Raw genomic sequence first — 72,089 nt, forward strand, 5'->3', positions numbered from 1 at the left:
ATGAGTCAGAAGAACGCCTGTCATTCTAATTAGTCATCATTCGGCCAGGATTTTTTTCCTCTTTCTCTCTTAAAGGTCCCTAATTGGGTTATTTAAGAACTTTAAACTTAGTACATCAGTGGGAGGAATGTTCTTATAAGATCAATATGATTGCCATGTCAAAATTCTTTTGATTTTTCTCACCAGAGGTAAGCACTAATTTTATTTGAAAAATATCATTTGTAATAAATCCATTTCCAACTGACTTTATTGCCAACATGAAACTTACTTTATTAAAAATGATATTTTTTAAATGCCTGAAAATGGTGTCTAGTACCAAAATTATGACTATTCCCTTGTATTTGATGTGCATTTAAAATTATTATTCCAATTATTCTGTCTATTTGAGTAAAGGGAGCATAATACATCTCCTATAATAATATCTGAAGTAGAACCAGTTCTCACAAAAGCAAAAGCAGACAATTTCTTTCTCCAACATTAAAATGAATTGACTATTTCAATAGATGAAGTGTTCTAGTTTCAGGAAAATTTGAAAAACTTTTAAAGCCATATCATGATCATTCTAAAAGAGACAGAGACTAGAGTAATTTTTTTATGGGCAATGGTTAGTATTCACCCAGATGCTCAGAGAGATATAAAGAGCTTTACCCATAAATACTTTCAAAACAATTTTCAAATTTATATGGTATAATAAATATGCACTATAGTTATTTAATCTTGGAGGTAGAAGAAACCTGAGAAGTAACTTACTTTATTTTCCCATCCAAAGTTTTATATCCCCTCTCTGATGGCCTTTGAAAAGTTAGAACTATACTCCCCCTTTCCTCCATTTTTTTAATGGGTTTTTTAAATCTAAGCAGGGACTGGGGCACCTGGGTGGCTCAGTCAGTTAAGTGTCAGACCCTTGATTTTGGTTCAGGTCATATCTCAGGGTAGTGAGATCCCAGCCTAGCCTCAGGCTCCATGCTCAGAAGGGTCTGCTTGAGATTCTCCACCCCACTCCGCTCACGTGTACACACTTCCTCTAAAATAAATGAATAAATCTAAACAAAACAAAACAAAACAAAACAAAGTAGGGGGACCGACGTTTCTCTTTACTAAAGTTCTTCTTATTAGATATGACCCACCTATCCAACTTATAAAAATGTTTTTTTGTGTAAAATTATGCTATCTGAATATCAGCTATCCTCTCTGGCTTGCTGCCAACCTGAATACATGTAAAGGTCCCACTACTGTCTTAGTAATGTCCTTGATAAAAACTTTGAAGGGGTAGTGTTATGATTTCTGTTCAAAATGACATTGATGCATGCATAAACCTGGATTTTCAATCGATTATTAATTTACTTAAGAGTATTTTCTTCCAACTCACATTCTCCACTTTTTCTGCATTTTTTTTATGAGAAGCTTTGAAAAATGTTTTGCAAAAAGATCTACACATGCCTGTGAGTGGCCTCTGACAATCTAATAACCCTATTAAAAGGCAAATGTCATCTGACACCAGTGATTTCTTCTGAAGCTTTTTTTTTTTTTTAATTGGGACATTTCTGTTTCCAACATTCTGGCTTATTTCCCATTCTTCATGTATACTCACATAGGTCAACAAAATTATCTGTAATTTTCTCTGTACTGTCTTACATGAATCACTCAGGCAAACAGGCATGAGTTCATTCATCGGAGCTGAATTCTCTGGCAATCACCTCAGTGCTAACAATTATCTTAATGTTACTTCTTTTCAAAGTTAAATCTATATTCTAAAAATACATTCCTGGAGAATAACTGAATCAAGCTTTCCTTTTCAAACAATATAAAACTAAATACTCATTAGAGGAAGTATAACAACAAAAAAAAAAACTTAAATAAAAAAGTAAAACTGAACTTAGAGAATGCAGAGCCACACATTGATATCTATCTAAAATTTCCAGGATTTTGGTTAAAAATTTTCAAGTAAAGCTATCAATAATTGGTCTATTAGGAATACAGAAGAATAATAGGAAAAGACTAGATCAGCTTTTGAAAAATAATAAAATTCAATTTACATTGTATATACACATGTGTATATAAAATGTTATCAATATATCTATCATCTTTCTGTCATCTATATATCTTATACACTTAAATAAACTGGATCATATATTAGGTATCTCATCAACAGTGCTTTGGGTTATAGAACATACCAATTCTGTTATAAAACACTCTAGTGAAGATATTATTTTAAATTTGATAATCCATTTTGGACTTTTCCCTCTTGGTTACTGCTAATTACTGAGATATTATTCTCTGAATTGGGCCATTTGGGAAAATGTATGCAAAACACCCACATTTTACCAAGTCATCTGATTTGTTACAGCTGCTGTGTTTTCTTAAATTTACTTCGTGAGAATCATTAATTTAAATAAGATGTCCCATAACATGATTTTTTTTTTTTGCTACATCTTTTTGTTTGTCTTCATATCATCCATGGGCTAGAATAATCTACTAAATTATGCTGAATGTTGAGATGTAGTACAGATTTCACCAACAAAATTGCTTCTTCCCTTGAGCAATTGGATATTACAATTATATAACAACCATGATAAATGTTTCACACATCTAAAATGGTCAGAGCTATTGAAAGTCTTCTCTATTTTCTAAGTCTGTAAAGCTAGCATGCACCATATTCCTGGCAGACTTATTTCCCAGTGTGCACTGTATTGATTTTGATACCTAAGTATGTGATCATCATCATTTAAAAAAAAAATGCTTTTGAGAATGAATTTCCAGCACTTAGTTTTAGCAAAGTATCATGCTCTTTTTATCAATTAAATTCAAGATAATTATATGAAACACATTTTCAAAAATAATATGGCAAATCAAACAATAATGACCTAAGTATGATTATGGTCTTTGGAAAAAATTATCCTGTTATCTTTCCTGCACCCATAATTTTAACCATCTTTTCCTTACACAGTGAAACCATGTTATAAATTTTTCAGGATATTCAGGTTTTTATAGATTTTCCTCACATACAGATTCAATTAATTGAATCAAATTTGTTTAATCAGGTACTGCCTAAGGGAATAATTGCATTCTTGCATAACTGTTCTGAATCGGTATCATTGGTAAATTAGAGGATTTAATAAGGGGCTATGTTTCAGGAGTTAAAAACTTACTTTTATTTTCCATTTGTAAATAATGTACAGTGACTTGATGGCTTTTCATGATCATTACAGTGCTTGTTTGGAGATTCTTAATAGAACACGAGTTTTTAATGCAATATATACAGATATAAGGTCATTGGTTAGGAAAAAGTCAGGAAGAATTTAGTAAATGACCAGATGTAAAGTAATGGACGAAAAGGAATATTTATTTATTTATTTATTTAAAGATTTTATTTATTTATTTGTCAACCAGAGATCACAACTAGGCAGAGAGGCAGGCAGAGAGAGAAGCAGGATCCCTGCTGAGCAGAGAGCCCGATGCGGGGCTCGATCCCAGGACCCTGGGATCATGACCTGAGTGGAAGGCAGAGGCTTTAACCCACTGAGCCACCCAGGTGCCCCAAAGAGGAATATTTAAATGGAAGATCAATTTCACAAAGCAGTGTATTCTATATGTCCTGTAAGGTTATGCTAATTGTTTTCCTTCCTTCATAATTTCAGTGATGTAGAGAAACAATTCAAACAAATTGGCCAAGGAAATTAAAATACTTACGGGATAGACATGCTTTTGCATATGTGAATTATTTTTCCCTCCATTTATCCTTATCTTTAGCTAGTTATCCATTTCAAGGACAAAGTCACATGATTTTCTTGAATAGGTCAGCTATACTTTTGTGAAAAGTATTACAACTGATTAATGGAGAAACAAGTGAAGAATCAACATGGTGCATATTTGGATGGTGGCTGAGTGCTGATTTCCTACCTGCTCCATGCTCTGATTCTACATCTCCTTTTTTCTGTATACTATTGGAAAACACAATCAAGATGTTCTAATCGCCTTAGCATTCTTAGGCTTACTAGCAAGTGCACAATATATTATGAACAGATGTTCAGCTTAGCGGGAAGTCTCACTAAAGACCTGATATCCTGATCCTTTCCAGAAAATGTATAGCATCTGGCGTGTTTGAAATAGAACTGCTCTCATTTATTCATCCATGGAATGATACTCCTGTGTGTTTAGTTACTATGACTCACTTTTCTGGGGATGACTTAACTCAGTTTTTCTCATGAGAAATAACTTAGAGGAATTGTCAGGGAAAATACATGAAATAAGAAAACGGCATAATGCCTTAAGACCATAGCTGGCAGCAATATTCCCTCTATTTTGATTTTGGGTTGATCACTGGCATTTTCAGGATACTGTATTTTATTTCAGGTCTATTCTACATATATGCTATGAAGAAGTTGAATTTCAAAGAATTGGTCATTTTACTCATGATCTTATCTTTCCTAAATATTCATTCCTTTGTGGAGTGCATTAAAATTTGCTTTGTCTTTTAAAAGTGTCACTCAGGAACATATTCATAGAACTGTTTGCTTTATAACTCTGTTTTTCTTAAACTGGCTTCAAATATTTAAACATTTTCAAGGCTCAGCCACAATAGCCAGCTTCTACTTTTACATTTTCATTCCATTGCCCTGGAATTTGATTGTGTACAATTAATAAGTTGTTTTATAGAATACATCAGCCAATATTAGAGAATGATTAAAAGTCATCATTAAATTTTCTACTTTTAAATTGAGAAGCAGTATCCCTAGGAATTGAAAAAAAAAGTACAGTAGAGGTGTTTTTAAAGGTATCCCTAATACATTTTAGAGCCTCTAAAAATATCTTGGACATACAAATTATTTTTCTTTCAAATGTTCAACATATTCAATTGGAAGGGGGAAATAAATGTAGATGAGAAAGAGAAAAATAGAGAGTGTGTGTCAGAGTCTCACAATCACTGTGATAATACCTGGGAGTAAATCAGGAAAACTGAGTGAAGATGTTGAAATGTGATTGGTGCTTTTGTCAAAACAAACAAAGAAAGCACTGTAACTGTGAAAGAGCAATGTCAAAAACAAACAAACAAGAAATATGGTGGGAACGCACGAAAAGTAGAAATAAAAAAAAATAGAATAAAAGTAAAGAGACAAGGAAGAAAACCATTGATGTGATGAAAACCATTGATGTGATGAAAATCAACTGAGTAAAAAGGAAATATTAAGGTATCAAAGTTGATCAAATAAAATACCCAAACTATCATTTGAATGTTCAGTTTTTCCTGTAAGACAACCAAACACTAAATATCAAATGTTTACCCACTATCTTTATACTATGGTCTACCTCCTAAGCATAAATACTAGATAGAGCTAACTATGGAGTATAATGCATTCTATAATATGTGTTTAGGATTAGGTGTAATTGCAAGTGAAAGAAACTCTGGTTTAGTCAAGATTAAAATTTATTTGCCTCTTATAGAGAGGCCCACATCAGCATTTTAAGGACTGATATTGGTCTGCATTATTATCAGGTATATCTTATTATCTCTCTCTCTCTCTCTCTTTTTTTTTTATCATACTCAAAACTTGAATTTTAAGTGACTTTTCAGTTCCAGTCAACATGTCTATAATTGCAACTGGCAGGAAGGAAGGAAAGGGAAGGAACTGGATGCATTCATCCCTTTTAGAAACTGTATATGCCATTTGTTTCCACAAGCCCTGGGCAAAAACTTACTTACCTGTCCCCTAGTTGCAATGCAGTTTGGACATCATCTCAAGGTGGCCATATCCCTTGCTAGCAATGAGGAGGTGTACTACCATAGAAAAAGAGACTAGATCTTGGGAAACAAATAGCAGCATCTATGACACATGTGTTTCAAAAATATCTACCAATCATGAGTAAAGAGAAATTAGAAGGAAAAAAGTCATAAGCTTTGAAGTGGAATTGGAGATAATCACATATCGTTCTAAATTTGTGAAAATAAGATTATTAAGAATTATCATACTGATTTTTCCATAAGTACAGAATTTGGGATGTTAAATTTGCATCTTTTTTAAAAATTCTGAAGCATTGAAAATTGTCAATGAAAAGTCATACTCTGTTTATGACTCATTTGGAACACTTTTATAAAACTGGTCTTAGGAAGGAGATTAGAAATTGTCACATCTCTGTCCCAATCTTAATTGGAATTTTCAATATTTTTATGAGCAAATGCAATTGAATAAGCCATGATTTTTCCCAACTACAATTTTGTCACTTTAAATACAGACACAACATTAGAAAGTTACTATAGTCCATCAAAAAGAATGAATAAACCATGAAGCTGAAATATAATTTTATGCTCTTTTCAGAAAACTCATTTCTGAATGCAATCTAGACCCTGAATAGTTTTACAATGCCAGTGAGATTGGTCTATTTATGATACTTACCATATTCGAACTTAGCATTTTTTCAGGAATTGTCTTCCTAATTTTTAAGGGAGTAAGTTTAGTTTGACTACTCTTACATGCAGTATTCCGTCAGATAAAATCTTGAGTTCTGCAAATGCAAATGCAAATGATTTTAAGAGTAGACGTTCTCAGTGGTGAAGAAAAAAAGGCATACCCCAGAACCATCTAAAGAAAGAGTGTATTTAAACTCCATATTTTCTTTCCTGCCCAGATTCTAATATACCCTCCCACTCCCACCAAGGAGTGTGTGTGTGTGTGTGTGTGTGTGTGTGTGTGTGTGTGTGTCTTATGTAGGGTAAGGGTAGTGAAGAGTGATTTAAATTTTCCTTATTTGATAATATTCACCCACTTAAAAATATGATTTACCTTCTGCTCAATTTTCACTTGATTTATCTAGCTGAGAATGATTTCATATAAATTTATTGAGTCATTTATTCATTCATTTAACATTTGTATGTACAAAAATGCAGATCTACATCCTTCTATCTTTCTTCCTATCTATCATCATCATCTACCTTCATGCCCCTTTTTATCATCCTGTTCCAAACCAGTTATCGCTTGAAACATCTCCTCTAATTCCTTTGCAAATCTCCTGTCTGCATTTGCCCCATACATACCTCCTCTTATCCAACCCCAGTCTTACATGGAGAATATCATTATACTAGGCAGTGAGCTCCTCATCATATCCTTACCCTCTATCTCTCAGACAGTCTAGTCTAGAAGATAAAGGTCACTCACTGCCACTTGGCCTAATCCTGCATCTGCCCCTTCTTTAAAGGTTTCCATACTTGGGTGCATGGTTCTGTGTGTTTTTTGGGTTTTGGTCTTTTTCTTATCTATAATTCACAGGAATAGGTTGAGATGAGCTTCAAAGAACGGAGCCAAAATCACTTGTGGGCAGATGGCAAGTGTCAGGACAGATGGAAAACTGAAACCAAATTCTCAGAGAGACAGAATACAGCATTTGATTAATTTAAGAAAAAATTAAGGGAGGAAGGGATTATCACTTATTTCTCACTTTCTCTGTTTTTTTATACTCACTTTTTCTCACACATACTCTAATTTAAAGTTCAGGAAACCTGCTAAGGAAAACAAAACAAAAGCTCTTGTGTCTGCCAACAAAAATTAAAATAGTAATGTTTTCTTGTTTTGTCCCACATTTTTTCTACTTAAAAATATTGTGGAGTTAAGACCATTGTTTTGCTCCCAGTCTCATGCTTCTCCCTCCCCTGAGGCAATCACAGGTCAGATTTTGTTCTTGTTATATTTTTCAGACAAATTTATGTTTTTTTACGTATTCATGAAATATAACATTACTTTTCATATGTGTATATCTTTTAATCTTTTGTATTAATTCTTTTATAAGTTAAAAGTTAAGAATTGCCACTTGCTATGAAGTTTCTGGGATTATCTGAAAATTATGTGATAATAATAATTATAATAATTATGAAATTATTATCTGAAAATAATGTGAATGAAAATTTTTCATCTTTTGAAACATCTTGAAATAAAATAAAATAGTTAAAACACGAAGAAGAGTATAAATTGGTGACAAATATTGTATTGGAAGGAAAGGCAGTGCGTTGTGGCACAGAGTAGATCTATATCATTTAGAAGGGCAAGGAGACTGGGCAAGGCAGATGATTCTGTAAGGAGAACTCTGATGTAGGAGAATCACCAGCACTGATACGTTGAATGAAAAGACCAGACACCATTTTCCAGCAGGTAATCCAACCCTATGATCCTACTTTGTTCTATTCTGTGAACCTGAACTGAGGTTCTGACCCTAATCTTGATCTTTAAACAGGCTTCCATTTGTTCTATTAGTATATTTACTAGTTACTCATTGTTTTATCTTAGAGACAATTTTTGAAGCCTGGATCCCATATCTTTACCCTGATGCTGTTCATTGCTTGCTGCGGCTCTACTGACATTTCTCCATCTCTTTGTTTCCAACAGCACCTAATAACTCAACCCAGATCCCTGATTGTCTCCCTGTTGGATTGTTTGACACCCCTGATCCTGCCACTCTGATTAACCCTGTCACTGGGCTGAGCTCTGCAAAAAGGGTCTCGCCCCCTCCCATTGACATTGTGCTAGTGATGCAGAAATAATGGATAATGTTTTAAATGCTGCTGACAAGGCAAAGGACATTGATAATGAGAGTAGAGAAGTTAACTTTCTGAAGAGCAAGAAAATTACTTGGAAGAAGGCTGATTCAGCCTTTGATTCACTAATTAATTTTTGAAAAAGACAGAAGTGTCACAGAGCCCAGGAGGTCATGGAGCTGAACATTCTTCATTTTAGTTCAATAAGAAAGAGGTAAATGGAAACAAATACTTGGTATCAGAGACTTTCTCAGTAAAGCAAACTCTGCCTGTCTCTTGCAGCTAGTATGTAGTCAGCCATAAGTTCAGTGTTATAATAACCAGCACCACAGAACAAAAATTGATATTTGTTATGATGCCCCTTGACCAAAGTGTGTTTTGTTCACTAAGGTAGAGAAGTTGCTATAATATTTTTGGATTGTATTTCTCTCAAGAAAAGTTTTACATTAACAATGCATAAGGATTCAATCCCTTCAGTTTTCTCTTATTATCCACTTAGAATCTCAAGACTAATAAGAAATATTTACCAATATCAAGTCACAGAGCATTTTAATGTACACTTTCTAAAATGAGTCTATTGAATAAATAATGGACATTTGCTTAAATTATATATATGTCAGTTATTTCCATGATTATCAGAAATTTATAATGAATATATTTTGCATGTATAAAATCAAATTTCCAATTAAAATTATTCTGAAATTTAAATAATTATTTGAATATTGTCTGAAACTTTCTTTTCACATTTTTTTTTTAGATTAAACAATGTATTTACCAAGTATGTTACAAAATACTTGTACTTTACATTTTTAGTTAAATGATTTAGGTATTCTCTCTGTCTTCAAAAGTTTGTCTGAATTTTATCTTTATACTATGATTTTTTTAAAGATTTTATTTATTTATTTGACAGAGGGAGAGATCACAAGTAGGCAGAGAGGCAGGCAGAGAGAGAGGGGGAAGCAGGCTCCCTGCTGAGCAGAGAGCCCTATGCAGGGCTCAATCCCAGGACCCTGAGACCATGACCTGAGCTGAAGGCAGAGGCTTAACCCACTGAGCCACCCAGACACCTCTCTTCATACTATGATTAATGAAGTCTAATTTCTTCATTTATTATTTAATGGCATATTATTATTTGTCAATAAAAATTTTGAATTGAATTTAATAAAGGTCATTTTCACCTGATTTTAGAATGGTAACTAAAATATCATTAAGAACACAGAATGAGATTTTGTTACCTAATGGAGTCCATTAGACTGTTTTGGGGGAAAAATGCAGAATAAAATGAGCTTATGTTAATGGTCACTATGTTGAAAAAACTTGGTATTCATAAGTACAAAAAATTGCAGCTCTGTTATTGTCCCTGTTGAAGACATTTCTGGTTTTGTAAAATGGTAACATTGATTACAGCCAGAAAAAAAAGGCTTATTAAAATTTCATAAGAAATATTATAAAATCCATGTATCTATGGAATTAAAAAAATCCATATTCACATGGAATAAAACATTGAATGAAACAAAAACAAGCAATTAAAAGCAGCATTCCTTATTCCTATCACCACCACAGAAACTGCTAAGGGCAAGGCACTGACCCAGGATTTCTGATGGAGACTGACTGATAGGACCTTGGGGGCCTCACATTAGAGACTCCAAACTAACTTATAGGTAAAACTGGAGACAGAATATTTTTCAGGGCATTTTAGAGAGAAGAAAAACTCTTAGACATCAGTCTGTGATTGCTTGAAAGTTTGGACTTTCAGCAATTTCAGATAGAGATTAAGAATCCAGTAAAATTAATAAGGGGTGGGGAGGAATAGCTATCTTCATAGAACTAATAGATCACTGTGGAAATCAGAAGAAATCAGCAAAAACCTGGAAGAAGACAAATTCAGGTTGTGCCTGCCAAGATGAGATTCCAAGATTCAATGGAATGCATTGAACAATGATTATTGCAGTCCCTCTACTAATTTCTATGTTTATATTATCTGATTAATTGCTTATTGCATTTCTATGAGGAGGTTGCTTTTATTCATACCTTATATATTAGGAAACTGAGAGTTTGAAATGATAAGTAACACACCCAAGGATCTCATTGATAATTCTTAGCAGAGACAGGGGAAATCTCTTTCCTTTTTATATTAACAATCTTCTGTTTTTAATCCATACACTAAAGCAATTCAGCATGATAATACTGCCTCCATATCTTAAAGATTTTACCCTTGGTGAAAAAGCATTATGTGTATTTTGTTGAATATAACTATGCCTAAGTTAATTGTATTATAAAGTATAAACAATTCTTATTGCATAATGTAAGTTCAATCATTTTCAATTATTTGTTTTGCCTTCATAGAGTCTCAAATTAGAGCACCCTTCTAAGTATTGCTATATATGAAATACCTTGCCTCGATCTACTCAATATAGAAGTGAAGATTCTGGTTCCAGGATAAGCAGAATTGGAAAGATGCAATTCGAACAAAATGTTATATGAATAAGGAGTATTTTTTAACCTAAATTAAATTAATGAAACTTAATTTAGTCACATGATGACTTTCTATAGGTGGTCTTTATGAAGATCATCTACTCTATTATAAAACCATTTTTAAAATGAAGCATATAGACAAATCTAGAAAAGGCTTGTAATACTATTTACCAAAGAGATTAGAAGTATAAAAAACTGTATCATGAATAGATAATGAAAGAATATATAATTGATAGACATCCAGGATGCCTTCACAATTGGGTGGCATGTGGAAAAAGAACCAATGATTATTTATCAGTATCCAAACACTACTTGATGATTAAAGTACAAGAAAGAAAAAGAAAAATCAAATTCAAGATTGTAGGAAAAAATTTTTTTCTTGGATTAACTTTGAAAATGAGGAAAATCTCTATTAGAACTAATCAAATACTATTTAAAGACTTGTGTTTCACTAGAGGAATATTTATAGAAGAAAGTTATCTTTTGTTTAATACTTGCAAGCTTTAGCATTCCCTTTATAGATATGATTTTTATGTGTAAAACACAACTATGTATAAAATTTATATTCATTATTCACTAAACACTTCAGATTTATAAATGCATTTATAATAATTGCATTTGCTTTTATAATGTCCTTATGTAATATGTAGGAGATAAACTAATCAACAACATTGCCCTGCTCTGGTCACCACTGCAATATGTTCCTACTGCCAATATGTTAGTATTCTGATGACCTTGCCACTATTTACACTCTGACTACTCCAAACCATAATTACTAATATATCTACCAGGGTTAAGCTGGAGGCATTGATATGGTAAATACTGGAATTTAAACTGATTTTTTACAGAAATAGGTAGGAATTCCATTCTTTTTAATTATAGATGTTGTCTATTATTTATTTTAATTATGGCAATTAAGGTAAGTTAATGTTACTAAGTGAGTCAGTAAATGCAGTCACATAAATCCAAAGTTTTTTTATTGTTTTCTGAAGTCTGGCTAAAACTATTAACCTATGATAACGGCTAACAGTTAGTACATGCCAGCCTCATTGACAAAAGTTTCATCTCATGAACTCACAACATCCCTGAGAAGTAATTTGTCATTCCCACTTTATAGATGGGTAAGCTGGAACTTAGACATGTAAAAATTATCTACCTTATTCATACAGCCAAAAGGTGGGGAGCCAGGAATAAAGTCTTGGCTGAGTTCCATGAAAGTAACAACTACATCACACCATCATGAGAGCCTAGCATCAGCAGGTGATAGAACAATGGAGGGGATAGGTTTCACAATTGCTACTTTGTTTTCAATAACAAATTTTTTAAAATGTTGCTTGATTTTCATAGATTTATAATCATAAACATCATCAAGTGGTGGTTAAGTGTTCAGACTCTAGTGGTAGACTATCTGGATTCCAATCATAGCTTCACAAGTCACCTTCTTAACTGTGTTAATTAGTTTCTCTGTGTCTCAGTTTCCTCTTCTATAAAATTGTGACTAAATAGTGCCTATCTCAAGGACCATTATAAGAATTAAATGAATAATTCACATAAAGTTCTTGTTCAGGGTAAATTAATCCCTAGGCTGTTATTATCACAAGTCATATTTGTACCATGAAACTGGCACTGATACAAAATGGCTGGAGGGGAGCCTGGGTGGCTCAATGGGTTAAAGCCTCTGCCTTTGTCTCAGGTCATGATCCCAGGGTCCTGGAGTTAAGCCCAGTGTCATCGTTGTTGTCATCATCCTCGTCGTCATGGTCGGGCTTTCTGCTCAGCGGGGAGCCTGCTTCCCTTCCTCTCTTGTGATCTCTGTCTGTCAAATAAATAAATAAAATCTTTTAAAAAAAGTGGCTGGAATATATAGCTTCATAGTCATTGCTGTGGTAGACCCAACAGATTTATATCTATATATCTATACCTATAACTATCTATATGTAACTTTCTATACAGAAGTAGAAGTTTTGAAGGAATGGGATTACAAAAAAGAAAGTCTGTAGTCACAGATCTTTGTACACAGAATGGACATGCAATATTTTTCTAAGAAGGTTCAAAGAAAGAAATTTTAAAGGTAGAATCACAGGAATTTAAGCCTGATGCTTATGCTTTCTAGAATTAATGAATATTTGAATGGAAAGGACATGCAGTGAAATGACAAAAAGAATGGCAAAATTCAACATACAGAAATTTCAGATAAACTTTTTAAAAAATATGCACTTATTTTTAATATAGTTTGTGATAGTTGTTCAGAGCTGTTGTATAATAATCTGAATCTATTCCTATTTTAAATGGAAGGTTGGGGTTTTTTTTTTTAATTTGAAATGGGGTTTGTGAATAAGCCTGCTTTGTCTATATGGCCTCTGTCAATTATCTATCAAATTAAGGGGTATGAAGTGCACAATAATAAAGTAAAAATAATTATTTGCAGGCTTGCTTCTTTCCAGAATACAAGCACTCACAACTATTCATGCTTACTTCCTTTTCATAAAGGATCATTGCACATTTATAAAAATGTTCTGATCATGCTTTCTATTTAGAACAAAACCAGAGAATAAAGCTTTATGTAGTAGAAAGCAGTTCTTGGTGGCAATAATCTAGATCTATTTTCCTCCTGACACGAAACATCAAAACCCTCTTGGATTAGATTTAAATCTCCAGGCTTTACTGATGATGAGCCTATTTTCCTCTTGATAATTGACAAAACTCCTAAAAGGATCAGGATTCAGGAGTGGAATCTTTAACTTAGTCACACAGAGTACAATTGCTGAATTAAGTGCACATTCCATGTTCAAACTTCTTTATTAAAACCAGCATATATGACTTACTGTAAGAATCACAAATTTTCCTTTACTGTTCTGGTATATACTCAGATTTTTTATACTTTATAACCAAATAATTGCATTTTTCAAAGAAGCTCCTGGTTATTTACATATTATTAAATTTTGTGAAATATTAGACTTACTTTCTTTTCATATTGTACAGGTCCTTCAGATCACTCCCTGAGCTTATCTTGGTATTTAAAGGTTTAAATAAGAAGAATCAACACATAATTGGCCAAGAGACAAAATAATGAGGTGCTTAAAATATAATCCAGAAATTTGAATCTAACCTTTTATCAAATTTAATTTGAGAGTTTGAGTTAAGGAAAAAAGTTCTAAGAGGCTCCCACATAACTTTCTTTATGTACAGGGGAAATTTGGAGGTGTTTTCCTTTGCACGGTGCTTCACTATTTCATATTGTACCCATACACACCCTCCTCATACACATCCTTCTGCTAAGGTAGGATGACTAAGTGCTGACTGGGACATACCTGGTATATAGGGAAAATGGACTGGGCTGGCAGAATGATGTTACTGAAGTCTGGTGTGCACCTAGTTGTCCTATTCAGGAGCTGTCTTGCTCAGGTCTATGAATTTAGAATGATTCTGGGCTTCAGTTTTTCCTTCAAAGAAAAGATGCAGGTGCTTCAGGCCATTAGGAAACAGAGATGGGATCTGAAAGCAAAGTAGGAATCAAGCTTCATTCCAAAGCCTTGGTTGCTACTTGGAGAAAAGCATACTATAAGCATTCAGACTGAAGCTGTTCTGGGATCCAGTCTCGTGTGCCATGTCTTAGGTCTCTTGTAGCTCTAAACTGACCAAGTCAGTGTGCATTTAAACTGAAGTCCATGCTTGTCCTCTGTCCTCTGACCCCAACATGACTTTTCACATTATACTTTGCATGGGCGAAACTGGCTACTTTTCATTACCTTGGCATTCTGTTGTTTCCAACTTATTATCCTTACTTACATGTCTTCTTTCTGGCTAGAATTCCATTCTACAGACCCTATTGTGCCTCACAGTGTCAAACCTACATCTGGAGAAAACCTATGTGCCCTTACGAGAAATAATATTTCTCTGCCCTGAAAAAATACAGTTTAGTGGACATTTTATATACACAATTACAATGCTCTATTTAAAAAAAAAACTAAATTTTGAAAACATTATTTATGCATCCACAGAATATAATAAATACAGATGCATGTAAAAAAGATAGTCTTTATTGTTGGAGTTAAGATGGCAGAGTAGCAGATGCTTGTTTCATCCCTTGAACACAGCTGATAAACATCAAATCATGCTGGACACACAAGAAATTGATCTGAAGGACAGAGAGAACAAACTTCACAATGAGAGGGAGAAAATAGGCCACGCAGTGGAATGTAGGAAGTGCAGAGATGTGATTTGGGGAGAAAACAATCAGGGGTGCTGTAGAGGGGAGGGATCCCTGATCACAGAGGGAGAGATAGGAAGCTAGCAACACACAGGGAATTGCACAAGAAAAAGACTTCCCCAAAACTGATGACTGGGAAAACGAAAGAAGCAGCAGAGCTCAAAATATGAAGTTTTAGAAGTCCCTGCCATCACCAGGGTGGAGCCTGGCAGGCACAGTTGTTCTCATGTGGAGAAGGAAGACAGAGACCTGGGGGTGGATAGTGTGGTCTGAGGATCCTCTGGGTTGCACTGGGAGAGACAGTTACCCTTCTTGGGGTGCATTTGGGAGAGGTAACATTGTTTCTCAGGGGTCAAAAGAGCCTATGGCCACCATTGAGCTGGCCCCCTTCATTAGCAGAGGAGCAGAAACACCTGCTGAGGGTGGCTAACCTGGACACTGACTTTCTGCTCTGTTTTACCATAAATTCCAAGCCCTTGCATATTCGTGGGACTGCCCTCCTGGGACAAACTGGCACCAGCACCAGTGTAGTGATACCCTCCTCCAGAGGATCAGTATAGGTCTATGCCACAACATAGCCCCAAAATTTGGAGTTTTGAAGCCCAACAACCTGCCTGAGATAAAATACAGGACCAAGGCCCTGCCCGGTGGATAGATGGATCAGACACAGACAGGATGGATCTGAGGGATGCATAGGACACAGAAGGTGAGATTGTTTGCTCTTCTGTGAGGACTTTTCTTCTTGAGGACTTTCTGAATAGCAGTGTGTGCAAACTGCTATGGCTGATGCCATTCCCCACCCCCATCCATCAGATGAACTTCAGAAAGCATCACAGTGCATACAATGGACTGCTTACACCAAGCCCCACCCACCCCTGAACTCCGCAAGGTGTTTTTGTTGTTGTTGTTTTGTTTTGTTTGTTTGTTTGTTTGTTTTAGGGCAAGTATGTCTGAGACTCAGGGCAGCAGTGGGCCCCTTCCCCAGAAGACCAGAACAAATCCCCACAAGCACAAGTGCTGCAAAGCTTCAGCTCCAGTGGAAATGAGATCTAGTCTCTTTTAACAAGCAGACCAAAACACAGTGTTAAAACTCACCACACAGTGGACAAGATCCAAACACTCTCTACTGCAGGCAAGGAGAAATTCGGCAGAGGAGTGACTTGAGGGGGAAAAAACAAAAACAAAAACAAAAAAACAAAAACAAAAACAAAAAACAAAAACAAAAACAAAAAAACCAGCCAAAACACAACAGCAGAGCACACACAGCACACACCAGAAACACTTCCTGAAGAGGCAGGCCCTGGATAGTATATAACTTCTTTTTAATGTTGCCATTACTCCCAGGAGCAGGAAACATAACAGGATTTCCTAACACAAAGAAGACAGAGACCTAGAAAAAAATAACAAGATGGAGGAATTTTACCCCAAAAGAAAGAATAAGAAAAGGTCACAGCCAGGGTAAAACAGATATAATTGGTATGTCTGGGCCAGAATTTAAAACAATCATAAGGATACTAGCTGGGCTGGAGAAAAGCATAGAAGACACCAGGGAGTCACTTAATGCAGATAAAAAAGACCTAAAAACTAGTCAGGCCAAAAGCAAAAATGCTATAACCTATATACAAAACCAACTAGTATCATGACCAAAATGGATGGAAGAAGCATAGAAGTGAATAAGTGACATAGAAGATAAAGTTGTGAAAATAACAAAGCTGAAAAGAAGAGGGAGATAAAAATATTGAATCATGAAGGTAGACTTAGAGAACTCAGTAACTCCATAAAGTGCAATAATTCATATCATAGGAGTCCAGAAGAAAAAAAGAGGAAAAAGGGGACAGAAGATTTATTTGAGCAAATTATAACTGAAAATGTTCCTAATCTGGGGAAGAAAACAGAAGTCCAAATCCAGGAGGCACAGAGAACTTCCATCAAAATCAACAAAAGTAGGCCAACACTTACTATATATTGCAGTAAAATTTGCAAAATACAGAGATAAGGAAAAGATCCTGAAAGCAGCGAGGGAAAATAAATCCCTAACTTACAAGGGAAGATAAATAACATTAGCAACAGATCTATGCACAGAAACTTGGCAGGGCAGAAGAGAGTGACATGATATATTCAATGTGCTCAAATAGGGAAAATAAGCTGTCTAAAGAATACATTATTCAACAAAGCTGTCTTTCAGAATAGAAGGAGAGATAGAGTTTCCCAGACAAACAACAACTAAAGGAGTTCATGACTACTAACCTAGCCCTGTAAGGAATATTTAAGGAGACTCTTTGAGTAGGAAAGAAAACAAAAGAGTGACAAAGACTACTAAGGAACAGGAGAAATCTCCAGAAATGACAAAACAAGTAATAAAATGGCACAAAATTCATATCTATCAATAATTAATCTGAATGTAAATGGACTAAATGTTCCAATCAAAAGACATAGGATGTCAGAATGGATAAAAAAACCAAGACCTATCTATATGCTGTCTACAAGAGACTCATTGTAGATGTAAGACAACTGCAGACTGAAAGTGAGGTGACAGAGAACAATTTATCATGCTAATGGACATCAAAAGAAAGCTAGAGTAGCCATACTTATATCAGACAAACTGGGTTTTAAAGCAAAGACTGGAAAAAAAAAAAGGAAATAATTTAAGGAAAAAAAATAAAAATAAAACAAAGACTGTAACAAAAGATGAAGAAGGACACTATATCATAATAAAAGGGTCTATCTAACAAGAAGATCTAACTATTGTAAATATTTATGCCCCAACTTGGGAGCAATCAAATATATAAATTAATTAATAACAAACATAAAGAAACTCCTAGATAGTAATACAATACTAGTAGGGGACTTTAACACCCCACTTGCATCAATGGACAGATCCTCTAAGCAGAAAATTAACAAGGAAACAAGGGCTTTGAATGACACACTGGACCAGATGGACTTAACAGATATATTCAGAAGATTTCATCCTAAAGCAGTAGAACACATTCTTTTTAAGTGCACATGGAACACTCTCCAGAACAGATCAAATACTGGGTCATAAACCAGGCCTCAACAAATACAAAAGGATTGAGATGATACCATGCATATTTTCCAACCACAGTGCTATGAATCTTGAAATCAATAACAAGAAATGATTTGGAAAGACCACATATACATGGAAGTTAAAGAACATCTTACTAAAGAATGAATGGGTTAACCAATTAATTAAAGAAAATTAAAAAATACATATAAAATAAATGAAAATAAAAACATGGCAGTGCAAAACCTTTGGGGTTCAACGAAAGCAGTCGTAAGAGGGATATAGAAATACTGGGTTACCTCAAGAAGCAAGAAAGGTCTCAAATGAACACAACCTAATCTTACACCTAAAAGAGCTAGAAAAGGAACAGTAAATAAAGCCTAAAGCCAGCAGAAGAAAGGAAATAATAAAGATTAGGACAGAAATAAATTTCATAGAGACAAATAGAAAGATCTGAAGGACAGATCAATGAAACTAGGAGCTCATTCTTTGAGCTGAAGGCAGAGGCTTAACCGACTGAGCCACCCAGGTGCCCACATTCTTTGAAAGAATTAATGAAATTGATGTAAACCTACTCAGGCTTATCAAAAAGAAAATAAAAAGAACTCAAATAAATGAAATTATGAATGACAGAAGAGTGATCACAGCCAACACCACAGAAGTACAAATAATTATAAGAGAATATTTTGAAAAATTATATGCCAAAAAATTGGGAAATCTAGAAGAAATGGATAAGTTTTTAGAAACACATAAACTGAAATAGAAAAAAAAAGAGAAAATTTGAACAGATCAATAACCAGCAAAGAAATACACTTCAAATTCATAAAGGCCATATAAGAAAGACCCACAGCTAATATAATCTTCAGTGAGGAAAACCTGAGAGCTTTTCCTCTTAGGACAGGAACAAGACATGGATATTCACTTTCACCATTATTATTTAAGATAGTACTAGAAGTCCTAGCCTCAGCAATCAAACAAAAAGAAATAAAAGGCATATGAATCAGCAAAGAAGAAGTCAAACTCTCACTCTTTGCAGATAACATGATATTTTATGAGGAAAACCCAAAAGACTCCACCCCCAAATTGCTATAACTCATATAGGAATTCAGCAATGTGGCAGGATATAAAATCAATGCACAGAAATCAGTTCCATTTCTATACACTAACAATGAGACAGAAGAAAGAGAAATTAACGATTCAATCCCTCTTACAATTGCACCTAAAACTGTAGGATACCTAGGAATAAACTTAACCAAAGAGGCAAAGTTCCTCTACTCAGAAACTATAGAACACTCAAGAAAGAAATTGAGGAAGACACAAAGAAATGAGAAAACTTTCCATGCTCATGGATTGGAAGAACAAATATCGTTAAAATGTTTATGCTACCTAGAGCAATCTATACATTCAGTGCAATCCCTATCAAAATACCATTAACTTTTTTTGCAGATCTGGAAAAAATAATCGTAAAATTTGTGTGGAACAAAAAAAGACCCTGAATAACCAAAGAAAGGTTGAAAAGGAAGACTAAGGCTAGTGGCATCACAATTCCCGACTTCAAGCTCTACTACAAAGCTGTAATCATCAGGACAGTATGGTACTGGTGCACGCGCACACACACACACACACACACACACACACACACACACACACAAATAGATAGTGGGACAGAATAGAGAACCCAGAAATGAACCCTCAATTCTATGGTCAACTAATCTTTGACAAAGCAGGAAAGAATATCCAATGGAACAAAGACAGTCTTTTCAACAAATGTTGGGAAAATTGGACAGCCACATGCAGAAGAATGAAACTGGACAATTTCCTTATACCATACACAAAAATAGACTCAAAATGGAAGAAAGACCTAAATGTGAGACAGGAATCCTTCAAAATCATAGAGGAGAACACAAGCTACAACTTCTGTTATCTCAGCCACAACAACTTTTTGCTAGACATGTCACAAAAAGCAAGGGAAATAAAGGCAAAAATGAACTATTGGGACTTCATCAAGATAAAAATCTTCTGCACAGTGAAGGAAACAATCAACAAACTAAAAAGCAACCTAAGAAATGGGAGAAGATATTTGCAAATGATAGATGTGATAAAGGATTAGTATCCAAAATCTTTAAAGAAATTCTCAAATTCAATACCCAAAGAACAAATAATCCAATCAAAAAATGGGTAGAAGACATAAATAGACATTTCTCCAAAGAAGATATACAAATGGCCAATAGACACATCAAAAAATGCTCAACATCACTCGGCCTCAGGGAAATACACATCAAAACTGCAATGAGATACCGCCTCATCCCAGTCAGAATGGCTAAAATTAACAAGTCAGGAAATGATGGATGTATGGGGGTTCCTTAGAAAGTTAACTAAAGAAATAGCAGAGAATCTAGTAATTCCACTATTGGATACTCACTTCCTCCCACTCCCTCATTGAAAAACCCCCAAAACACTAATTGAAAAAGATATATACACCCCTATGTTTATTGCAGCATTATTTACAATAGCCAAGATATGGAAGAAACCTAAGTGCTCATGAATGAATGGATAAAAAAAGGGTGATATACATATATACAGGGGTGATATACATATGATATAATGGAATATTATACAGCCACAAGAAAGGATAAGATCTTGCCATTTGTGGCAAGTAGATGGGCTAGAGGGTATTATGCTAAGTGACACAAGTGAGATGGAGAAAATCAAGTGCTATATGATTCCACTTACATGTGGAGTATAAAAGACAAAACAAGCAAACAAGCAAAAAGAAAAAAAAAAGTAGAAACAGACCCATAAATACAGAGAAGAATCTGTTGGTAGCCTGAGGAGAAGGGATATGGGTGGAAGGGTTAAATGGGTGAATGGAAGTAGGAGACAATTACAGAATGAGTAAGATATGGACATAAAAATTACAGCATAGGGAATATAGTCAGAGATATTATAACAGAGGTGTATGATGAGTATGGTAGCTACACTTTTGGTGTAGCATAGCATAATGTATTGACTTGTCAAATCGCTATGTTGTACACCTGAAACTAATGTAATAATGTGTATCCATTATACTTCAAGAATAAAATAAAGATTCCATGATGCAATATGGAATAAGCAATAAACATAATGCTGACAGAGTCACAGCCTAAAGTTTAGAGATACTCTTTTTAGTATGCTATGTACACCCAATCCATTTTCCTTTGTTTTCCTTTTCCAAAAACAGCTTTACTGAGGTAGGACTGGCATACAAATTTGATGGGGATTAAGGAGTGCACTTACAATGAGCACCGGGTATTGTATGGAAGTGCTGAATCACTATATTGTACCCCTGAAACTAATATTACACTCTATGTTAACTGGAATTTAAATAAAAACTTAAAAAGCTCTCCATAAAAAAGAAAAAAGAAATAAAATGCATCCAGATTGGCAAGGAAGAAGTCATACTTTCACTATTTGCAGCTGACATGATACTCTATGTAGAAACCCTGAAACACTCCACCAAAAAATTGCTGGAACTGAAAACATGAGTTCGGCAATGTCACAGAATACAAAAGCAACATACGGAAATCTGTTACATTTCCATATGCCAATAATGAAGCAGCAGAAAGATAAATCAAGGCATCGATCACATTTACAATTGCACCAAAAACCATAAGATACCTAAATAAACCTAACCAAAGAGATAAAAGATTCATACTCTGAAAACTACAGAACACTAATGAAAGAAATTGAAGAGGACACAAAGAAATGGGAAAACATTCCATGCTCATGGATTAGAAGAACAAATATTATGAAAATGTCTATACCACCCAAAGCAATATACTCATTTAAAGCAATCCCTATAAAAATACAACCAGCACTTTTTACAGAATTAGAAAAAACAATCCTAAAATTTATATGGAACCACAAAAGCCACCAAATAGTCAAAACAATCTTGAAAAGGAAAAACAAAGCTGGAGGCATCACAGTTCCGGACTTTAAGCTCTATTACAAAGTTGTAATAATCAAGACACATGGATCAATGGAACAGAATACAAAATCCAGAAATGGACCTACAACTATATGGTCAGCTAATCTTTCACAAAGCAGGAAAGAATTTCCAGTGGAAAAAAAGAGAGTGTCTTCAATAAACGGTTTTGGGAAAACTGGACAGCCACATTCAGAAGAATGAAACTGAACCACTTTCTTATACCATACACAAAAATAGACTCAAAATGGGTGAAAGACCTAAAGTGAGACTGAAAACCATCAAAATCCTAGAGGACAACACAGACAGTAACCTCTTTGATATCGGCCTTTTCCCTAGACATGTTTCCAAAGGCAAGGTAAACAAAAGCAAATATGAACTTTTGGGGCTTCATCAAGATGAAAAGCTTCTGCACAGTGAAGGAAACAATTAACAAAACTTAAACCAACCTATGGAATGGGAGAAGATATTTGCAAATGATAGTTCTAATAAAGGATTAGTATCCAAAACCTATAAAGAACTTCTCAAATTTAATACCCAAAGAACAAATAATCCAATCAAAAAATGGGTAGAAGACATAAATAGACATTTTTTCCAATGAAGACATACAAATGGACAACAGACACATCAAAAAATGCTTAACATCACTAGACATCAGGGAAATACAACAAAACCACAATGAGATACCGTCTCATACCTGTCATAATGGCAGAATGGCTAAAATCAACAACACAGGAAACAACAGATGTTGGCGACAGAGAAAGGGGAACCCTCTTACACTGTTGGTGGGAATGCAAACAGTGTAGCCATTCTGGAAGATAGTATGGAGCTTCCTCTAAAAATTAAAAATAGAACTATGCTCAGATCCAGTAATTGCACTAATAGGTATTTACCTTTGGGTAAATACAAAACTTCTTATTTGAAGAGACACATGCAACCTGATGTTTATAGCAGTATTATCAACAATTACCAAATTATGGAAAAAGACCAAATGTCCATTGACTGATGAATGGATAAAGGATATACATATATATATATATATAGAGAGAGAGAGAGAGAGAGAATTATGCTAAGGGAAAGACAGTCAAAAAAAGACAAATACCATTGATTTCACTCATAATGAAATTTAAGAAACCAAACAAATGAACAGAGAGGAAGGGAAAATAAAGAGAGGGAGGCAAAACTCTCAATAGTTAAGAGACTCTAACTAGAGAACTAACTGCTCACAGATTGCTGGAGGGCATGTTGGTGGTGGATGGGTTAAATGGGTGCATATTAAGGATGGTATTTGTAAAGAGCACTGGGTTTTTGTTTTATTTTGTTTTGTTTTGTTTTTTGCATTTTATTTATTTATTTGATAGAGAGATCACAAGTAGGCAGAGAGGCAGGCAGAGAGAGAGGGGAAAGCAGGCTCCCCAATGAGCAGAGAGCCCGATATGGGGCTCGATTCCAGGATCCCAAGATCACGACCCGAGCCGAAGGCAGAGGCCCAACCCACTGAGCCACCCAGGCACCCCAAGAGCACTGGGTTTTATGCGCAAGTCATGAATCAGTAATTTCTACTCCTGAAACTAATATTGCACTATATGTTAACTAACTAGAATTTAAATAAAAATGTGAAACAAAAAATAAAAAAATAAGTAAATAAGCAAGTAAATAACTAACTAAATAAAAGGAACAATGAATGTTTTAGAAGAATCAAATATAAAAAAGAAACAGCAGCATATGGTTCAAGTTTAAATCCAGGTTCTGTCACTTACTGGCAACATGGTTTTAATTGTGAATTATAACACTCATCTTGCAGGGTTGTTGAATGAATAATGTATGATGATGTTGATAAAAACGTGTGTGTGTGTGTGTGTGTGTGTGTGTGTGTGTGTATACATACACATACATATATATACACATATATATATGCATATATATATGCATATATATATGTGTAAGTGACCAGAACAGAGTCTTTCCACTTTTCTATTCCTAATTCCTAGTATTTCCTTATTTTTCTGCAAATTAAATTATTTACATAATTACCTTAGATCTATCAAGTATAATGTAGCAACTGCTCTCTTCAGGTCTAAATAATTTCTTGAAATAGTATTAATCCCCTATAAAGATCACCCCATTTTAGTCATACTTAAAAGAGTGAAAACATTGGCCATACCTTTCAAGAAGAAAAAAGAAGTTGGTTTTCTCACTGGTGCTTTTTGACTTTTAAAAATGATAGATTTCAGATGGACCTTGATTTACTCATGACTTCAGTTCTTATAACTCAAATATAAGTCATGGAAATTTAGTGACAGTGGCTGTACACCTTTGAGGTAGACTTACATAAAACTCGTGTTTGGGTTTACTTATAAAGTACCTGATTGAAAGCAAAACTTTACTTATAAAGTGCCTGATTGAAAGCAAAACCTGATTGAAAGCAAAACTAATTGAAAGCACTCATTCTAAAGTATATATGTGCTGAGATGGTGTCTGTCCTTGGTTTTGCTAAGCAACACAATCAGAAGCTTATAGAATATCTTGAATTTGTTTTCTGAGTCTGTGTAGTTTAAATAATTACCATACTTACAGTTACATGGCATAAAATATATTGTTTCTCTAGGAGTCTGATTTTACTTTCAGGAAGACTCAATTACTGAAAAATAAACTATATTATTGTGTAAGCATCATGTCTCACTTGAAGTACCTTAGGGAGTTGTTTTCAAGTGGTCCTACACAGCACACTGATAAAAAAATGTCAAAGAAGATTGTCTTCATGTCCTTTCTCCCCTTACTGTTATTAGGTCACAAGAATAATGTCTTAATGAAAGAAAGACTGGAGTTCTCAACAGCAACGAGGAAACTTGATGTAAAATGTTTAAACTAAAGTTAAACAAAAGCTTTTTAACTAAAAGCTCTGACAAATATATCTTTCTTTTACCAAGTATATAACCCAATTATAAATACTTATTTATTCCAAGTAAAATAAAAGTAGTAACTGGGTAATCTTCATCAGTAGCTACTTTACTATTAATTTTAAAGTAAGCATTTGCACATTCGTAGCCTTGTCATCAGATTATGCTAGGGACCATGAGATGTGAATAACAAAATAACTGTAACCAGGAAGAAAGTATAAAATGTAAAAATATAAAGCAAAGGGATGCTGGCTGTTATGTACCTGCTTTATATTTGTTTCTAAACCTGAGTCTAGATAAGTTATCCTATAATAAGGTGTTTACAATAATAAAGTGTTGGGGATGAGGAAGCCTCATTCAGGCAACATACATTACTGCTTAATCTGTCACAGGCATTATGCATACTAACAGGAACATGTGTCCCCGCTCTTAAGTTCTAGTGGGGAAGGCAGATGTGTAAACACATTATTATAATTTAACTGTTCTAAACAGTTGAATGGAAGAAGGGGTCTAGTTTTATTGGGGTATCTTAAAGAGCTAGAGGAAATTCTTAAAATCAAGGGGAACACAACCTCACATGGAACACTATAATTTGTAAATGTACAACTGTAATGGATAAATTCACAAAGTAACAGTTACATAGAAAATCAAAGTGATACAAGTTTCTCTTCCCTAACAATTAAACTTAGCTTGAGTTTTCTACTTCTGCCTAAGTAGATTCAACTCTTTTATTCTCAGTTGTATTGCTTTTGCTTTTTACTTAGTTCAAATATGAACAGAGATATTTACATGTCTAATATAAAATCTATAAATTAACTTGCTATTTCAACATTAGGGATTAATGATTAGCTACAAACTGACTCTTATTTTCTGCAAAGCATTTTATTAGGCACTGGGTTGTAAATATGTAGAGGATAAACCATCCCTAGCCTAAAGGAGACAAATTAGTCTAAATTTCAATGTAGTGTTAACAGTAGTTTTTCAATTATTATTATTATAGAAAAATTAAAGAAATGTGAAAGCACATCAACTTATGGAATTTTTAGTATATGTGCTGCCGAAGCGAGCACCAACTTATGGAATTTAAAAAAAAAATTTGACAGAAAACAGCAAATTTATTGAGCTATTATGGATATTTGGGCTTGTAACTAGATTTCTTAATTTGGTGGTATGGCGGGGCCATATCTGCCTCCCTTGAAATTACCTATGAACTTACTGTAAACAAAATAGTTTTAACATTATCCTCAGAAAAGAATAATACTACTTCCCTTGTGTTTTTTTAAACTAAATATATTTTTAAAATAAAGTCTCTATACAGAGTTTTATTAAGATATAATACTTCATTTGAGTTTCCAAGTTATATTTCTATTAAACTAATAAACTATTATTAGTATACTATTCTGATATACTGCTATTCAAATGCACTACTTCTATTGAATTAAAGAATTATTTGGTAGAATAGTTTCCTTCCTTTCAAAAGCAATGAGTATAACTATACTAAATATCTGTATTTCTTTCAAAGTGTTCCTAAGAGGTTCCTTGAATTCCTAATATTAAAACAGTGATGCACCCTTTGTGTACACAGGTTATTTTAGTAACTTTTGTGTTAACGCATTTTTCTCTACAACTGTTTCAGAATAATCTTCTCTTCTCCTTATTGCTCTGAATTTGCTACCTGTTTACAGGAAATTTTTTTAAGAATTATTTTTAAGAATAAGCCAAATGATATTTAAAGAGATTTTTGCTCCTGGGTAGTTCAGTCAGTTAAGTGTCTGACTTGGGGCTTCAGCTCAGGTAATTATCTTGGGGTATGAAATCCAACCCCATGTTGGGAGCCGTGCTCAGTGTGGAGTGCAGGATACCTCTCCCTCCCCCACACTTGCACACACTCTCTGTCTCCAATAAATAAATAAAAGAACCAAGCTTGGGAATCAGTCAGCATAGCAAACTCTTTAGAGGAGACCTGAAGTATGTCACTTGTGTTGCAACATTGGAAAGAATGGATTATAATCATTTCTGTATTCCCTGGATCACTTGGTTTAAATTCATAATTCTTGGAGAGAGATTCTTATTTGCTAAACTTAAGTCTTGTGCATGTCCTTTGGTTTTATCTTGCAGGAAAGAGGAAGGGTCATGTAGAGAGATACTTCTGGCACCCTTATGTTTACACAAGCACTTGAATTTCTTATTCCACAAAAACTGTACATAATCGGAGCCTTGGTCAATGGTAATGGAAGAGAAAGCCCCAATGTGTAATCACTTACCAAGTTTCTGCTTAAATCCTGTTTTTAATGTTGCATCAGGCAAAGGAATTCACTGGGCCAAGCTTAGATGGAAGGGATTCAAAAATAGACTTTGTCTCTTGCTAGGAGAGGAGTTGCAATGCACAAAACCAGGAGTATGTGAAGAATTTATGAACTTCTTTTACAATCTGTCACATGTATGTCAAAAAGCTGTTCTGTGGTCCATATCCATTCTTTCACTAGGGGCTTCCAATCACTTATTTTATATCAAACACTTTTCTGGCTATTGGAGATTTAATTATAAATATGAAAAAATACTTCTTATTTTAAAAAAGATTTTATTTTTAAGTAATCTCTACACCCAAATGGGGCTTGAACCTACAATCCCAGGATCAAGAGCCACATGCTATATGGACTAAACCAATCTCACCTGTATACCAGGTGCCCCAGAAATATACTTATTCTTAAGAACCATTTACTCTGAAGGGATAAATACAAGCAAAAGATGATGACTGGAATACTGTGTGCTATGGTAAGAATATGCACAGTTTTAGAAATTAAAGACAACATTCAAGGAGTTGTGAACCCAAAATTTTGGTAGAGGAGTGCACAAAGGTAATGTTTTCTGGGGAAGAGAACTTAAAGTTTAGGTTACAGGAAGACCACAACCTATTATTACACATCTGAAGTTTCTAGTCGATTTATAAGATGCAAAAAGAAAAAAACGGCATAAAGCTTGAAAAAAAGTAGAGATATTATTATTGTAGATGATAAAATTGTATATTTAGAAAACCCAAGAGGAATGACTAATAACTATTAAAATTATCAATTAAATTTACCAATTTTTGGACACAATTTCATTACTCAAAATTAAGTTGAGGTTTTATACTAGCAAGAACTAATTAGAGAGTAACATTTTGAGTAACATTTATAATGTATCAGAAGACATCAAATAAATATCTAGGAATAAATTTGATGATGGATATACAAGTTTTCACACTAAAAACTATAAAACACTAATAACTACTAATTTTTATAATAATCTTTAACAATACATTAAAATACAGGGAGATAGAGAGGAAGATATTGATTTAGTAACTTATCTAGGCTAAAAAAATGGCATAGAGTTGGATACTCAAAACCAGGTATATATCTTTTTTTTTTTCTTTAGCTGCATCTTTTTCTTTGTGCTTTCCTCTGCCTTAAACAGCTTCTCAGCCTCTGAATTGTGAATCATAGCATTTCTCTCCACTCTAGCCTCCCCACCACAGCTCTAGTTGAGATATTCATGAATTCTTCCATGAATTACTGCAGTTACCCTCTCATTGGCTTTCTGTTCCGATTTCATATACATCAAATACAATCATATTTGAATATGTAACTATTCTCAGTCAAAATGTGTTGATGGGTTTCTGTTACATACTTGGTCAAACCCAAGCTCTTTAGAACACCATGAATTACGATCACGTATGTATCACCCTGATCTGTTCCTGTGATTGCCCTTTTGCCCGTCTCTTTTCCCCTCCTTCCTCTTCTCTTCCCTCTCTCCCCTATAATTCCTTGATAACAGGGAAAATTGTTGATAATCTTTGAAGTCATCACTCAAATTCACCTTTCTAAATTTTACTCTGTCCTTCCTCTTAACCCCCTCTTGTAAACTATATGATTTCTTCTGTTCTTCAAATACGCTCTGTATTTTATTATAGACTGTTTTTCATTGTTTTACACGTCTGTTTACTATATTGTGAGCCACTTGCATGAAAATATTGTCCTTAAAGTGCCTATTATAGGGAAAGTTTCAATAAATGTGTGAAATAAGCCAATTAATGAATTACTTTAATTCAGAATGCTTCAATTAATACCTTAAAACAGGGAAATAAAAACACATACTCTGATAATTTTAAAGTTTACCCTACATGATTGATAGATGAAAGGTTTTATTCCACAACCAGAAACTGATATTTACTCTTGACTAACTAAATGATTTTTTAAAATCTCTATTATTTCTCTCTTAAGATGAAACTGTGATTTTTTACATTACAAACTATTCTCTCTGGCCCACATGGGATTTGAATTTAAATTATTCACGGTCCTTCAGATATTAGACTTATTACATACAGATGCATTCTATTAGTATTTTAAATTACTTCTGTCACAAAAAGCCTACACAAATAAATCAAAATGTGAAATTGTGATTTTATTTAAATGAGACATTATATATAAGCTACTCCATACTATGTCTAAAGTATATTCTTAAAAAAAAAAAAGACAGAGACAACAAAATGAAAGGCCCATTTCATTAATATACATCAGATATAACAAGCATAAGTATTTACAAAACAATGCAACACTTTCAAAATTCACTGCTCTCCTTAATTATTTAAGTTACGGGACAAAAGGAAATAAGCTGAAACTTTACATTTGTAGTTAGAATGTTTATGCCTTAGGCTTCTGTTGCGATATACATTCAGTTAATGGAATTTTTTTTTTTTTTTAACTTGGGGATGCTAAGCACAATTTGTTTGGGAGTTGAATTTAATTATAGAATTTTATTTTGAGAGATGAAATAAAATTATAGAACTTAATTCTTTTTTTTTATTTTTTTTTGACAGATGGAGAGCACAAGTAGGCAGAGCAGCAGGCAGAGGGAGAGGGAGAAGCAGGCTCTCTGCAGAGCAGGGAGCCCGACTCAGGGCTCAGTCCCAGGACCATGGGATCATAACCTGAGCTGAAAGCAGCCACTTAATTGACTGAGTCACCCAGGTGCCCCAGAACTTAATCTTTATGTGCACTATTTTTTGAGTTTATGCAATGGAGAAAACTTATTACTTGTAAATTATATCTTCTCATTTCTATAAAAAACTGTTTATTGAATTTGGTGTTGTTTTTAATTTCTAAAACATTTATTTTTATTATTTAAAGTCTAACTCAGGAATACTGAATATTGTAAATCTACTATACTTTTCTCTCCTGATTTTGTATCTTGGAATTTTGAGAGCAAGGATGGTATGTGCATTAATTATCAGAATTAGAAAGTATCGGATTTGGGATGCCATGTGAATATATTAGGCTAAGAAATACGGCATATCTGGCCAACCCATTCCTATCATTAAGGGAATAATCACAAGTAGAAATAATAACCTGTACTTGTCAGCTCTGACTGACTTTTAGAAAACCAATGCTGAAATCAACTGAACTAGTTGGGAGGTTAAGCCTGTTATAGAAACTAAAGCAAAAAAACAAAACAAAACAAAACAAACAAAAAAACAGAAAACAAAGCCAAACTAGAATCTTAAAATGAGAGCTTTCTTCATTCTTAAAACAAGCAGAAATGACAAAGATAGCCATTAAAGTTTAGAATTCTTATATGTCATACTTTGAAAATATTTAATGTTATTTTTTAAATTATGAAGTTTCTATTCATAATGACCTAGATGAGAGAGCTCCTGGTTGCTGTGTTTAAGTACTTGCCTGAAAATAGTTTTGGTGAAAGGGAAAAAGGGAGTTTAGATCCCAATTAATAAAAATATAAACTGGAAATAAATATTATAAAATATTTTAATTACTTTCACATTAGTTTTCAGTTACTAGAGGAACTTTTGATATACTGTCATTGAAATTTTATCAGAAGAATGTAATGTGTTCATCTGGTAAAATCTAAATAGTTTTGCATAATTATCAGTTTCTGTATGTCTCATTATCTTGTCATGTCTCTATATCAGTGTGTTTGGTGTCTCCTGATTTTACTAGTAGTCCATTATGGACAGAAAGTAACAGAAGTGTGAGTAAGAATGAAAAAAGAAAGATATTTAAAACACTGCAATGATTGTAATTACGCAATATTTAGAGGAAGTAAATTGAGTTGATAACCTGAGTGACTGATGGGGCCAGGGGTTGCCTCACAAACCTATAACTATCACTTAATATAAGTTCATGAATTCTTTTTTTTTTTTTAAAGATTTTTTTTATTTATTTGACAGACAGAGATCACAAGTAGGCAGAGAGGCAAGCAGGCAGAGAGGAGGAAGCAGGCTCCCCTGCTGAGCAGAGAGCGTGATGTGGGGCTTGATCCCAGGACCCTGGGATCATGACCTGAGCTGAAGGCAGAGGCTTTAACCCATTGAGCCACCCAGGTGCCCCAAGTTCATGAATTCTTGAAATGTTTTGCTTTAAAGAAAAAAAAGTAATTTTTATTATTAAATAATCAATTATTATCTATTAATTTAGAAAAAGAGATAGAACCACATGTCATTTTTTTATGTAATAGTAATGATATGAACCAACTGGAACAAATCTCTCAAAGCCCTAAAAAGAATAACACAAAAGAAATTAAGATATGTTCTCTAGTAGGAACATCCATCTAACAAATGAGTTCCTTGCCAAAGGTGTTATGCTGCATTGGTTTACTGAAAAAGGAGGAGAATCAATTTAGAAATCAGAAATTTACACTGCATTTCTTTAAGATTGACTCTTACCCTACTTTATTTCTAATGATTATCTTTGGTGATAAAACATTATTCTGAAAAAGTACATATAATATACATAAAATCATATGAATATATATATAATGTATAATAAATCATACTTTCATAACGTACATTGACATATGTCACATAACTATTGACAGGAGGCTACACTGGACATTTTGTACCTCAAAGCTGGCTAAAATACAAATAAAATAGAGGACAGCAAAGTACATGTGGAAAAGTCTTTACATGTAGACTTTACAGAGGAATGACAAAAATGAGTTCCATTATTTGTAGGCCTTTGTAGATCTTAAAAAAACAGATCTGAGTGATGAGAAGAGGTTTTTGAAGAGAGCTGTGTTAGAATGTGAATTCCTAAGAAGAAGAAGGACTCTATCTCCTTTTTCTCAGGTTGGCAAAGGAACGGGACAACTTTGATTTCTAAATTGTTTCTTGAAGATGTGAACCACACAATGCAGGCCCCAGACTTCCACAGAGATCTAGAGGATCAAAGATGAACTAACCTACCACTTTGAAAGTGGAGATAGCAGCACTTTGGGGATCAGTTGGAGGTAGTCATTGCACTGACATGAGTTTGCAATCCCAGACTCAGCCTTTTTCAAAGCAAAGGATAAATCCTGTGTACCAAGTATGGGAGGGGACAACCATGGCTCCTAACAGGTCCTGCTTAATAAGCCACCTGGAAGAATGGAAGAACTACAACAGCAAGAAGATGAAGGTGAACTCCAGATCCCTGGAGCCTAAAGGTGGAGGTCGAAGTGACCACCCAAAAGGGATTCATTCAGCCAGGTCAAAAGATCTGTAGGATGGAGGCCCCTAGCAGAAAACTCTAAAGAACCCACAAGGGAGAGTCATCAGGCACACATAGGAGTGCAAAGGCAGCTTCTACTGCAGCCGGTACAAGTCGCTACCTTAATGTCTGATCATGTCTCAGACCCCTTCCCACCATGCATCTCATGTCCACCCCAGGTCCCAAACAGAAACTGGTTAAACAAACAAACAGAACAGATGAGGGAAAAAGCCAGACTTGCCTTTTTGCTTTTCCTTTTTCCTTTCCCTTTTCTTTTTGTAAGCTTTCAGGCAAAACTAAGTTCAAGAGAGGGAAAAGGAAATAAAAAGGTTTAGATCAAATTTGCAGTGAGCACATCTTGTTTGCAACATCCACATGTCTTAGAAAGATTGTGTTTGTCAGTTAAAGGGACTGAAGCATCTTGTCTTAACTAAGAGTGGGCAGAAAAGCCATGGGTCAGAGACCTAAATGGAATGATGGCAACACAATCATCTTCAAAATCAGAGCCCTCAGCCTGCCTCTTCTAGGAACATGTTATCTGTTTCATAAAACTGTCATAAAAATTAAATATATGAATGCTCGAAAGGAGCTTGGAAATAAGCTTGGCACATAGTACATACTCAAAAAATGTTAGTTGTTCTTATTATGCAATAAACTGCTGATTTAATTTCATATGGACCAAATCTTTCTTCTGATAGAAATGATCAGATAGTAATTTTCATAGGCCAAAATTGGCTTATCTGCAAATATTTATAAATAATGGTTTCTTGTATAATATTCCATGAAATGTGAAAACAGCAGATTATTTAATATACACATTTTAAAGAACAGGTAGTGCCTCAGAAATGGATTCAATTGTTGCCTTAATAACAATACTTAAAATATCAATCCCAGAATATTTTAATTTTCATTTAAATTACAATATATTAGGTGGTTTTATCTCTTTCTTTAATATGTATTTCTATGTCTTCTCTCTGAGAATAATATAGACCAGTCTTTCCTTTAACTTTAAATATTATTATAATTGGCATCTTTGTTTTCTCTGAATTAATTTTTTATGTTATACAAAAATGTCTTCAGTGTGTTTATTATTCTTTAAGCTTTGAGATGCAGGTCAATGGATATGAAAATACATTGTTTTAGATTTACCTAAAACTGCATTTTTTTTGGCTGTTCCTTGATGTATTTTAAACTATTCTAATTTATGTCATTATAGCACAATCTTTAGGCTGTGGAGACTTAGTATCATCTGGTCCTTGAATATTGAAGAAACACTAATAACACATATATTTTTTGGATTCTGAAGGTGAATATTTTAGACTTCATTACTATATTAGCTTAAGTACTCCCCCACCAATTAGCACAAAGACTCTTAAGTTCCTGAATTGGAAATGAGGAACACCATTTGCACTTGATTTTAGAATGTATGCCAAAAATAATTAGCTTCTGTAACAGAGAATGGCTCTGAATTTAAATGTACGCCATGGCTGTAGAATAGAAAAGTACTGCCAAAACAAAAGGAATTCTAATGTTTCAAGGACACTAAGTTTTGATTCGGTTCTCAGAAATGAAGTCAGGATATACTTCAGACCATACCGAATCTGGAGATTTAATATGGTCTTGGATTTTCCATAGTATGGAAGTCAAACAGAAAATTCAACCAGTAATGCCTTCACTTTTCAGACATGGGAGCAGCTATATGTACCAAAGTCTAAATGAGATGTAAGAGCAGATTGCATTTTTATTTTTTTTATTTCTATAATTCTTAATTTTATTGGTCATGATAACAAGTTTTCTTTTTTGAGGTGCTTGATGTCTGGTCCTCTCTGCTCTTCACCCTCTCTACCTTTTCGCTGATGGTTATATTTGTCTACTTTTAACTAAGGTCCTCATTAAATTTTGAAGGCTGAAAGCTATCCATCATTTTATATTACATTTGCATCCATTGCCTATTTCTGAAGTTCATTTACTTTATTACGTTACATGTGTCCATATTTGCTTTCTATAAATTACTTTAAGATCCTTTGAGGAAACTTATTTTATTCATATGTTTATCTGCCCCACAAAACTCATAGAATATCTTACAATATGGTAGACATTTACCAGGGCACTAAACCTGGGGGAAAATATTTTCAGACATACTTGTTCTCATATTGAGAGTTAGGGTCATTGAGGGAGCAGGTTCATTATCTGGGGTCTTACTAGGGAATTCAATACTGTTCTGTCATCACCCAGGGCTTCCAGTGTCTCGGGTGGTAGCCATTCAGAACCTGAGGTGGTTGACCATTTGTGCATATTTTTTTTTTAAAGATTATTTATTTGACACAGAGAGAGAGAGAGAGATCACAAGTAGGCAGAGAGGCAGACAGAGAGAGTGAGAGGAAAGCAGGCTCCCTGCCGAGGAGAGAGCCTGATGCAGGACTCGATCCCAGGACCCCGGGATCATGACCTGAGCTGAAGGCAGCAGCTTAACCCACTGAGCCACCCAGGTGCCCCCATTTGTGCATATTTTTTAGGTCTACGTCTAAGAATGGGAAGCAGCAGTTTTCTATAACTTATGAAATTAAAATATCTAGTGAAGTCTTAATTTTTATTTTTTGCCCTCTATATCATATTTATTTTTTTAAAGTATTTCTCAATGAATTCATAATCAGGGTGACTTCACATTTATTCAGTATATTTAATAAACCTGAGAGATATTCAACCACCCATGCAAAATATTTAGCAAGCTGTATTTATTTGTTGATATTCATGCATAAGCCTATTATTAAATATTCACTTCCACAACACTTTTGATACCGGGCTAAGATATTTCTCTTGTATTAAAGTGTACATGGGGCACCTGGGTGGCTCAGTGGGTTAAGCCTCTGCCTTGTGCTCAGGTCATGATCTCAGGGGCCCGGGATTGAGTCCTGCATCGGGCTCTTTGCTCAGCCAGGAGTCTGCTTCCCCCTTTCCTTCTGCCTGCCTCTTTGCCTGATTGTGATCTCTCTTTATCAAATGAATAAATAAAATCTTAAAAAAAATAAAATGTACATGATAGGGCAAGTTCATAGAAGGCAGAAATGCTAGACAGAATGAGAAATCTGGATTAGGATCCAAAGTATTCTCGTGATATTTTCGGGATATCAGGGAAAACTGCAAGAATGTGTCATGTGTGCAGGCTTTGTTAGATGATAGTATAGAAGTGGAGTTGTATGGATGGATTTCATCCCTAAGGAAGAGTCTGAGTGAACATTTAGAGGTTAAAACGTGAAGATGTGTAAAGGAACAGCAAACAATCCCACTACACTGGAAGATAGATTTGTGTATGGTATATTAGAGTTCATCTGATAACCAAAAGCATTCTGGGAGGGTATTTATACTTCTTTTTAGTCTAAAACTGACATAATATGATCTGTGCCCTTTAAATATTAGCATGCCAGTAGCACAAGGCCATGCTTGTTGTTATTTGACTAAAATCACAGTAAGAGATATACTTTAACACACTTGCCCCATACATACATATGTACGTCATAGAAAAGATTCCATAAAATTACTTATACACACTTGTAAGTTGTGTTTCTACTTGTGTTATATTTTATTTTCCAGTATGTTCTTTTATTCTGTCTCTTTTTATTTAAATTTTTTTTTCAAGAGAGAGCATGTGTGCACATGCTTACAAGGGCAGGGGAGGGGCAAAGAGAGAGAGATGCAGAATCTCAAGCAGGCTCCATGCTGAGCAGACAGCCTGCCACAGGGCTCAATCTCACAACCCTGATATCATGACCTAAGCTGAAATCAAGAGTCAAATGCTTAACTGACTGAGCCAGCCAAGTACCTATATTTTGTCTTTTTTTTTTTTTAATAATGTTTATGGGCCATTAGCTTCATTGTAAAGCCCTGAATTGGGTCATAGGAATTTGAAAACCACTGGTTTGGGGCATATAAATATTGGAATGAGCATATAAATATTAGAATAAGTTTTTAGATAGCAAGGCTCTACAGAAAATAACTGCATTAGTTCCAAAAATTAAACTTCTGTATGTATGAGTGGTAAAAATCAAAGAATACATCCTTGTGAGAGATATTTGGGAAGGAGTATCAATGAGTTTTGCTTACAAAAGAGATTTGTGAAAATAAGGAAAATGAAGATAGAGGGCATAATCCCAAAATTCAGCAAGTTCAGAGAGAAGAGCTGATTGAATGAGAGAATAAATATGGGAAGTATATGACCATGAAGGTGCTTATATATTGAGTTTGCTTTTGGATATTTGATATGAAATATTTTCTGGTCACTCAGGTTAAATTCAAAGACAGAAATGCAAGGAAAGAAACAATATGTTAGACAATAGGAATAAACTTAGATTAGCCTTGGATATTTTTAGGGACCAGGCCTGAAAAAGATATAGATCACTTCTACTCACATTGCCATTGACCAGAACAGTCATTTAATTATGAGGGGGCTGGAAATCTCATCTAGACATGCACGCAAAAGATAGAGGAAACAGAATTTGATGACTATACACTAGTGCTTACAATATGGTATTAGTTTGCTATAACTGCTGTAATGACTTAACCCAAAGCAGGTGTCTTTAAAAAAGAAATTTATTGTCTGTCTCATAGCTCTGGAGGTCCAAGATCAAGTTTTCAGTAGGACTAATCCTTTCTGAAGGCTATAATTACAAATCTGCCCCATGCCTCTTGCCTAGTTTCCAGTGGTTTCCTGGCCATCTGTGGCATTCCTTGCCTTATTGAACCATAATCTCTGACTTCATGTTCACATGGTGTTCTCACTATGTATATGTCCAAATTTCTCCCTTTTATAAGGAGAACACTCATGTTGAATTCATGGTTCAAGCTTTTCTAGTATAACCTCATCTTAACTAGTTATATCTCTAACAACCCTGTTCCCAGATAAGGTCATAGTTTGGGCACAATTCAACAATGAATTTAACTAATTCAACAAATGAATTTTGGGGGGAGACATAACTCAACCTATAGCACATAAAATAAATTTGAAGTACTAAACACAGATTTGGAATCACCTGAATGGAAATGATGGATCAATTTCACCGAAGGAGTCTCTGGGGTAAAGAGAAAAGAGAAGAGTGCTGTGACTAGAGTTTCTGGAAGCTTATGGTGGAAGGGTGAGCAGGAAGAGAATTTAGGGAAGTGAATAGATTTGTTCAGGGGAGCCAGAGGTGAGGGTCAGTTGAGGATAATCCCTCAACATGCTACAGAGTCATAAACTCAAACTACAGAGTCACAAACTCAAAGATGGAGGGTGTTGTGTCTGAGGAGATTGTTTCCTAAAAGAAGAAGTCACCAATGCCAATATTTGCAGCTGTAATTCAGCTCTCAGCCAGGTTTGTGTTCAGGATTCTCTTTTCATAATGAGGACGTTCTCATATGGAGAACAATAGCTTGCCCAACGTCTTTTAATGAGCTACTGTCAGGATTGGGACTGGCAATGAGAGCTCACAAGTCAGAAATAAGCCAAGTTCCTGGCTCTGTAATCTATAGATACCACCTGTCTGTTTTCACTGGAAGGAACAGTGAGAGAACACACATTTGTCTCCATAGGATTTTAACTTGTGAAATGTTTTGGATTGCTTATTCAATCTTTCTGTTATATTTTAGGGCCAAAAAGTTTTCTGGAGCTATTTCATGGCAAATCAGGATCTACATATTAATGCAGTATGATCCTGTTATGATACCAGTGTCTAGGGAATTAGTATGGCATGCAGATAGACTGCCAGCCTGGACATTATGTATCTTAGGTTCTAATTCTCACTTCAAGTGTGTGAACTTGAATAGGCATCAAGCCCTCTGAATGTCTCTCTCTTCATCTTTGAAATTAGACTACAAAAGCACTCACGGTCTAGGACCATCCTTGTTATAAACTCCCTGCCTTATATTTCATAGCTGGATTAAGTACACATGGACTGAAAGCCCACCTGGCATAAAAGGCATTATTCTAGGCATGCTCACATACACTAATTATTTAATAATCTGTTTAATTTGAGTGGTTTAATAGTGAGAGATTACCCTTTACAATTATATTCTTGGAACATAATTTAAAATTCATAGAGTGGTGGGAACTTTAATCAAAATATGTTTCTGAGTCATTCCACCTTGGGGCATGAAAGCAGAGGGCACAACAAACAAAGAGAAGCAAACCTTATTAAGCCAGAAAGGTAAGAATGGCAGAACCCTACTCTTCACTAGAAATCTGTAGATATTGTTTACCTGGTTCAGGTTTCCTTATACAGCAACACCTAGAAGGATTCATTACCTGGGAACTTAGAGCAAACATCCAAATAATCTGTGAAGGGTAATTGTAACTATATTCTTAAATGAGAAAAAAAAATATGGATTTACTATATATTAATTTAAGATATATGTGTATATGTATTGATATTAGTATGTGTAAATGTGTACATATTTTCATATCTATCTACCTATGTAAATACGAGTAATATCCAGAAATGCTATGAAAGGGGATTTGGTGTAAACATTTGTGATAGGATGATGAGGTTAATCAAATATATATATTTAATCTTGGATAGTCTAATTTACTTTTAGAAAAAAATATAATTTACAAGAGTAATCTGTATTGCAACTTTAGCACTCAGTCACTTTAAATAACTTCTAATATATCATTTTATTTACTTATAAGAAGAATAATCCAATTTGATTAGCTCTTGTTCTAAAAACAAAATCTTGGTGTCACAGAGTGAAAGGGGGGTGGATTAAGGTTTTTGAGAAGCAGGAGACATAGACACAATTCCTAGAGCCTAGAAAGGGGCCAGAATCTATGAACCACAGAGTAATAGGCACATATGCCCTGCTCCCTGGATGTGACCCCGGGGAAGTAGCCAACCTCAGGGAAATGACTTTTGGGCATGCTGGGTATTGAGTACCGGGGGTCTAGCCACAACAAATTTTTTTCACAACAGATCTCTAGATCAAAGGGACCATGAAGATCTTCACATTGGGAATCATGAGTGTAGCTAGTGAAGATTGACAGCCAGTGAGTGAAAAGATCTCTCCAGCACCTGAGTGTTAAATCATATATCTGCACTTTTTATAATTCTTGGGCATAGTCTCAAGAATAGTATGCATAATAGGTTAGGGTTTTGGATCTATGTTGATAGAAAAATTATATATATATATATTTACATATTTATATTTATATCTATATTTATATTTTTATATATATTGCAGTTTACTCTTTTTGAATTGGAAGAAATCACTTAGCCAGGGACTAAGGGAATAATATGCATCCTTTTCTCGTTTAAATTACTCCTCTTACAGCTCATACTAATCCTCTTCTGTTTATCTTATGGCATTATTGTTTAATTATGTCTGTGCAGGAATCATTTACTTTCTTTATTTTATGTGCCTTACTGCTATTTTCAAAAAGTTCTTACTATTTACATCCACAAATGCTCATATTTCACTCTAAATGCTGAGCTGTTGTCAATTGATTTCCAGAGCAGCTTGATGCCTCCAATACTCTCTGTGAAGGGAGGGTGCCTGGATTGGCTTATAACACTAGGATGACTTTCATGAGTTTGGTTGGCTCTGCTATAACTTTCTACAACTTGAGTAAAGGGGTCAAAATTCATTTATACTCTAATCTAATGTGTGAAGAAAACACTGATTTTTAATTCACTGTAACTGATCTGATTCTACTCCTACTTTCAACCCACTCATCTAGTTCACCTAGAGGAAAAACTAACCCTGAGCTTGCCAGGTTGTGCTGTTATATTATTGCCCCTTCCAGTAAGGTCTTTCAATTCCTTTCCTGTCTTTGGTCTTTTGGCTTGGTGTTTCAATTTATTTTCTGTCTACCAAATTGGACTTCTCTCAAAATAGGTTACCTGGATAAGAGAATTGTCAAAGAGAAATTACACTGGACACTTGTTAAAAATGACTAGGAAGAATTTGTTCAAGACTATAGCAATAGGGGAGGGTTCCTGGGTGGCTCAGTCAGTTAAGCATCCCACTCTTGGTTCAGCTCAGGTCATGATCTCAGGGTCATGAGACCAAGCCTCATTTCAGGCTCCATGCTCAACAAAGAGTCTGCACGAGATTCTCTCCCTCTGCCCCTCCTCCTGTGGGAATTCTCTCTCTTTCAAATAACTAAATAAATCTTAAAAAAAGACTATTGCTATAGGGGAAAGAAATCAAACTCAAGTCTGTTTAAACAAATGTTGGAAGGAATTTTAAATGTTGGGACAAGTTCATGGAAAAGTATTAGAGGATATTAGAGAAAGGCTAGTCAATAAGATTAGGCCATTTGATAAAATTTTAATAAAATGAAACAAAGATATTTACAGAACAAATAGCAAAATAAAAATTAAATTATAATTTTGTGTTAGGGGAAAAGAGCATGATCTTACATTAAACATATTTATAAAATATTTTTCTAATCTTTTTATATCTGTTCTTTAGAATAGATTAGACCAATTGCATTTGAATAAATATAATTCTGAAAACACCAGATTTTTGTAGATGACAATTCTTCATCTAGTTTTTTTTTTGGGGAGAATTATATATGTAGAAGTTGAAAACAGGTGCATATATAAAACAAAGGAAAAAATTCATTGGAAATGCAAACCACTTTACAAATTTGGCATGAGTTTCTATGTAACACTTGGAAAGAATTGGAAAGAGTGTCAGTAAAATTCAAGAGATATTTTTGTTTGTTTGTTTGAGTATTGTACAGTATCTCCTTAATAGGAATTTACCACAATTTTCAGTTATTTTAAGGCAGACATTATTTTAACTTTATTTCAGTAATCCCACTTTCTACTGGAAAGAGTAGCAGTAAAAATTTAAGAGATGCTTTTTGAGAATTGTGCATTGCCTTAATTAAAAGAATTTACTGGTCAAAATTTAAATTATTTAAAAGTGAAAAATAGGGATGCCTGGGTGGCTCAGTCGGTTAAGCGTCTGCCTTCAGCTCAAGTCATGATTCCAGGATCCTGGGATCGAGTCTTACCTTGGGCTCCTTGCTCAGTGGGGAGCCTGCCTTTCCCTCTGCCTGCTGTTCCCTCTGCTTGTGCTCTCTCTCTCTTTGACAAGTAAAGAAATAAAATCTTTAAAAAAAAATAAAAGTGACAAATATTTGACATTATTTTAATATTTTATTTTTTCATCTTTTATTTATTTATGCATGCCTTTCAAAATAGACTGTCTACTATATATCAAGCATTTTCTAGGTAATAGTACATAAGGGAGGCAACATGCTTGTTTCTTTGAAACAAACAAAGTACAAAATATGTACAAAATAAAATATATAATAAAATAGACTATTTCAGAATGGGTGTCTGAAAAGCCTAGGGTCATACCATGTAATCTGAGACTGTAAGATGATAAACAATCAAAGGAAGATATGTGAGAGGTATGAAAGGTACATTCCAAGCAGAATAAGTGATGTGAATGGATTTGGGAGAAAAGGACTTGGAGGTTTAGATTAACAGAATGGAGGCTGAGTAAGGGAACTGAGACAGGGAATATTAAGAGACAAGGTCAATTTGATTGATTTATTATTACTGTTCACTAGGATGCTGAGAGTGTAACTAAACTACTCCATAATATAGCTGCCTCAGCATCCATTTTATGTTGCCAAGTGGCCTGCATTGAATTGACACTAGCTTCTCCACTGAGAACATGCCCTAGTTAACAGCCGGTAAAGTCACAAGTAAATATAAATTCCTGATAGGACTCCCCTCTACCCAACAATCCTGTGATGAGTACTCACCCCAGTGCCTTCCCCTAACATAACCCTTCTAAGACTCCTCCCCTCTTGAAGCTTACCAAAACCCCTACTTTTTCGAATTTGAACTGACCAGTCCATCTTTAGCCTGGGAACTCCAAAGCACTCCACCCATGGACACTAATGAAAGCATGTGCCCCAGGTCCTGCCATGATCTATCTGTACACTGCTTTGACTCCCCACGTGGTCCCTCCAGGTTGCCATATACATATTACAGGATAGTGAGTCATAAACTTCTCTATTTCACTTTTCCTTGTGGTCTTTTGTTGGACTGTGGCTCACCATCCACAGTCTGGAGCTCTACTTAACAAATGTTAATTTAACAAAGTTACATTATATGAGGGGCGCCTGGGTGGCTCAGTGGGTTACAGCCTCTGCCTTCGGCTCGGGTCATGATCCCAGGGTCCTGGGATCGAGCCCCGCATCGGGCTCTCTGCTCATCAGGGAGTCTGCTTCCTCCTCTCTCTCTGCCTGCCTCTCTGCCTACTTGTGATCTCTCTCTCTGTGTCAAAAAAAAAAAAAAAAAAAAAAAGTTACATTATATGAGGTACTGGGGAGAGTCCAAGGGATACCACTGGGGCTGAAGGATCTAGTAAATGAGATTATTTCAGCCTTGAAGGCAGATTTATGAACTGTTACCAGCTCTCAAAATGAAGAGTGGACTTCATAATGTAAACAAATGAGAGATAAGGTCAAGGATATAATGCTACACATATTCCCCCTGACCCCTTTGATGGTCTCCCTACTTCCTGTCAAGGCAAATGGTTGTGTTAGGAGAGCTTAAACCCTGAGGGCAAACGTGAAGATGTGCTGTGTAGAAAGGCTTGAGATAGGCTGAATGTTTGTGTCTCCTCAAAATTCTGAATGTTGAATGCTGAAACCTGAATCCCAAGGTAATGGTACTTGGAAATGTAGTCACTGGGAGGTAATTAGGTCATAAGAATGGAACCCTCATGGATGGAATTAACGCCCTTATTAGAAGAGACCAGAGAGCTAACTAGCTCTCTTTCTGCTATGTGAAGACACAAAAAGAAAAAAAAGGGTCTCACCAGAACCCTACTATGCAGACAGCACGATCTGACTTCCAAGCTTCCAGAAGTGTGATAAATAAACATTGTTCAAATTGCCCAATCTATGGTCATTTGTTATAGCAGCCCAAACTAAGACATGATTTTCTCTGCTTTTTATGTATTAATCAAAATTATTTATCATGAGGCTGACAAGTTTTCTTGCAATAAAAATCTACTCAGATTCATTCAGACAGACTAACATTTTTTTCTTTTTCATAGTTGTAGAATTTTCCTGAAGTCCTTCAGGTCCTATAAAGGGAATATTGACACCTGTACTCAACTTACTTGTGCTTGAAGGACTACGTCAATCAATAAATAGTAATGAGGGGTGTCTGGGTAGCTGAGTCAGCCCGGGGCATAATCCCAGGGTCCTGAGATGATTGAGCCCTGCCTGGGACATCCTGCTCAGTGAGAGCCTGCTTCTCCCTCTCCTGCTAACCCTCCCCCCAACTCGTGCTCTCTCTCTAAAATAAATAAATAGATAGATAGATAGATAGATAGATAGATAAAATCTTCAAAAAATAAGTAGTAATGAGATATTTACTCTATGCAAGACATTCTATTGCTGCCCCTCCCATCAACTCGTGCTCTCTCTCTAAAATAAATTGATAGATGATAGATAGATAGATAGATAAAATCTTTAAAAAAATAAGTAGTAATGAGATATTTACTGATGCAAGACATTCTATAAGAAGCAAAATAGAATGATAATCTATTCTGCAGGAAATTTTCTTCTACTTGGTAGTAGTAGGGATATAGGCCAACAGAAAATATAATGAATGAGTCAATACAACATCATCATAATATTCATCCACTTCGTTATAATACCAAAGATAAATTTACTGAGCACTTACAATGTCCAGACATGCTTAAGCGCTTCTAAGCAAAGATCCCATCATCTAATCTTTATGTTAATTCTGTGAGGTATGTTGCTGACATTATACCCATTTTACAAATGAAGAAACAGGGCACCAGAAAGACCAAAGAAATTGAAGAGCGCACAAAAATTAATATAGTAGAAATTCAGAGAGGAGACAGAGCCCTTTGAGCTTAGGGAGAGGTGGAAGGAAGCTTGAGGTATAAGTGAGTTTCTAAAAAAGGGGGTTTGTGGAAGAGAAAGGAGATAAGAAGCCTGGAGATTTAATTTGGGGAAAGTTTTACAGGGTGTTTCAAGGTGATTGCAGGTTTATTGAGCATACCTGAACAGCTAAAGAGGAAGGATCATGGAGGGCAGTATGTTGAGAGATACTGTGTTCATCTTTGCAATTTATGTCATGGGGCCATGTTGGAGAGTTAAAGAGTTAGGGAATTATATTGTCACGGGTCAGAGGTGGGATGATAAGGATGGAATTAGTGTGGAGCCACTGGGTCTGGAAATGAGGCAGCAGATGTGAGGGGATCTTTGCAGGGAGTAATCAATAGGCTTTCAAAACTAATTAGATGTGAGAGCTGTGCTGTGTCTGGTTTTGGAGGATTGAATTGCTTGAGAAGTGGCCACAGGATGGAGCTCTCCATTAACTAGCATGAAATGACAGCACTGGTCTTTTTAGTAAGAGAGATCAGAGAGAAAACACAGAAGAGAATTCCCCCAGAGGCCTATGGAAATAAGGCCCTTTAACAGCAATAAATAAGAAATAATAAAAATAAGATTTTAAGCAAATACAAATTTCTACATTGCTACTTCCAAAACACATCTTCTGAAACAAATCAAGAGGTAGTATGTGTGTAGAAATATATTTGTCCTTGGACATCAAACATCATAAATATAAAAATTGTCAAGCCAAGGATATATAAATAATAAATTAAATAAATTAATCATAAATAAAATATTAGTGATAACCACAACTGTGTGTTTTTTAAAGTATTATTGTAATATAAAAACAAAATACAAAAATGTTTAATTGCCAAAATAGAAAATTGTTTGACTTAATTATACAAACAGAATGATCATATAATAATTAAAATCATGTTTTCAAGGATATTTAATGAGGTATACCATATCTATGAGATATTAGTAAATTGAAAAAATATTGTCTTTAGGATTATATAAAGTATGGTATATGTCTAAAATTTTATTTTACATTTTAAACATGTATATGTATTTATACATGTATATACACATAAGCATTTATTTATCAGTAAGATTTGAAACCTGTCTACAAGCCAAATTTTTTAAATGTATTATCTCCAGATTTCTAGATTTCTGAATTATGGACAAGCTTTTAGTTTAAGTTTCTTATAAATTTTGTGCCATAAGAAATCACAGAGACGAAGCATGTTTAAAAACTAAACTGTGTTGGGGTGCCTGGGTGGCTCAGTGGGTTAAAGCCTCTGCCTTCGGCTCAGGTCATGATCTCAGGGTCCTGGGATCCAGACCTCCATCGGACTCTCTGCTCAGCGGGGAGCCTGCTTTCCCCTCTTTCTCTGCCTGTCTCTCTGCCTACTTGTGATCTCTCTCTCTGTGTCAAAAAAACGAAACAAACAAACAAACAAACAAAAAAAAAAAACCCTAAACTGTGTTATGTATCAGTGGTAAAGTACTCCTATACTGCAGTTTAAAAAAATTGCTCACAAATAATACTGAGGTCTGGATCTTTTAATGTAGTTGAAGCCTCCTGTGGGAGTTTACACAGTCACGGCCTGGTAAAATTTAACAGCAGGTACAACCACTCTTTGGCTTCCTTGAACTTCTGGTGTTGCCGGGAAGATCAGCTGCACAGTTGTACAGCTGTGCCACTGCAAATTAGCCTTGACTTGAAATATCCTCCACTGGGCTGTGTACTTAACATCACCCAAGCAGGAGCCTTTCTGAACATTTGTGGTAGTAAAGCAAGAATGTACTAAGCAGCTTCTACATACTAAGTTCAGCTATAAGTTAGCTCAAAACAGAGGAACTTTTTGTTTTTTTCGTAAAGCAAGTTGGGGACCTAGGAGATTAGGAAGCCTAAAATTATCAAATTCTGTTTTGTGCCTTTCAATTTCAGATTGAATGAGATCATAGAAACAGAGTTATGATAAATAATTTCCATTTTGATATACCATTACATTTCAAGCTTACTTTCTATTTAAGGGTTATAGCCTTCATGATACTGTATCTGGCTTTAGTCCCTAATAGCTACCATTTTTGCATAGTCACTGTGCCAAGCATATATACATATATGGTCATTCATTTTTTTTATTTATTCCACATTTATTCCAGGCAAATGTAGTTACTTCATTTCTGTAAAAGAATGATAGCTCAGAACGGGATAAATAACTTGCTCAAAATCAGACTGCCAGTAGGTGAAAAGAGGGGCTCTGATTATATTCACACCTGTCTGCCTGCAAAGCCTCTTTGTTCTCAACCAGGCTTCTTTCTAAATCCTCTGGACATTCTTCCCCAACAATTCTTCACTAGTTCACATTTCTCCTCTCCAGTTACAAACATTTCTTGGTATTATTTCCTCTGTCTTTTTCTATGCTCATTGTTGAACTGAGCCAGTGATTTCATTTTAATAATTACTTTTGAGGGTAACTTCCCCAAGTTATGCTGTTGCTCTAGCTTCTACACTTAACTCTACACTTAACCAATTACTTCTTTTTAAGTCATCATTGTGGTAAACAGTTGCTAAGGTGGCCCTAATGATCCCTTCTGCTATTTATACATTTACGTCTTCTTCTCTTCTTGAGCATGGCTATGTCCTTGTGATACATAGCCACAGCAATCAGAACTATGCATAACGTTACATTAAACTATTCCATGGATTATCCCTGGGATTTTATTTCTAGGAGCTGTGATTTCCCAAAAGCTCATAAGTTTTATTTCCTACTACTTAAGGTATTTATGCTGGAGTTTTTGGATGGTGCAGCCAAAGGTTTCTAAAGATTTGGATACCTCTGTCCTGGCTTTCTATTACGAGGCAGAGCCTCACTGTGGGCAGCTTGAGCATATCCCCCAGGTCCTAACTGCTGCAGAGCAGAGGCCATACACAAGGACCAGCCCACAACCTCTTCTCCTTTGTGTCTTTTGAGCCTATTGCAGCAAACATTACCTTTCAAAAACTTAGGTGTCACTGTTGATATTTTTCTAATCTCTCTCTCTCTCTCTCTATATATATATATATATGTATAAAATACAAACTGTATTATATTATCAAATATTATAAGTATATATTTATAATCTTGATTCTTGCAGGAATGATTAAACAATAGAGGAGAAGCTAAGATTTTTATTTCAGTTTTGGGGAGCTTGCCATTGAGAAATGCCATGGTTGAATTTTGAGTGGACAATATTTTCCTACACAAATCAGAGAGGGATTGTGACCATCTCAAGGTGAAAAAGGCTGGTGGAAGTCTATGACCTGGAAAAGACTTCAGAGTAGCTCATTAGCAAGATATGGGTGATCTCACAGAGAAGGATGAGTAAAAAAGCAAGAATAATGAAGAGACCGACAGAACGCTGACATCCTACCCATTAGATTTCTAGGCTTGTATTCATGGAAGGCACCTAGACATTGTAAGATTCTCATCTCAACTGTTATAGATTATGTTTAATTTTTCTGTTACTGATACTTTTTTTTAATTAAATTTTTAATTTATTTTCAGCGTAACAGTATTCATTGTTTTTGCACCACATCCAGTGCTCCATGCAATCTGTGCCCTCCCCAATACCCACCACCTGGTTCCCCCACCCTCCCACCCCCCGCCCCTTCAAAGCCCTCAGGTTGTTTTTCAGAGTCCATAGTCTCTCATGGTTCACCTCCCCTTCCAGTTATATGTAGAAGAATGAAACTTGACCATTCTCTTACACCGTACACAAAGATAAACTCGAAATGGATAAAAGACCTCAACGTGAGACAGGAATCCATCAGAATCTTCGAGGAGAACATAGGCAGTAACCTCTTTGATATCAGCCACAGCAACTTCTTTCAAGATATGTCTCCAAAGGCGAAGGAAACAAAGGCAAAGATGAACTTTTGGGACTTCATCAAGATCAAAAGCTTCTGCACAGCAAAAGAAACAGTCAACAAAACAAAGAGGCAACACACGGAATGGGAGAAGATATTTGCAAATGACAGTACAGACAAAAGGTTGATATCCAGGATCTATAAAGAACTCCTCAAACTCAACACACACAAAACAGATGATCATATTAAAAAATGGGCAGAAGATATGAACAGACACTTCTCCAATGAAGACATACAAATGGCTACCAGACACATGAAAAAATATTCATCATCACTAGCCATCAGGGAGATTCAAATCAAAACCACATTGAGATACTGCCTTACACCAGTTAGAATGGCCAAAATTAGCAAGACAGGAAACAACGTGTGTTGGAGAGGATGTGGAGAAAGGGGAACCCTCTTACACTGTTGGTGGGAATGCAAACTGGTGCAGCCACTTTGGAGAACAGTGTGGAGATTCCTCAGGAAATTAAAAATAGAGCTTCCCTATGACCCTGCAATTGTACTGCTGGGTATTTACCCCAAAGATACAGATGTAGTGAAAAGAAGGGCCATCTGTACCCCAATGTTTATAGCAGCAATGGCCACGGTTGCCAAACTGTGGAAAGAACCAAGATGCCCTTCGACGGATGAATGGATAAGGAAGATGTGGTCCATATACACTATGGAGTATTATGCCTCCATCAGAAAGGACGAATACCCAACTTTTGTAGCAACATGGACAGGACTGGAAGAGATTATGCTGAGTGAAATAAGTCAAACAGAGAGAGTCTGTTACTGATACTTAAACCAACTTCCTCACCTTGAGATTGGAATTGCTTATAAAGGGTCTGATCTATACCTTGTCCCAAGTCATTTCAATTCTCTTGGAGAACAGAAAGGTAAGGCTTATCTGACTATAAAACTCAGTTTCTTTTCATTAAATAAGGTAACACAGGCATTTCTCTCAAGGTACAATTGATTTCCAGGAGAAAAAAAAAAAAAAAAAACTTCCACAATACACGTTGAATAAGAAATAATGTAAATATATCAAAAAAGCAAAGCAAAACAAATCACACAAACTAACATAAGAAAATGGAGAAAGACAGGCAAAGGGAGTCAATTTGATCTTGCACGTAGGCTCATGGAGTGATATTTTATTTTATTATATTTTTTTCATGGGGTGATATTTTAATTTCAATTTAAACAATAGGCAAGATTTGGACATAAAATTTAGAGAAAAAGTATGGCTGTAGAGAGACTGGGAGAACATTCTACAAGTAGAGTTATATTTTATTAGAAGGAACAGATAAGAGAAGTGTAAATAATATTCAGGGAAGAAGATATACTCTGGAGAGTAAAGTAGACAAAAACAAATGAGTAAGATTGGAATGTGGGCCTTATTTTCTAAGCATTAAGGATATTTTGCAGGCTTTTAAAAATCAGAATGACATGAAAACAGAATATTTGATAATGTGGCTGCAAAAATAAGTGTGAATGGAGATGTGAAGATCTGTTGAGAGAGTAAAATACTCTCAGTTGAAGTTAATGAGGAGGTATCTCATTATAGTTTTGATTTGTATTTCCCTGATGATGAATGATGTTTGCATCTTTCATGTGTCTGTTAGCCATCTGGATGACTTCTTTGGAAAAATGTCTATTTATGTCTTCTGCCCATTTTTTGATTGGATTCTTTATTCTTTGAGTATTGAGTTTGATAAGTTCTTTATCAAATCTATAATTTGCAAATATCTTCTCCCATTCCATAGGTTACCTCTTGGTTGTTGACTGTTTCCTTTGTTGTGCATAAGCTTTTTTATCTTCATGAGGTCTCAATGTTCATTTTTGCTTTTGTTTTCTGTGCTTTTGGAGATGTGTCTAGTGAGAAGTTGCTATGGCTGATATCAAAGAGGTTGCTGTTTGCATTGTCCTCTGGGATTTTGATGGTTTTCTGTCTCACATTTGGGTCTTTCATCCATTTTGTGTCTATTTTTATGTGTGGTTTAAGAAAGTAGTTCAGTTTCATTCTTCCACATGTGGCTGTCCGGTTTTCCCAAAACCATTTATTGAAAAGACTCTCTTTTTTCCATTGTATATTCTTTCCTGCTTTTTGAAGATTAGTTGACCATATAGTTGTGGGTCCATTTCTGGGTTTTCTATTATGTTCCATTGTTCTCTGTGTCTGTTTTTGTGCCAGTACCATACTGTCTTGATGACTACAGCTTTGTAATAGAGCTTGAAGTCTGGAATTGTGATGCCTCCAGCTTTGTTTTTCAAGATTATGTTGGGTTTTTGGAGTCTTTCCTGGTTCCATATAAATTTTAGGATTGTTTGTTCTAATTCTGTGAAAAATGCTGGTTGTATTTTCATAGGGATTGCATTAAATGTGTAGATTATTTTGGGTAGTTTAAACATTTTCACAATATTTTTCTTCCAATCCTTAAGCATGGAATGATTTTCCATTTCTTTGTGTCCTCAATTTCTTTCATGAGCATTCTATAGTTTAAAGAGTATGGTTATTTTACCTCTTTGGTTACGTTTATTTAGGTATCTTATGGGTTTTGGTGCAATTGGATCAATGCCTTGATTTCTCTTTCTGCTGCTTCATTATTGGTATATAGAAATGCAACAGATTTCTGTATATTGACTTTGTATCCTGTGACTTTGCTGAATTTGCATTTTCATTTCTAGCAAATTCCTTGGGTTTTAAGGAAGGCACTTGTTGTCATGAGCACTGGGTGTTATATGTAAGTGATGAATCACTAAATTTTACTCCTGAAATTAATATAACACTATATGTTAACTAACCAGAGTTTAAGTAAAAAATTGAAACATTAAATAAAATAAAAATTAAAAAAAATAAAGTTAATGAGGAAACCTACTAGGGAAACTGAATTTAGAATAAAGAAGAGGAAATGGTTGGATAGGTGGAACTGAAAACCCAAGGGATATTAGGAGTTTAAAGACAGATGAACATTAATGAAAGGAAGGGACTCAAAGTTGTTTTTTTTTGTTTGTTTGTTTTTGTTTTTGTTTTTTTTTTTTTAGCCTATCTAAGTAGATGATGTTAAATAGGAAAGTCAGGAGGAAAAGGAAACCTTGAGTGGTTTGGGTAATATTCAGATAACTTTATTTTGGGAAATGTTAATTCTAAAGAAATCATAATAGCTAAATTTTCCAGCTGGGTCTAAAGAGAGACATTAGTGTGGCCATCAATAATTGGGTCACATACAAAGGAATGTGCCATTATGCAAAGGCCAAAAATGTCATTGTGCTAAGTGGGTCACTATATTTACAGCTTGTAGTGAGATTTGCAATATAATTGTCTATCTATGAACACTTGTAAAAGGAAAGGAATAGTACTTAAAAAAAATGTTTAACAGTTTCTTAGAGCTCTTTCTTTCTTTCAGCAGGACATGGATAATATTTTTTCACCTAAAATAATGGGATTTACTGAGAAGTAGATAAACAACTTCTTTTTCCATGTCCAAAGTCAGAAAGCTAAAATTGACATATAGAGAAAAAAAGAACCTGGACAACACAGTATTATAAACCGTATGTGGAGAGGGCAAAAGTGGATTCAGGGAAGGGAGGCAAATTAATATCCTGGGATGGGAGAAAGGCAAAAATGGAAGCATCCCCATGTATACCTCCCAGTGCATGAGGCATACAGAGAATGAAAAAGACAAAGAACTATAAGAACACAAACACAATTATGAAATTCTATAGCAAGGCTAGCAAACCCTAGAGATTAAGGAAATATCATGCTAGGACACTTATTTAGATGGAGTCAGCAGTCCCTCTTGAAATGAGGATGGGGGCCTCTGAGATTGTGATCAACTCAAGTATCAATTCATGGTATCCATAAGGACTAACCAGCTTCAGAAGATGGAAGACCAAAAGCAAGAGCACAGATAATAAATGGAATAAAACAGTGAGAAACTCTTAGGTTTGCAAGTTATCATCACCCCTTAAGAAGGAGAAATAAGGGGCGCTTGGGTGGCTCAGTGGGTTAAAGCCTCTGCCTTCGGCTCGGGTCATGATCCCAGAGTCCTGGGATCGAGCCCCGCGTCGGGCTCTGCTCAGCAAGGAGCCTGCTTCCTTCTCTCTCTGCCTAATTCTCTGGAATCTCCATCTATCAAATAAATAAAATCTTTAAAAAAAAAAAAAGGAGAAATAATTGTAAAACTCTGCCTTCTTGGAAACATCTGTGAATCATTATGTAATTATGTAATTTAATGATTTATTAAATTTAGTCATTTTTTTAAATTAGTAAGAGGAATTCTTCTTTCAGTTATTCTCCAATAAAGAGTGCAAGGCCCTGTATTGTTTAGTAACTACTATATCCCCAGCACCTAGCACAAGCTCAAACTATAGTAGGTAATAAATATTTTTGAAGTAGGGAATGAGTAGGTTAATGAATGACTGAATTTTGTCCCAAATTTACCATGGCACAGAAATCATGTAAGAGAACCTCTTGGGTTCAAGTGGATCCTAATGAACATCTTGTCTTTGCAATAGCGTCAAAGTAGGAGATAAACCATCCCTGATTATGTTCCACCTCAGCTTCTACCAGTATGGTAAAAGAAAGTCTCTGACAGTTACAGACTCAAGCAATACAACTCTGCAGAAATAATTAGGACAGTGAATTAAAACAGTAGTAGTTTGGAGATAAGTTTTTAAAAATTTGTAATTCAACATTGACCTGTGTACCAGATGGAATGTAAAACTCTGCAACTCATTAAAATACTGCAATCTTCTTTCAATATGTACTAAATAAGTTAATTTAAAATAATTAAACATACTAGTAAATGAATAGATTTATAACCAATGTTAGAAACAATTGCCCCATTCTCCTCACAAGATATGTTTCTTATGATGAACAGAAAAATAATCATCTGTTATCTGCAGCATCTAATCTGAAATTAACTCCAATACACTGTCTAGAAGGTAGTTAGAGGAATAGAGAGTGGTCACATAGATGTGGTTCAGTGATAGTATAGGGTTAATAATAAATTGATAATAGTTTTACATCAATTATTTTGTCCATTCTAACATATTTTGCTAAATCCCTTTATTTTCTTTTTCTCAACTACATGCCCAAAATACATTCCTTAATATTAAGAGAAACTTAATTTTTTTTTATTGAATATTCTATAAGGGCTCTTAATGTACTAGAGTTTTGGCTCTACATTTTGGTTCTTTATACTTAAGCCAGCTGTATAAGGTTCCATTTTTGTACATACAACTACTTTTAGCACAGTAGACTGCCAAGCTTCACTGACTTTTTTTTCATGCTGCATGTGCTATATTTATTATTCTCCTCAGAGTTTTCAAATTTAACAAATTCACAGATGCTTTCTCTGTCTAGGCTCATTTATGTAGATTTTTTAACAGTAAATATGTCTACTGACCCACTCAACACTTCTCTTCTTGCAGCTCTGGTAAATTCTCGGTGTTTTAATCATCTCTTCTTCCACTCAGAAACTTGCCTTAGTGTAATCATTTCATTATGTGATGTTTGAAAACTGTTCTTAACCATGATAGCATGGAGGTTAATAGGACTTAGAATATTGTTTGCACAGAATTTTATGACCTCAACACATCCATTTGTTTTTTATTAAAAGACATTTTAACCCCCTTAATTGAGGAGAGATCAATATAATTTAAGTTTTATGATCAACAGTACTTGGCAGGACACCTTATTGATCTCAGAGACAAATCTGAACACATTCTTGACAATGCTGGAAACCAATATCTTAGCAGTGAAATCGGTTTTTTGGACCATGGCCAACTAAATTTCCACAAAACTGAGTTATTATTTAATAAGAAGAAATAAGCCATATTTTTCATTGGTAATTCTTATATTTTCTGCCATATATGTACTAAGCATTTAAATTTTAAGGAAAGAAATGTAATTAGAAGAAAATTGTGTCAACTATTGTCTTAAAGATACAGAAATAAGAATGGTGTTTAACCATATAAATAGCTTGAGTTTAATATGATGATCTAATACCTTTGTTTCCATCTTTCCACTTCTTAAAATTATAGCATTGACATCTTTCTGTTGACTTGATGCTTAGGACATTAGCAAATGCTTGGAGAACAGAAATATTGCATTTTTAATGTTACCAAATTTGAAAGATTTTATTCTTGTGATCCATGAGTCCATCACATGATAAATTCCATTTTAGTTGTTAATGATGATGTTTCCTTATACTGTAATTTCCATATCTGCATGAATGATGTTTCTTAATCTGTGGTAAAAATAAACACTCTTATTAAATCTATTGTCAATCGATAGTTTAGCACAGTTAATCCCACTCAGTAGTTATGTTGGTGATTATAAATTGACCTGATCTGAAGGCAGTTGATTAACTGACCGAGCCACTAGCTGCCCCTAATGAATCTTAGTAGACATTTAACTAATATTATCTATTTTCCTTTATATTTTAGCATCCAGAAATTGTACCTACAATACCAATCAGAACTGAAACTTCAGACAGAGAATGGACTGCTGAAAAAAAAATCTATAATTATAACTCCTAAGAAAGTACAGGATTAACTTAAATATTATTTTGTCCATGATTTTCAAAATACAAATTTTTATATGAATTTCTCTTTTACTAACATATAAGGATATTTCAAATAGCTTCCAAAGAAAATTAAAATGTTGTCAACCATCTTGTATATTGTTTGCTTATTAGGCCATTGGAATCTATTTTTCAATAATTGGTAAACACATCTTTTAATGTTTTACTATTACCAAGTGAAATCCTATTTACTGTGCCAGAGATTATTAACCTGCTTTAGTCTAAGAATAATTGTGTGTTTTTTTTCCTTAGATTAATTTCTAGAAATAGCTTTTTCCCTCTTGAATACTCATTGGATTCTCATAAAACTATATTATTTTGTGATTTTTAAAATATGCAGAATCCACTGGAACAGCAGACAAGTTATCTAAAGTTATTCTCTTTAGAGATCTTACTTTTCATAAATATTCTTTCAATACATATCAGACCGAAATTCAATCTAGAACACATGAAGTGAAAATATAGAAGAAATATAGCTAGTGAGTATTTAAATAGAAGATTAATGATGGGAGGGGAGAGGTACGCCCCTGGCCAAATGAAATAGTGAAATTTTTTTAATTCAAACTCATAGATGAATGATTCATATAAAATACTGCACATGTAAAAATAGAGAATTTTAGAGGGGTTATCAAATAATAATTTAAGCATAATATGTTGTCATACTTGGCAACTTGGGGGGGGGGAAAGTAGACTATACTTGCCCTAAAAATACTCAACACAGACCATACTAAAAATGATCAACATAGCCATGATGCCAAGTAAAAAGGATGGTTTTATTTTGAACAATTCATTAAAAGTGAAACTACGAGGAAAATATAAAGATTAGTTTAGGGAACAACTAAGTTAAAAACTAGAATTGTTTGGGGCACCTGGGTGGCTCAGTGGGTTAAGCCTCTGCCTTCGGCTCAGGTCATGATCCCAGGGTCACTGCATCGGGCTGCTATGGTAGAAGTCAATAAAGGTACAGTAAAGCACAAAGGATGAGAAGTTAACCTCTCCCTGGCAGGGAAAGAGAATGATGAATATTAATAAAGGAGGCGATATTGAGGGCGCCTGGATGGCTCAGTGGGTTAAGCCTCTGCCTTCAGCTCAGGTCATGATCTCAGGGTTCTGGGATCGAGCCCCTTATCTGGCTCTTTGCTCAGTGGGGAGCCTGCTTCCCCCTCTCTCTCCCTGTCTGCCTCTGTGCCTACTTGTGATCTCTCTGTCAAATAAATAAAATCTTTAAAACAAACAAACAAACAAACAAAACTAGAATTGTTCAGCTGTAAACTGACCGGAACTTTACCAGAATATCTGGTAAAAGAATAGTAAAAGGTAACTCTAAGTCACACTAGACAATCAGAATAGTATTGAACATAGTAGAGGGGCCTGGGAGGGCCAATCAGTTTAGTGTCTGACTCGATTTCAGCTCAGGTCATGATCTCAGGGTCCTGAGATTAAGCCCTGTGTTGGGCTCTGCGCTCAGTGTGGAGTTTGCTTGGGAATGTCTCCCTTTCCCTCTGCTCCTCCTTCTGCTTGCTCTCTCTTTCTCTCTCAAAGAAATCTTTAAAAAAAAAAAAAAAAAGATTTCAGTGTAGTAGATATATACTAATGATGGCAGTATGGCAAAATTGATTTCACAACCACAGAATTTTATTATGATAGTAAAAAACACATAAATCTTTAATTGGATTTTTAATTAATAAACACTATTATTTAAATATACTTTTACACATTAAAAATATTTTACATTTAATAAAATCCCTATCAAATACCAATAACATTTTTCACAGAGCTAGGATAAACAATCCTAAAATTTGTATGGAACCACAATAGACCCCAAATAGCCACAGTAATCTTGAAAAAGTAAAGCAAAGATGGAATCATCACAGTTCCAGACTTAAAGTTATTCTATAAAGCTGTAGTAATAAAAAGAGTATGGTACTGGCACAAAAATAGACACATAGATCAATGAAACAGAATAGAAAACCCAGAAATGAACCCATAGTGATATGGTCAATTAATCTTCAACAAAGCAGGAAGTATTATCCAATGGGAAAAAAAAAAAAAGAGCCTCTTTAACAAATGATATTAGGAAAACTGGACCACAACATACAAAAAAATGAAATTGGACCATTTTCTTGCACTGTACACAAAAAGAAATTAAAGATGGACAAAAGGCCTTAATGTGAGACCAGAAACCATAAAAAGCCTAGAAGAGAATATAGACAATAACTTCTTTGACACCAGCCATAGCAACTTTTTTCTAGATATGTCTCTTGAGGCAAGAGAAATAAAAGCAAAAATAAACTATTGAGATTACATCAAAATAAAATCTTTGCACAGTGAAGGAAATAATCAACAAAGCTAAAAGGCAACCTATGGAGTGGGAGAAGATATTTGCAAATGACACATCTGATAAAGGGTTAGTATCCAAAATCTATAAAGAATTTATCAAACTCAACAACCAAAAAATGAATAATCTGATTAAAAATGGGCAGAAGACATGAATAGATATTTTTCCAAAGAAGGCATACAGATGGCCAGAAGACACGTGAAAAGATGCGCAACATCACTTATCATCGGAAAAATATAAATTAAAACCATGATGAGATACAACCTCACACCTGTCAGAATGGCTAAAATTAACAACACAGGAAACAACAGGTATTGGGGAGGATGCAGAGAAAGGGGAACCCTCTTACATGGCTGGTGGGAATGCATATTGGTACAGCCACTCTGGAAAACAGTATGGAGGTTTCTCAAAAAGTTAAAAATAGAACTACCCTATGATTCGCAATTATGCTACTAGGTACTTATCCAAAGGATATAAAATCATTCAAAGGAGCACATGTACCCCAATGTTTATAGCAGTATTATCAACAATAGCCAATTATGGAAAGAGCCCAAATGTTCATTGACTGTTGCAGAGAGAAAAATGGAGTCTCACACCAAGCAGGAGCCAGTGCTAAGCAGGAGCCTGTGTCAAGGAGCGAAAGTATGGCAGCTAAGAGATATCACTGAGACCAATGTCACCTGACATCCCAGAACTGATAACGAGCAGAATCAGAGGAGGTCTGCAGAGACCCCAAACTGATTAAATCTTTTTAAAAAGGGAGAGGATTTGGGCCACAAAGTGTCAGACTCTTCAGAGTTGACTCCCCTACGTCTGACCAGTTAAAATGGGCAACTGCTGCCGAAGGCTCTGCCCAGTTGATCTCCGAACAGAACCGAGAGCCTTCTGTGCTTGAACATCAGAAGCAGTAAGTGCTGAGAGCTAACATGGACCGGTCCAAGGCCTTATCTCAACTGTGTGCCTACAGACTAACTGTGTTTGGTTCCTTAACTTCTCGTACCCTTCTGTTATCTTGTTTGTTGTGAGGCTTTGTGTGCTATGTAAGAAGCCAAATTTAAACACATGGGGAACTGTCATTGAGTTTGGAATCCTGAACCTGCTTTAGAATTGTGATCTAACTCTGCTTCATGTTTGAATAAATCTGACATTGTGGAAAGACACAAGTTGTGTGTGCACCTTCATAGCATGCTAGTGACAACGAATGGATAAAGAAGATGTGGTATGTACATACAATGGAATATTACTCAGCCATAAAAAGAATGAAATCTTGCCATTTGCAAAGGGGTGGATGGAGCTAGAGAGTATTATCTAAGTGAAATAAGTCAGAGAAAGAGAAATACCATATGTTGCCCTCACGTGTATAATTTAAGAAACAAAAGAAATAAAGGGAAAAAGAGAGAGAGAGGCAAACCAAGAAACAGACTCTTAAATATAGAGGACAAGCTGATGGTTACCAGAAGAAGGCGAGTAGGGAGGTGGGTGAAATAGGTGAATGAGGATAAGGAGTGCACTTGTGATGAGCACTGGGTGGTGTATGGACGTGTTGACTCACTATATTGTATACCTGAAACTAATATAACACTGTATGTTAGCTAACTGGAATATAAATTAAAAACTTAAAGAAATAGTTATTCTTTTAAAAAAAAATATTGATTGAGAGAGAGGGAGGGACGGACAGAGGAGGAGGGAGAGAGAAACTTCAGCAGATGCCTTGCTGATCATGCACTCCAACACAGGGCTCCATCCCACCACCCTGGGATCATGACCTGAGCTGAAATCAAGAGCTGGAGGCCCAAACAACTGTATCACTCAAGGAAATCGTTATTCTTATTGATATAATTAATAACAATTACATCAAAATCCCAAAGCAGTTTACTGTTTACTTATAGCTTCTAGAGAACTTAGAGCAGTGCCAAGTATACAATAATCTATATGTTTTATTAATGCTATGTATTACACTGTTGTATTATATAAATATTTATAAGCTTTCTATATATTATTGCTATTCATTCTCTAAGACTTTTAAGACTTTTTAAAATTTATATAACAAATTGTTGCTGTAGGTGTGAAAGCAACTGGTCTTACTAATGAAAATTTAAAAATCAATTCCTTCAGTTAAAGTTCAGAGAGTTATAGAAAGGGAATAGAGAGTTCAGTTTTATATAACGCATATGCAGAATGTCTAATCTATGTATAATTAGTACAGATTTTTCCACAGTTGTGGACTTCACTCCTGAGAAGTTTTAAAGGACAGTGTCTTTAGGAAGAAAGGATTTTCTATGATTCCAAATGTTTCTGAGGAGCTTTTTTCTGACGTTACTCATGGCGATAGGTGGGGACTGGTCTGACCTCTCCTGCCCACAGAGTCCTATGCCTCCTGGCAGAATTCTTGGTGGTAGAAGGGGATGACTTGTTTCCTTTCCGAAGAACACTAAATGAATAGGCTGTTTTCCTTCGAATTGTACAGATGATAAGTCCTTCAGAATGCCCTTAACAATGGACTTCTTCAGGAATAAACGAATTTCAGAATTTAGTCTGCTCACCCTAGTTGAGGCCTGGTGTGCTCTTACAAAAGAAAATAGACTCCTTAAGAGTGACACAGGTCTGTTCCCAGCCACAAAAAGTGCCACAGAAACCAGAATACCTTTGAGAATACAACCATTGGATTGAGGTGTTTAGATTAGTGGCGGTATTCACCATTAATCCTGTTTGATCTTTAGACTGTCCTCAGTGATTGCAGAAATTATAAAGCATGTGTCAGAATGCTTCTGTTGCAGTGTTACGGACGTATGGACCCTACACATGAGAGCCTGATCTGGAACATTCAGGGCTATTAAATCACCTAAAAGCAGAAAATATCATGAAGACTTCAGTTTTTACAAACCATTTTCTTTTAAAATGGAATTTACTTTCATCAAGCCCATTATTTAAAAAACCTAATTAATGGGTTAGCTGATATTTTTTTAATATAAAATAAACTTCTTTACTATATGTATCAGATAATTGAGCTTGAACAAGTTATTTTTATTTCTGAAGGTCTGTTTTCCCCTTGGTAAAATGGTGACAATAATAATACCTGTCTCACAGAGTTTTTGGAAGATTTAAATGAGACAATACATAGAACAATACATCGTCTGAAACACAGTACATCCTCCGTGAGTGCAATAATGATTATCATCAATTTTCTCGAAGAGTATTTACTAGTAATAACAGTAAAATAATAATTTACATGTACTGAGTGCTAACAATATGCCAGATACTTTTCCAAATACCTTCCAAGTATCTCTATTTCATTTTTAAAAATTCATTCAACAGATAATTATCCAGTGCCTACTTTGTGCAGGTTATGTTCTTGGTACCACATAAAGGAAAGGAGGAGTAAACATAGCAATATCGGGCAGGAATGCTCCTGGCCAAGGGAGCAGAGTGTTCAAATCCCCTGCAGGAGAGCAGCCTCAGCACCGTGGAGGCCAGTGTGGCTGGAGTTGCAGGGTCAAGGCAAGGAAGGTAAAAGGAAGCGAGGGAAGGTTCTACCCAGAATCTCAGAGGGAGCTTGGCCCTGTGGACACCCTGACTTTAGATTTTGAATCTCAGGATCTGTGAGACAATAAATTTCTCTTTCTGTCGACTTGCACTCTGTGGCCCTTTGTTGCAGCAGTCCCAGGGAGCTCACGGCTTCTGCTTCCCAGTCCATGTGCTCTGTGTTTTGGTTCTGCTTTCCTGAGGAAATACAGAAGGTAAACTGGATTTCTCACTACTTCAAGAGTGACTTTTTTACAAGGAAACAGATTTCCTCCCTTAAGCAAAGACGTGGACAACAAAACCTGTCTTGAGTGACATGATGAATTATCAGTTGTAACTACAGCAGCTAAGGCAGGAGTGCATAACTTTTTTTTTTTTTTTAAGCTTATATCTATTGAGTTTTTACTACACATCACATACCATGCTACCTTCATTAACCTATGCTGCTGTCACAACAATTCTATGAGTTAGGTACCATTTATAGTTCCCATTTTTTTCAGACAAAAGGTTGAGTGACTTGTGAGTTTGGGTGGCAGTTTTGAACCTGGGCACTCTGCTCCCTCCCTGCTGTGCAGAACCTACGTTCCCTGTCGCCTTCTGTATCAGAACCACTGGGGTACTGGCTACATTTTTAAATAGATGATGAGGTTCCTTTGGCTATTAACTCCAGATTTCAGAAAGCTTGTTTTTCCAAGCCTTTTGTGTTTGTTTGCTACTGGTCTTTAATTTCTTTGCCTGTAGTTTGCTTTCACTTCTATCAGCTATTTTGATGTCTGTTTAATATCGAATTAGCATTCCAGCAAACTCTCTGCCAGTAATAAATTGGCTAATTTTCTCTTCAACAGTTCAGTACACTGACCATGCACAGCAGCCTGTGTGATTTGCTAAATTGAGTCACTTGTGCTGTTATTTATGTTTACTATAAACTGTTATTTACATGGCAAGCTGTAATCTTGATTTATAATGATAACATTAATTGACTGCATTTGACTGTGCACCTTAACTCTACATAATTTGCCTATAAATTTTCAGAGTTTTGTGTTGTTTAACATGGGAGGCTCATGACCATTTTTGCAAGACTGCCCTATCGATGTTGTTCTCACTAATTGGCTGGAGGTGGTGTAGAGCTTAACCTTACAGGAAGGTTTACGGTTTTCTGCCAAAACAAAATTCCCCTTTATCCCATCTTAGCAATGTTTACCTCTCCTACTGCTTTCTAAATCACAAGGCCATGAGACCACTGGTTTCCACCTGTGACCAGAGAAATTCACCATTCAGTCACAAACATGAGTTCCTATGAAAATCTAACTTAAGCTAACAGACAAGGCAGAGATCAGTGGGAAGTTACAATGGCTTTTCCATAAGCCCTCTGCATCTGTTGGTTTTAAAAGCTGGCATTATGTACCTTTGTCTCCACACCAGTGTTCTGCACCCAGGCTTTGTGTCAGAATCACTTGTGGAATTTTTAAAAGTGTACATGTGGCAAAGAAGTTTTCTTTCTGTTGTCCGGGGCAGGGGGTCAGGTGGTCAGGGGTGGATCCTGGCCAATCTTTTGTAAATCACACCACATCTAATCCATAACTCAATTGAGAAATCTCTCTGTCGATGGTCAGAAGGTAAATGAGGAACAGAAGATGGCGATACCCTTTCAGAACCTGGCCCATTCTGGGAAACTAGTGAGCAGACCATATTTAGAGAGGTTTGAAGTCTGGTATGAACCACTTGGAGTCACTCGTCCTCTCTCGTTATGTTATTTCCATAAGACACACCTTTGTGTTTAACTTCAAATGACTTAGTGAAATAGCTGAGGAGAAGATGAAAACCAGAATGTTGAAGGCAAATGAGAAGCCCCACACTTTCAGGAAGGAAAAGGTTTACCTATTGAGTTGATTGGGTACTATGTCACTTTCTGTCACCTACTGCCTCTCTGGGGCTTCCAAACACCTGGTCACCATAGGGCAATTTCTCCAGTTTGTCCTAATCTGGGGATGACAATAAATAGGTACTTTTATCTCTTCAATATAGACTCTCTACCACTTAAAATGTTTAATATGCCCAGTAATATTTCATACCAATGGCCAATTCATTTGTCCATTATTTTATCTGGTTTTGAATAGAAGATAAAATAATTTTATAGAGTAAAAATAAGCAAAGTGCAAGTCTATCTAATGTTACAATTATTTCAGTTTGATGAAATACACCCTGTGCCGCTTCACCCATAGACAGTGCACTGTTGATAATACCCGTTAACCCAAGTAATGGATTGGAAGAGGCAACCAGGTAAAGATAGTAATTCTCCCCAAATTGATACAGGTTTGATGAAATTTCTGTCAAGATCAGACCAGAGATTTTGGTAGACATAGACAGGTTAATTCTGAAATTTATATGTAACGGCGTGGGACCTAGAAAATAAAAACAATTTGAAAAAGAAGAATAAAGTGGAAGTAATCACTCTACCCAGTTCTACTATTTACTATACAGTAAGCCTAATTAAGACACTGTGGCTGGGCAAATAATACATTATATGTTCATAAAAATATTTTTAAAAAGACACTGTGGTATTGCTGGCAGAATAGATGTATAGAATTTTTCTGATTTAATTCTATCTACAACCACGGAAAGAATATCATGTTCTTTGAATAGCTTTGTTTTGGTGTTTTTGACCTGTGTGGTTTAGGAATGTTGCGGGTATGAAAACATTTAGCTGTTAGGACCAGTTATAGTACTCAATAACCTTCCTTTTTCTTCTAGCATTTCAAATATTTCTAAGTGATTGTTTCAATATGACAGTACCTTTCTACCTATCTGTAATTGTTGCTAAGCTTGTTGGTCTCTGCTGATGTACATATAATTGTAATAAATTATAGAAATGTACTTTTTAAAAATTGTAAGACCAAGTTTGAAATTCATTGACCATATTTAATTTGAAATTGTAATGGAAAATGTGAAAAATGCTATTACATGAAGCCACAAATTTGATTTTCTAAATTTTTCTCTTGGTAAATTCATAAATTTGATAATATTTGCCAATATCTATTTTAATTAATAAAATCCTAGATTTATAAGGTTCAGATGTTTATTTTTGCCACACCCTCTCTATAAAAAGATGAGATCGCTCATCTTAAATCAAAATAATCTGTGAATTCAACCAAGTATGACCATCTCTCCTGTATTATTTCTACTTAGCTTAACTGCTAGAAGTTCGATTTTGTATAAAAGAGCAGTTCTTTTTTTTTTTTTTAAGATTTTATTTATTTATTTGTCAGAGAGAGTGAGTACAGGCAGACAGAGAGGCAGGCAGAGGCAGAGAGAGAAGCAGGCTCCCTGCTGAGCAAGGAGCCCGATGCGGGGCTCCATCCCAGGACTCTGGGATCATGACCTGAGCCGAAGGCAGCCGCTTAACCAACTGAGCCACCCAGGCGTCCCTAAAAGAGCAGTTCTGATTATGTTTTTTAAACCTCTGTTTTCAAAATAGTGATATATGGTTACTTTGCAAGTGAATTACTTGAAAAATTTGTTTAAATGCAAATTTCCGGGACCTATTTCAGACTCACTGAATCCAAGTCTCTGGACATAGGCCCCAGAATCTGTGTTTTTCAAAGTTCTCCATATGATTCTTATCTGCCATACATTTTTTAATCTTACTCCATGAGATGTTTTTTTTTTTTTCCTCTAGACTTCATACAAGGTATTTTCTCCCCATAGATACTATAACACATATTAATGAAATCCTGAATCCTAAAATCAGTTTGGTAATTATTATTGCAATTAAGCCTTTGTTGAAATAGTGGTTCATCTATAACCACTCCATGTACATTTTGACAAAAATCATATTCAGAACATGAGACGAATTAGATATGATTTCATCTACAAATGCCTCTTTACTTTTATCATTCATTTGTATTAATTCTATCCAGACTAATCTGTTTTCCTAAAATAAGAAAAGATGAGAAGCGTCAGACCCAGGAGAAAGCAGTGAAAGAACCAAGATTATTTCGCTTGAAGCACAGTGTTCTTCAAGGCAGATACAATATATCTATGTAAGGAGATACATGTTCTATTCCTTTCTCACCACATATTTCCATTTTCTCTTGTGATCTTCAGCAGTTTTTGTGCAGAGTTATTATTATACAGATACTTAACCAAGGAAGTAGGAGTCTTAGGAGTATAAAGCTTTCATGGCCACTCCATACATCGAGTCTTGTAGATACAAGTACAGATACGTACTAAAATACACGCTTCATAACCAACCTGTTAATCTCAAACTTGGAAGGACAAGATATCAACAAATTGGTGTAAAACTGCAGCAGAAGGTTTCACAGCTATGCTCTGAAACAGTGTAGTTATAGGCGGGACTCTTTTGCAATTGGATGAAGGAGTTTATTATTTAAAGATCACCAATCCTTCCCTCCTTGTGTATGCTATGCCACCACTTCCCACCACTGACCCAGTCCTTTCACAATTGCTCAAGATCTTGATGATTCTTTTTAAACTCGTTTCTTTCAGCTTACTTCTCTGGTTTGTGTGTTCACGGTTTCCCTTCCATTTAAATCATTCCAGCATTCAAATATGCCCTGCTATTCTTCTATATTAAAAAGTTAAAAAAAAAAAAAAAGAAAAAACAAGTAAAATCCCTCTCTGGCAAAGCTTACATCTAACATGATTTTCTTCATGTAAGTTTCTCAAAAAAAGCTGTTTAGAATGACTGTTTTCACTTAATTCAATTTCCTTTCATTCTAAAATGTACTCCAATCTGGTTTCTACTCAAATTGCTACAAGAAAACTGCTCCCTCATCAGTCTTTAATGGCTAATGGATTTAAATGACCCCACATTTTAATCTCTAGCCATGAACCTGCTAACAAGATGCAAATTTATGTATGCACCTACCCATTTGATACATTCACTAGAATGCTTCTCAATGATAAACCTTGGTGTTCAAAAATTTACCTTTTGCTCTTTTCTATCAGATTTTACTTATTTCTTGCTTTACTTTTTTTTTGTATTTAAATAAATGGCACCTCTATCATGCAGATACTCAGAATAGATATTTTTAAAGCATTCCTGTCACTTCTCTCATTCTCTGCTCTCACTCAGTCTGTTCTCATTCTCTGTATTCTCAACTTGGTATACTTGTTTGCATTTCTGCTGGCATCAGTAACTCAAACCACTAACATTTTTCTGGATGGCTGCAAAAGACTCCTGATTGGTGTCCCTGCTCTATTCTTGCCCTCAAATGCATCATTATTCATAAATTTCAAAGTGATATTTTACAACTAGACAGCCATATTATCTCCCTATTAAAAACAAAATTCAATGCCATTCAATTAACTTTTTCCAAGGAAGTAACCTGAGACTATAGGATCTAGGTTTGAATACCTCACCAACTTCATCTCCAGGCATTCTCTCTTTAACTCACTGTGCCTGTAACATTGTCCTCCTTCCAGTTCCTTGAATTTTCTGACTACTTTCCTACTCCAGGCATTCACACATTCTATGCATTCTATGAAATGTCCTTTATTGGCCTGCTTAAAATTTCATCAAAGTCCAGATCTCAGCTTAAATTCTACATCCTCAGACTCATGCCTGAATTCTAACATTTAACCTTATAAAACTGTGCAAGGCACCTGGATGGCCCAGTCAATTAAGCATCTGCCTTCAGCTCAGGTCATGATCTCAGGGTCCCAGGATCGAGCCCAAAGTGGGCTCTCTGCTCAGTGAAGAGCCTGCTTCTCCCTCTCCCTCTGCCTGCCATTCTGCCTGCTTATGCTCTCTCTCTCTCTGTCTCTCTGTCAAATAAATAAATTAATTAAGTAAGTAATAAAATCTTTTCTAAGAACTTACAAAACTGTGCTTGTTTAGGATAGGTGATTTTTCAAAAACAAAACAAAACAAAACTTTGTGCATGTGATGATGCAACTATGACATTCGTTGCATGATATAAAGCCAAATAATATACAACATTTAAGGATTCTGAATTTGTTTTAGCAAATTAATGTAACCTCATTATAAATTGCTTAGAGCTATCCATTTGTAAAATAATGCTACAAATGTGAAAAACGAAAGCACTGAAAAATGATTCCAATTTTAGAAAAGAACATTTTGAATGAGAACATTAACATTTGCAAAGACATTTATTTTAAATTTTTAGCAAGATGACTAAATGGCAATATGTGCTTTTGCTTTTTGTATGAAGGTGTAGTTGGTTGATTTTACGTGTAAGCTGGAGTGTATTGCATACCAAACCAATATGTTGAATCCAATTGCTCTCATTTCTCACTCTTAGCCCAGGATACACTGTAATAGAGTCATGATCTGCCTAATGACACTGTGACTTCTGCTTAATATAAGTTATAAATTTTCATTCTGGCATCTGTGTTAGGTGGTGCACCCTTCTTGGTAAGTGGCAATTCTCAAAGGACAAAATGATTAAAAGGATTTCTCAAGATGGCAAGTTCAAGGTTGGCTTTCATGGGCATCTGATTCCAGTTCACATACTCTGGTTCACTAAGCCATTGTGCCTTTTCTTATAAGGATCACTGAAGTCATATATACTTAAGTCCTGAACTCAAGTGAAACATTGTAAAGACTTTTCTGGGCTTTATATGTTAAGCTTTCTATGTTTTCAAGCTTAAATTATCAACCCTGGTTTTCTCTGTCAGAAGAGGCCAAATGAGTATTCATGAAGCTTCACATTTATTTATTTATTTATTTATTTTTGAGATAACCAGAAGCCTGGTGACAGGGGCTTCTGAAGATTTTTTTTTTTATTAGCTCTTTCTTATTAAAACAAGTGTTCTACTAAACAAAAATTTCAGGCATTTAGCAAAATTTGAAAGCCTAGCTATCTTGAATGTATGAAATTAGGAAGCCAAATTAAAGGCTAAGAATTTATCAAAGTCTGTTAATGATATTTCTCTTCATATCTGAGAAGAAAATAGGGTACATCCTGTGTAATTTGAAAGTATTTACCTTTCATGATCTTTATTTGTTCTTCCTTCTTGGGTTTCTGTGGTTTACCCTCTATCAAGCAGAAAGGGGATAAGAGAGAATGATTGCTTACGAAAGAGCCATGTCTATTAGTTACAAGAATGGTCGGAAATCTGCATGGTTTCTTTCTAGTTTCATTCTACTTTTAGGGATTGATGTATATCTAAGAAAAACATTTTTCTTAATTACAGCAGATTTGATTATGGATTAGCAAAATGATATCCATTATGTAATAGGAATAGAAATGTTATTTGGCCTCCTATAAACCCTCCACTGGTATTTTGAAATTCATCCACAACCAAATGCCCTGCCTATTAATAATGAAGTGTTTTTTTCCTTCTATTGTAACAGCTAGGCTATTTATAGAATTGGTGAAATAAAAAAAAACAAATTTCCACATATTTAGGCTATTTTGTGTATCTATTTTTAATGTTTAAAATTTTTAGTGCTATATAGTTGGCAAATAAAATTGTAAGATATTTAAAGTGTACAATGTGATGATTTTATATACATACACATTGTGAAAAGATTCCTCCATTGAGTTATTTAACACACCATCACTTCATATTCTTACCTTTTTTCTTTATGGTTAGAACATTTAAGTTCTACCTTGTCAGCAAATTTCAACTGTACAATATTTTTCTAATAACTCTTGTGACCATGTTTTACATTAGATTCTCAGACCTTATCTTTTTTTTTTTTTTTTTTTTAGATTCCACATATAAGTGACACACTAGTATTTGTCTTGGTTTTCACTGTCTGGCTTATTTCACTTGGCATTATGCTCTCCAGGTTGTTCCATGTTATTGCATATGGCAGGATTTTCTTCTCTTTTTAAAGCTAAATAATATTCCATATTATATATACAATAGTTTCTTTATTTGTCCATCTATAGGTGCTACTTAGGTCATTACCATACCTTGGTTATTGTAAATAATGCTGCAATGAATATGAGAGTGCAGATATCTCTTTGAAATAATGGTTTTGTTTGCCTTGAATACTTGGGTTATTTTAAAAAGCACTTTCACTTTCTTTATTGAATTTAAAAGTTTGTTTTGGTTATCGCAGATTGATCTCTGAGTCGTATATGACCAAAGCAATTATCTCCATAAACTTGATATTTGGCAGGATAAAATAATGAACTATTTTATCTGCCATGAAGTTCTCACATTTATTATAAACTTGAAGGAAAGTTAGAGCATGCGTGATTAGCAGGAAGCATGACGAGTTGACTAATTTTTTTTATATTTTCATTTTTCTTTCTTTTTTTGTTTCAAATCTAACTAAAGAAATTTGAAGGAAACTAATTTCAACATATTTCTAAGTTTTACTCATCTCCAGAGTTAATCTCTGGAAGTTTTTCTTAAGGAAAAATGCCATAAAATTGCAAGTGCTTCCATTAGCTTTTTATTAAGTAGTCTTAATTGTTTTGTTGACGGCAGGAGAGACAATCAGAGAGAGAATTTTGAAATGTGTTTAGGAGCATGAAGAGTTGCCAACCCTACCTAGAACACTATAAAAAGATTTTATCTGATCTGGACTCAGACTTTGAATAGAAAGTTTAGAGATACTCTTAGGGACCATTAGGTCAATAAAGTGTCCCTAGATGTGCTTGTTTTATATTTTCTTCATCACACTAATCAGCAGTACTACCCCTTCTCCATTTCTATCGCCACAAGGATAACTACTATCAAGTTTATAATAGTTATGTTATTTTTACCACCATAAACAAGTCACAAGTCTGAATATTTTATATTCAGTTTTTTTTTCTCGTTTGTTCCTCTCACGTACCATATAGGTGGGCGTTTTCATTGTATGTGTATTTTGGATACAGTAACATAGAGAACTAACTTTTCCACCAAATTTAGAGATGGGAATCTAACCTAAGTCTGCCAGACATTTAAGTCTGAGCTTTAATCACTAAATTGTGTGATCTACTAAGTTCCAAGGGGTCAGAGTCCCAAAAGGGGGTTGAGGATCCTGATAGCAGAGGCAATAATATGAAATTATGTGTCTTAAATCTTGCTGGGAAGATCAATAGTGACACTTATTAGAAAGCCAGAGTCTCAGGCTGCACTTAAACTTCCCGAATCACAGTCAGCATTTTAACAAAATTCCTAGACGAATTGTAAAGTTTGAGAAGACATGCTCTATCTTTTCAACAGAATATTTTCAAAAACATAGTCAACTTCTTTACCAAAATCTAGAGTCCCTGAATCTATGTGATTTTTCTCAGGGAACTAGCCACTTTTTTCATTCATTGACTCTTTTATTTTTATTTCTTCATTTACTAGACTGTTTTTCTTATTTGTACACTTACTTTGTGGAAGACACTTAAACATTATACAAGATACCAACATAAAAGATTTTGAGGAGATAAATGTGTACAATGGATAGTCATTTAAGTTGTCACTTAATAAATTCTGTAAATGAAAGTAAAGTTTAGATATAAGCACTATTTTTACATTCTGGAGGTCTATCAAAAGAAACAACTTCATAAAGGATTTCCTGTCAACAAATAAATGAAGTATTCTACAACAAAGGTTTCTGGATATACCTACATATTCCCTATGTAGCATTTACTAACTTCTATTCTTAATTTATACACTTGGCCCTAATGAGGAAAGTTTACCATTTTATTATTTCTGAAATACATTTTCAACTTCATGAAAATTGAACTATCATTTAATTTCCTTTATAGTGGCAACTCTCATGTCCTTAACTATTTCTTTTTAGAGATAACTTCTACTTAAAATTGTTTTTCAGATTCCAAAAAATGAAACACTCATAGAAGTCAAAAGTTGACTTTTCATGTCATCTTTCTGTTGGCAAGTAACTCAAGAGTTTGCATAAACAGAGATTTCATGGAGGAAATTGAATTTGATCTTTGATTTGTTATAGGAAAAAAATGAATTTTAAAGGAGGTAAGCAGAAGCATCATGGAAGAAAGATTAAGTTGACAGAGGAAGGATATGTGAAAACCAATTTTTCTATGGCAATGATACATAGATACCTACCCCCAACATGATAGGATATTGTGGGGTGGGCATGCTGTTGTTTTTAAGATATTTTCATAGGAAACTACTATGTGTCCACTTTAATATATTATGATTTTTAAAATTTTACACTACAGTTTATTATATTATGTTAAGTACCCTTCATTTTAAAGTATAACTTCATTTTTCAAACAGTTTTGTTTTTAGTATTTATCTACCTTAATACATTTAGATAAAATTCATTTCAATAATTTATAGCTACCCCATGCCTTATTTATTCCCATGTTAGCAGGCATTTGCCTCATTTACAATTGTTTTTGCTGAAATGGACTGCAATATCCATCTTACCATATATACTAAAGCTTTGTACTTATAAAAACTTGGGAAAATGAATTAAAAGACATGAACTTTACCAGATATTTACTGAATGGCTTTAAAAAACTGTTTTAACAATTTGTAGTCCCACCAGCAATGTATATTTGTTCCTGTAATTTCATACCTTCTCCAACACTTAATTTCATCATTCTTTAAAAAGAAATCCAAACAAAGTCAGAGGTTTGGCACTATCTGACATCAAGACTTTCTATAAAGCTCCAGTAATCAAGACAGTGTCATATTGATGAAAAGAATAGACAAATAGATTGATAGACTAGAGAGCCCAGAAATAGATGCCCCATGTATATATTCAACTGATCATTGATAAAAGAGCAAAGACAATAAAATAGAACAAAGATAGTCTTGTCAACAGATAGTAAAGGAACAACTGGAGATCATATGCAATATGTTTGTACATTATCTATATATAAATGTATAGATATAGACAGTACTGATACCCTTCACAAAACTTAACTCAAAATGGATCATAGACCTAAATGTAAAACACAAAACTATAAAACTCTTAGGAGAAAATACAGAAGAAAATCCAATTGACTTTGGGCATGGTAATAATTTTAGACACAACACAAAAGCCACAATCTATGAAAGAATGGATAACCTAGATTTCATTACAATTACAATTACAAAACTTCTGCTCTATAAAAGACATTAAAATGAGAAGATAAGTCACAGGCTGGGAAATAATATGTGCAAAAGACACATCTGATAAAGGGCTGCTATTCAAAATATACAAAGAACACTTAAATTCATCAATAAGAAAACAGCCTCATCAATAAATCGGTCAAAAGACCTAAATAGACACCTCACCAAAGAAAATAGATAGATAGCAAGTAAGCATATGAAAAGATTCCTAACATCATATGTCTTAAGAGAATTGCAA

This window comes from Martes martes (genome assembly GCF_963455335.1).
Source record: "Martes martes genome assembly, chromosome: 6".
NCBI classification, from domain to species: Eukaryota; Metazoa; Chordata; class Mammalia; order Carnivora; family Mustelidae; genus Martes; species Martes martes.